The 57,344-nt window shown below is 42.5% G+C and overlaps 3 protein-coding genes across 9 annotated transcripts; 1 reads left to right on the top strand and 2 right to left on the bottom strand.

The window, feature by feature from the left end:
• The first annotated feature begins 1,238 nt into the window (after positions 1-1,238).
• On the top strand, positions 1,239-11,146 carry slc26a10 (solute carrier family 26 member 10). Of its 4 annotated transcripts, XM_086121466.1 has the most exons (18): positions 1,239-1,647; positions 2,095-2,205; positions 2,284-2,441; positions 2,557-2,721; positions 3,690-3,842; positions 5,314-5,396; positions 5,476-5,623; positions 5,694-5,807; positions 6,984-7,061; positions 7,140-7,235; positions 7,540-7,646; positions 7,959-8,028; positions 8,986-9,168; positions 9,792-9,846; positions 10,181-10,269; positions 10,344-10,398; positions 10,493-10,599; positions 10,678-11,146. In XM_086121466.1, the coding sequence occupies exons 1-18, from the start codon at positions 1,380-1,382 to the stop codon at positions 10,714-10,716; spliced, it is 2,079 nt and encodes a 692-aa protein (XP_085977592.1). In that variant the 5' UTR covers positions 1,239-1,379; the 3' UTR covers positions 10,717-11,146. The 4 variants fall into 4 exon arrangements, 3 of the variants coding, with proteins under 3 accessions (XP_085977592.1, XP_085977601.1, XP_085977614.1); XM_086121475.1 differs by lacking the exon at positions 2,095-2,205; XM_086121488.1 differs by lacking the exons at positions 1,239-1,647; positions 2,095-2,205 and adding an exon at positions 2,028-2,094.
• Positions 11,147-12,597: 1,451 nt separating this feature from the next.
• On the bottom strand, positions 12,598-34,959 carry b4galnt1a (beta-1,4-N-acetyl-galactosaminyl transferase 1a). Of its 2 annotated transcripts, XM_086121445.1 has the most exons (12): positions 34,772-34,959; positions 24,291-24,505; positions 24,036-24,218; positions 22,976-23,082; positions 22,124-22,161; positions 21,825-22,005; positions 19,650-19,742; positions 19,377-19,564; positions 19,158-19,298; positions 15,694-15,931; positions 15,381-15,558; positions 12,598-14,586 (listed from the first exon to the last, which is right to left on the bottom strand). In XM_086121445.1, exons 1-12 carry the CDS (start codon positions 34,838-34,840, stop codon positions 14,493-14,495), a joined length of 1,725 nt encoding a protein of 574 aa, XP_085977571.1. In that variant the 5' UTR covers positions 34,841-34,959; the 3' UTR covers positions 12,598-14,492. The 2 variants fall into 2 exon arrangements, with proteins under 2 accessions (XP_085977571.1, XP_085977579.1); XM_086121453.1 differs by lacking the exon at positions 34,772-34,959 and having other exon boundaries at positions 24,036-24,130; positions 24,291-24,423.
• Positions 34,960-41,423: 6,464 nt separating this feature from the next.
• tac3a (tachykinin precursor 3a) lies at positions 41,424-43,362 on the bottom strand. 3 transcript variants are annotated; one of them, XM_086131579.1, is made up of 7 exons: positions 43,170-43,362; positions 42,837-42,952; positions 42,663-42,768; positions 42,432-42,461; positions 42,295-42,348; positions 41,917-41,983; positions 41,424-41,595 (listed from the first exon to the last, which is right to left on the bottom strand). In XM_086131579.1, exons 1-7 carry the CDS (start codon positions 43,360-43,362, stop codon positions 41,577-41,579), a joined length of 585 nt encoding a protein of 194 aa, XP_085987705.1. In that variant the 3' UTR covers positions 41,424-41,576. The 3 variants fall into 3 exon arrangements, with proteins under 3 accessions (XP_085987705.1, XP_085988515.1, XP_085989347.1); XM_086132389.1 differs by having other exon boundaries at positions 42,663-42,765; XM_086133221.1 differs by having other exon boundaries at positions 42,837-42,977; positions 43,170-43,271.
• Between the last annotated feature and the right edge of the window lie 13,982 nt (positions 43,363-57,344).

The raw sequence follows: 57,344 nt of genomic DNA, 5'->3' as shown, positions 1-57,344 counted from the left end.
CCACATCCCACCAATTTCCTTTTTAAATGTCACATGCCATCAAAATCCAATTTTTCTCACTCTTCCATGCAAAAACCCCCCATATCTCACTGAGCATAGAACGCGCTGGTCAGGTCAGGGTTCATTCAAGGTCACAAATGTTCTCCCGATGTTCTCCAGATGTTTGTTTGACAACAGTTTTAATTTGTTTTCATGTAGCTAGGGAATGAAGAATCAGGCGAACATCTGGAGAATGTTGATGTGAATGCAAAATACACTACCTGCACAAACACCGGCAAACACTTGCCCCTCAGTGGGACACCAGCTTTAAGGTCAAATGCTTGCAAAATATTCAAATTCTTGAGACACAAGAACAACTGTTTGCGCCAATTAATATTTGTTTACGAACGTTTTTGCAAGCTTTAACTTACCCTTACAAAACAAACAAACAAACAAACAAACAAAAAACATTGGCTAGTGAGATATACCACGCAAAATGAGTCGGTGGTTTCGGTTTGACACAAACGTGATTTGTTATTTGTTTGCAAGAGCCAATTAAATGCAAATCGAAAATGTGTGGATCATGACATAATTCTCCTTGACTTCTGATTTCAAATACATTTATTTTGTTATTAATATTACACAGTATATAAGAAACAACTGCAGGGTTAGTTTTGTACAGCTAATAATATAAGATAAGATATCCTTTATTTGTCCCACACTGGGGAAATTTACAGCCTCCAGCAGCAAGAATGTAGGCAGAAAGAAGAAAAAAAACCCAATAACACCGTTCAATTAAGTGCAATATAAATACAAAATGGATAAATCACGGTGCTATTTACAGTTGTTTTCCACATCATTTAATTATTATTAATATTATTGTTGCTATTTTTTATTCAGCAGCCTGACAGCAGTTGGTAGGAACGAGCGTCGGTATCTCTCCTTCTTGCAGCGCGGGTGTAACAGTCTCTGGCTGAAGGAGCTATATATAAATATATAGCTTTATATATATATATATTATATATATATAATGAGGTGACTCAACATTTCTCAGGTTTTCAGTGACCCTTTTGCATCATGTCGACTCCTGGATTTAAATGTCAAGTCAGATATTTGGGCAGTAGGACCCAGAGGACTTGACCGCCCGACAACCCGATGACAACCTGCAGCGGCTCACCTTTCTTTTTTTTCGTGTCTCCAGTCTCCACTTGAGGAATAAGTCAAGAGTGAAAAAAAAAAAAGTCGAGCTGGCAGGAAATCGTCGAGGCAACAGGGGCAGACTTTGCTATAAAAGTCATGAAACAATCCACGCGTGTCCGCACTCATTAGACGGGACTTGAGCGGTCATCTGGTCACCTCAGTCGACCCCCGCCCACCTAATTGGGCACCTTCGGGACAACATGAGCGCCTCCGTGGCCGTGTACAGGAGCATCTTCACCGAGGACCGCTTCAAACAGGCCTACGGCTCCGAAGAGGACAAGACGAGTGCAAGCGTGCGGCTTTGGGCCAAGCTGGCCGCGAGCTGCAGGTGTTCGCGGCGGGCCTGCCTCCAGCTGCTCCGTCACCGAGTTCCCATTTTCAACTGGCTGCCCAGATATCGCTTCAAGAAATGCTTCTTTGGAGACACTATCGCCGGACTCACAGTTGGCGTTCTTCACATCCCGCAAGGTCAGTCATCAACCTTTCATAACATCTTTATCGTCAGGTGCATAATCAAACAACAAGAAGAAAACACCAAGAGCTTACAAAAAAAAGAAAAAAATCGGAGTTCAAAATAAAATATGTCAGTCAAAATAAACTTACTTGATCGAGCACTTGGAACATATTACTGGAAGTAGCAGGACTTAAATGACTATTTAGTATTATAGTAGCTGTAGCACTGCAGTAAAAAATATATTTGAAATTGTTTAACATTTTACACACATATGTATAAGGGATACTACACAAACTATTAATTGTTATTTTAAGATATGATTGAGCTATTCTTTATGTATTTATTGGAGGTGTGTTATATTGACTTTCATTTTTTTTCTTTTCTTTTTGGGAGGGTGTTTGTATGGCCTCTGTGATGATTTACTGTCACGGCTGGCATTTTGACTCTTCTCCCCAACTCAGGTATGGCTTTCGCACTACTCACATCTGTAGCACCGATATTTGGTCTGTACACGTCCTTCTTCCCTGTGGTCCTCTATATGATTTTTGGCACCGGTCGCCATGTATCCACAGGTAGAGTACATCCTCAAAGCAATTATTTTTTGTTCGCCACATTGTGTCACTGTCACTGAGTTCATTGACTTGTCGCAGGTACGTTTGCCGTGGTGAGTCTCATGACTGGTTCTGTGGTGGAGCAACTGGTCCCCACACCTCCGGAGTTGAACTCCAGTTCGCCTGAAGGGGCGGACTTTGAGCTCCAGAGGATCAGTGTAGCCTCAGCTGTAGCACTTCTCTCGGGAATTATCATGGTAAGGCAGTGTGAGGAGGCCTGTGGACCACTTACAGATGGCAGAGCCCACTGATTTTTGGCTTGAGTTAACACACCCGTGGATCATGACCCCAGTGAATGATTTTGTCTTCCAGCTCTGTATGTTTGGTCTTCAGTTGGGCTTCCTCTCCACCTACCTGTCAGAGCCAATTGTGAAAGCATTCACCAGTGCCGCTGCCTTTCATGTCACCAGCTCACAGCTGCAAAGCATGCTGGGGCTTCGCCTCACCCGCCACACGGGGATTTTCTCCCTCTTCAAGGTGAGCAGAGAGCTATTTACAGCGACACATTGATAAGCAGGAAGGGCAGAGAAAGGGCAGTAGCACTTTTTTTTAAGAGTGCTCTAAAATGCCACAAGATGGCACTAAAGCCCTGGCTACGAGCAAAGTTCTAATTGGTCTCAAGCAGGGATGTCCAGCTCTGGGCCTGGAGGGCCACTGTCTTGCCTCTTTTCCATCTATCGTGGCTGCAACACACCTGTTTGAAATGGTCAGCTCATCAGCCAGCTCTGAGTCGCGGACAGATGGAAAACAGGTAGTAAAGCGGCCATTGAGGACCAAGTTTGGACACCCCTGGTCTAAAAGAAGTACAGGTATGTTGAAGTGCAACACCTCCTATGAGAGACTAACGCAGCGATAGGGAACTCCAGTTCCTCGAGAGCCATATCCTGCCTCTTTTAGATCTCTCTCTACTTCAACACACTTGATGCAAACGAAGCCTGATAAAGATCCTGCTCATTTGAATAAATTGTCTTGGAGGAGAGAGACATCTAAAACAGGCAACATAGCCCTCATGGAGGACCCATCCCTGCAGTAGAGTCTACTTTGCCTTGACAATTTGTGTTGTGCAACAGCTGTAGTGTAAATGGGAAAATGTGACCCAATGACTTAATAACTTCCACGTCACATGCTAGTGTACGTATTTGTTGACATACATGTGATGTCATATCAGTTTGTCGTCATGTGTTAAATAGTAGCTAATACTATGGATGAGTATACTGTAATGTGACTACAGTCAACTATATAACACGGGTCCATGACTGTCTAAATCAGAGACGGGCCGTCTTTGAGTGGCCCTTTAATTCATTCCGAAAAATAAACGTTCAATATATGTTTTGAAATGGGGGAAATGAGGGTGGGGATAGGGGGAAAAAAAAGACCTTTCAAAATATGAAACAATATTGCAAAACAAAAAATCTGAAAATATGCGAATCAATTTGTGTGTTCAGACTTTAGCGTCCGTAATGGAGAACCTGCCCCAGACTAACATTGCGGAGCTGTTGATCTCCTTGGTGTGTTTGGCGGTGCTGGTTCCAGTAAAAGAGATCAACACGCGCTACCGGCAGCGCCTGCGTACACCCATCCCGGTGGAGATCCTCACGGTCAGTTGGAATCATGTTCTTGGTGCACAGGGGCCCAACTCAACTTCTGGGGCCCTTCTGCATCATTATCGTTGGCCCACAAAAGGAAAAAAAAAGTGGTACTTCATGTACAGTACTTTGTTGTTCCTTTCATTTTGAAAACTGGTACCATATTGGCAATTTTAATTACCGGTAAATTTTATCAGATACTGTTATCGGATAAATTAAATCTTAAATCTTAAAATGAATCGAATGATCGTTGAATGCTTAACTATTTGGTTGGGACTATTTTCTTAATTGTTTAAATGCTTGTTAAATAAAGTGCAAGGCGAGTTGTGTATATTTATCAAAATGATGAGGTCACCATTAATTTCTATGATTTTTCACTGCCATAACGACCCTCTGTGGGAAACCACAAAGTGGCCCGTGACAAAAAGGGATCTGCGCAACTGATAACAACTGAAGTGAAAGTCAACCACTGCATCGCCTGGTGATCGATTTTATTAAGGGACAACACTGTACTTGTAGGCGGCACGTTGGTCGACTGGTTAGCACATCGGCCTCAGTGTGTAGAGGTTAAGGGTTCAATTCCGGCCCCGGCTTTCCTGTGTAGAGTTTGCATGTTCTCACCTGTACCTGTGTGGGTTTTCTCCGGGTACTCCGGTTTTCTACCACATTCCAAAAAACATGAGTGGCAGTTTAATGGAATACTCTCAATTGTCCCTAGGTGTGATTGTTAGCGCAAAGAGTTGTTTGTCTATGTGTGCCCTCCGATTGGCTGGCACCCAATTCAGGATGTACCCTACCTTCTGTCCGAAGACAGCTGAGATAGGCTCCAGCATGCCCGCGACCTGAGATAAGCAGATCGGATGCATGGATGGATGAGTACCCATGTAAAGCACGAGTATGTAGCTGGCCTAAACAAACGAGCTAGCTAATATTGCTTCACAATGGCGATTGTAACACAGCATCATCATGCTTATAGTTTCCAGGTTCTGTAATAGGCAAGTACATTGCTTAACTTATCTGATTGTGGGCAACCACTTGCCTTGGATCCACGGCGAGCACTTATTTGGGCTAATTTGGTCTAGAAACAGAAGAAAACACTTGTATAGGGCATTTGTGTAGGTGCCCTAAGCGCATTACATAACCATCATCACTATTTGAACAGGTTGGTTTTAAACGACTTTTCTTTGTGGACATCCTTGCCTCAGTATAATTCATAGAAATGTTTTTTTTTTTTAATATACCACTTGTCATAGAGGTTACTCCAAAAGTGTTTTATCTCGGTAAAATACACCAGCCCAAACTAAACTGCAAAGCTCTATTGCAGTTCGTTTTTAAGGTTGACCTCACAGCAGGATCTAAGTAGGAAGAGAATTTGTCTGCAAGATTCGGTTCAAAATTGTATTTCATCATCAATAACTTTCAGGCAGGGAATTAACAATTTGTGTGTGTGTGTGTGTGTGTGTGTTTTTTTATGCTTGTGTAGGTGATTATTGCCACCGGTGTGGCCTATGCTTTCTCTCTCAACTCCATTTATGACATAGAGATTGTTGGCCACATTCCAGCTGGGTAATTATTCAGTCGTCCAAATCACTAACAGCAACCCAACAAATGCGTGCTGTTTTACTTTTCTTCCTTCGTCCCTCAGATTCCCAAGGCCTCAATTGCCTGCCCTCCACACATTTCCTGACATTGCCGGAGACACCGTTGCCATCACGTTTGTTGGCTACGCTGTGTCCGTCTCCCTGGCAATGATCTATGCTGACAAGCATGGGTATTCCATCCATCCGAACCAGGTTAAGCCTGCATGGAAAAACTTGCTCAAGCTTCTTACCAGTCGGCTAACTTGAAAACGTGTGCTTGCAGGAGCTGCTGGCTCACGGTATCTCCAACACAGTGTCTTCCTTTTTCACATGTTTCCCAAGTTCGGCCACTCTAGCCACCACAAACATCCTGGAAAGTGCTGGGGGATACACACAGGTAGGTTATAAGATGGCCTAAAATTCATATCACGGTAGCATCGCTTCATGGTAACTGTATATAATGTGATATAAACATACGTGTAAAACCTCTCAAGGAAGTATTTTTGGATGCGTCAGCAAAGCTAAAATTCATTCATTCATTCATTTTCCGATCCGCTTTATCCTCACAATGGTCGCAGGGGTTGCTGGGGCCTATCGCAGCCGTCTTCGGCCAGTAGACGGGGGACACCCTGAAACGGTTCCTAACCAATCGCAGGGCACACAGAGACAAATAACCATCCGCGCTCACACCTAGGGACAATTTGGAGTGTTCAATCAGCCTGCCACGCATGTTTTTGGAATGTGGTGGGAAACTGGAGTACCGGGAGAAAACCCACGCATGCACAGGGAGAATATGCAAACTCCACACAATGAGGTCGGAGCTGGGATTGAACCCGTACCTCTGTATTGTGAGGTCGACGTGCTAACCACTGGACCAAAGTTAAAGTTAAAAGCGTGAATTATACGGATGGCGCAAACACACAAATAACATTGCTGGAAAAAATATTTATACTGTTCTGTGTATGAATACACTTTTGTCCTTATAATCCTCTGGCTGACTCATGTAAACATTATAAACCATTTTTGTTTTCAGATGTGCATGTTTGCTGTGCATGTGTTATACTGTAGTATTTTCTGTGTAAACACTTTTTAGTTGACCTGCTAATTAGCGGTTAATAAAGTCGGTTCCAGACAGATCCCAGCACTTAATGTGGCGTTTGCAATATCTATTTCATGTTAGCATGGCTTCTCCATCTTCCGCTGTTCTTTTCCTGCTACTTGTTGTCCTCCTCTGTTGATAACAATACTTTGCAGTAGCAGTGTAGCTTATTGTCGCTGATGCAGAGCGAGTTAGTTTAGGGCAGCACATTCCCATTAGTTCCCGAGCAGCCAGAAAAGCAGGAAGTGTTCTCTGTCGACGCAACGCATATACCGAGCACATACCTCACTACAATTAGCACTTATTTATCTTAATTTTGTTGCATATTTACCAAAGTGGTTCATAGAAGGAATGCCCATATTTCAAAGAATGAGACCAAAAAATATATATATGATGTAAATGTGTAATTATTCTAGCACGCCACTTTGGTTACTTGAGGACTCCGAGTGAATCAATTGTGTTTTCTTTCTGCAGTTCTCTGGCTTGTTCACCAGTCTTGTGGTACTAATTGTTCTGCTGCTTATCGGACCCCTCTTCCACTTCCTACCTAAGGTGAATTTATGTGCAATGTCAAAGGTGAAGGAGCAGAGACAAACCTTGGCTCATTCTGCTCTGTTTGTTTGTCCACAGGCAGTGCTGGCATGCATCAACGTGACCAGCCTCAGGCAAATGTTCCTGCAGTTCCAGGACTTGCCGGAACTGTGGAGAATCAGCAAAATTGACTTTGTAAGGCTGCAGGAGGGTGAAGGACTCAAAGTTATTGGATCTCTTCTGGAATGTAATCCCCAGGCATGAGCAGACTCCCGTGAGCAGGGATTGAAGATGGCTAATTAGTTCCCATGTTACCATTCGATCAGCAACTGCTTGCAGAAGCGCAGATAATTGGTCTCTCTCAACTTGACATCGAAGCGGTGCTCATCTTTCTGTTCGCAAACGGAAACATCTGCCTTTAACTTCTGATCACCCGGTTGTCTACGCATGCCGAATTTGTCAAGGGGTCACTCTCAGAATAAATGTTGCATTGATGCAGATGGTTTGGGTGGTGACGTGGCTGTCCGTTGTGGTTCTCAACGTGGATCTCGGCTTAGCCATTGGGGTGGTGTTCTCAATGATGACTGTCATCTGCCGCACGCAAAGGTACATGGCTTTTTTTTTTAATGATTACATGTAGCATATTAACATTAAATTTGTTACATTTTTTGCACATCTTAATCTTATGACATCCAATAGAAGAGACTTTTTTTTCTTTGTTGATGACACTCAGAGTGACGTATCGTTTGTTGTTGTTGTTTGCAGGACTTTTGTAGTGTCTCTTTTTCTTAATTTACATTTAGTTGTACGTAATGTCGTAGTACCAAATACTGTGGCTGATTAGTAAAGCTGATAAAGCTTGCTTAATGTCTGTCAGGCATGTTGATTGCATCCTCTGAACCATGGTTCATTCATCAGGGCTGGTTGCTCCGTGCTCGGCCGGGCCAGCAACACAGAAATATACAGACCTCTGGAGAATCATAGTAAGGTGAGAGCATGCCAAAATAGCAAACATTACTCTTAAAGGCCCTGGGAAGTGAAAAGAGCTATCTCCTCTTCTAAACAGAAAAAATACATTCTTATGAGCCCTGCCAAATTTGAATAATTAAAAAAAAAAAAAACGTAAAATGAGGCTTCAAAATCATGAGAAAACCAAAGTCGTACTCAAAAACTGCAAATGAGTGAAACCACGCTGGGCGAAAAAATGGGTCTTGCTACTTGCTACTGTCTTGCAACTTTCTGATGTCTTCACATGTTTGAGCTGCTAAAATGCGTAGCTCTGCTTGAAGCATCTGGTGGCGGCTGGAATACATCCCACCTGGTACTGATGGGTGGCAGACTAGGCTGTGGCATAATTTTTAGGAATTTAAATAATTCCTAAACGATCTCATCTGCAAATTGTGATAGCTGGGATAGATTCATTTTCGGGTGAAAACATAGCTGTCTAGCCTGCTGCACGCTTTAGTGGTTGAACTAGCCTTAAATATAGAAACTAACTTGCAATCGCGCCGGATAATGTGAACAAATGTGCTCAAGTTCTTATATCGTGGGAGATGGGTGACTAATGCCATCTAGACGCCCATAAGTGTTCTTTTGATGGCAGTGCCGGCACCCACAGCGGCTCCTCTTGTTGTCTGGTTGAGAGGGAAGAAATGGCATCTGTGCTCTATGTTACACATAGAGCACATTTGACAATAAACTTGTACTTGACTTGACTTGATGTTGTCACTAGATGCAGTTTTAGCCACGCACCAAAGAATCAGGAAAACTGTCTGCGCCTTTCAACATATTTCCAGGAAAGATCTTCAGTCATGCTTCATGCAATCTCAGACTTCACTTGCCAGGGACTGGAAGCACAACTTCAGACAGATGATTTGTTTTACCACGTACCAGTCTACCACCTCAACTCAGTGTAAAGGTAGTCTGGCTATGTTTCATCCTTCAGTGCTATGAGGTGCCAGGGATGAAGATCCTGACCTACAACGGGCCAATTTACTATGGAAACCGCAGCTTCTTTAGGGAGGAGATGGGTCGGTTATTGGGATTGACGCCCGAGAAGATCCGCAGCCGAGAGAAGGCCAGAAAAGCTCTGGAGAAGCGTGAAAGAGAGACCAACGTGAACACGGTGGTATGTCTGCTGCACACACCCATTCACCACAGCCAAAAATCAAATGTTTCCCGCTTCCCAAAAAAATCCCAAGTGGTCATGGAAAAACCCTCATGCTCCACTCATTTGATATACCTGTACACGAATCCACCATGACCGTGGAAAAATGACCAGACAGAAAGAGAAGTCGTACCTTACGAGGTGTCAATCATTATTTTGACTTCAAAATGGCGCCGCGAGAGTGGCTGCCTTTCCAGCAGCTCCTATATTTTGTTGTTCTACTTCTTCCTTTCATAACCTTGCTGCTGTGAATTGGGAATTTCTCCATTGCGAGACTAATAAAGGGTTTCTTATCTTATCTTATCTTATTTTTCACACTCTTGCGGCCACACCCACCATGGCCACACCGCCGCAGCCTCCCCCAAAAATCAAACTTCAAAGCAAGAACATTCAGTGTTCTCGTAACACTCCATCACGAATGCGGTGCTTTCTGGGGAAACAGGGCCACACATTTGTCACATACCACCGTCAAGTCATAATGCCTGTTTCCACAAATAAGACAAAACGATTTTGTTTTGAAACTGCAAACTCCCCTAGAACATGATGAAATGGTTTTGACATTTCTGGCTTTTGTCATTCTTCAGGAAAGAGGCATTGCAAATGCGTCTTTTTCTTCAGAAAATGAGTTCTTCAAACCTGGTGAGGAGCAGCATTCACAACAAACTATGCATGCTGCGGACGCAGGGGAATCAAACTGATGTAAATGTGCAATTATCGAGTCTAGTCTTTCCTTCATTAAGTAGCCTTGCACACACGATCCACCTACTCACCATTGTACAATGTGTGTCAAATTCTGCACTTGGAAATGTCACAATTGTTGTGGACAGTGTTAGATTTCATTTGAAACCAGTTTGTTATTTTCAAGATCTGATCATGGGATTGAGATTGTTGTAAATACATTTTTTTAAAATTTCAAACGATTCATTTATTATTACTGGTATTATTATTATTATTTAAATGTTGCGGTCTGCAGAACCCTCTGAGCACGAGGTCCAGGCAGTATTGATCGACTGCAGTCGCGTGATCTTTGTTGATGTTGCCGGAGCGAGGCTCTTTACTCAGGTTAGCGTGCAAACGCATCGGAAACGTCGCTTGGGGCCGCCTTAAGCCAACAAATGATTTTGATTGATTTGCAGATGTGCATTGAATGCCAGAAAGTTGGAGTTCATGTGTTTTTGTCCAGCTGTAACGGTGAGGCCTTTGCAGTCATGCCTATTGAGTTTTATTTAAAGAGAACAGTGCATCATGGAAAGTAATAATTCTGATCTCTGACCTGTTCTCCCAGAGAGTGTTTTAAGGATCCTCACATCAAGCGGCCTCATGAACTACATGAACCCCCAGCATATTTTTGTCACCGTACACGATGCTGTGATGTACATTCAGGAGCAGAAGGTACCATACCAAGCAGCAACAGCCACATGTTGGCCTTAATCAGATTTTAAATGCTCAAACTATTGCTGTTTGTCATAGGAAAAACATCCAGAAAACACCACGACTGTTTGGGTTTGAAACTGATGCACAGCGATGAAGGCTCCTGTTCCAGAGAGAACAATTGGACTTGTCAGCCCATCACTGGGTGCATGTTACATGTACCGGTAGTTGTGTTTCTAAGAAGCAATAGCCTGTTGTAGCATTGTTGATGCTTTGGGCAGTCTTACCTATTTTATGCTGTTTTTTTTTTTTAAATGACAATATAATTTGTTGGCAATCCTGAGACAAATATACTGAAAAGTGCACTGAACTGGTTAAATGCTTTGTATATTTATATATTTCGTACTGTATGTGCTTAAATATGAGCACATGTAGAGGACACACCATGCAATACTGTTAGGTATTTGCCTCCAACTGTCTTCCAGTGTCTGTTTTTAAAACAAATATATCGCTATTCGAGGATATGAGACTATATTTTATTAAAGGAAGTGATGGCTTTCTTCACCAATATGTAGCCTTAATGTGTGCGTGCGTATGTCCCTGTAAACATGTTATGACAGAGTAGGAATGTGAAGCATGTCAGGCTCTTTTGGTATAAAGCGAGACAAAATTAAAAACAGACAGGACTACTTGACCACAATATCCGGATTATTGTGAGACGCAAAGCTTCCATCACAATAAATAAACTGCGTTGGAGAAAACATTTTTATCAAGGCCATTTATTGAGAAGGGTTAAACAATGCTTCCCTCTAGTGGTCAAAAGAGGTATGTCTTCGCCCAGCCTGTAACCTTGACCTAATAATCAAATTTCATCAAACCAGGAGAAAAAAAAAGGACAAAAATCTAATTATGTTCCCGCTTGATGTGAGGTAGCCAAGTTTTTTTTCAGCGCATATTTTAAAGAGGCCTCTAGACAGTGTACCCTGTGGATTTTCACTTTTAAGCTCAAGGAGTGTTGCACTAATTGGCAGGAAGTCGAACACTCCAATAAGAGGATGGTACACAAGGTTCTGGCCAACTCTTTACAAGCCAGATTCGACAGGCAGACCTACTAACATGCATGTCACCGGCAGCTCTACATTTGAAACCAGTGCAGCTAACACACAAACATACTCATTTTTTCTTTGTTTGACATCAGACGTTTATTTCCTTAGGATGACCATTCAAAACGGGCAAGTGAAGTTTAATTAAATACCAGTAAAATCAAATCCAGATTCGAGCAAAAATACCAAACTCTGCCTTATTTATATAAGCACTTTTATAGCCGCACAGCTGTAACAAAGTACTGCATACAAATCACAATCAAAACGGACAAACTTAATGAGTAAAACAGAAAAAAATGTTTTCATGTGTCAGATCAGTGATGCCACACATGGATGGACATCACGAACAGTCTATTTTTTTGTTGTTGTTGTTTTTGCTTGCTTTGTATAACTTTAAGGGCCACCCAATGGACTGAACATTAGCACTTATACTTTGTATGGTAGATCTATGTGTAAAAATGACGTCGGCAAAATTTACCACCCGAAGAAAGATCTGTAGGGATTTAGTGATGCCTTTTGCCACAGGATCACCCACTTTTGGAGTGCGGCTTGTTATTTACTATATTTTCTTTCCATTTCAGTCTGCCCACATCATAGACGTAGTGATGGAAGCATTGTAATACGTATTGTGTCCTGGGTTGGTTCTTCACTTTCTGTCGTCAGCTTAGCCTGAAACGGTGATTTATCGTCATCAAAATTCATATGCACAATCCTGAAGTGGTCCACTTCAACCTGTTAAAATCTAAAAGAGATCTGCACAAAACTATGGATTTATTGACATCAAATGTGACATGAGAAAAAAACATGATCACCTCCACGAGCTCAAAACTATTGTGCCGCTCTGAAGAATTGATGAAGCGGTCTGCCTCCATCCAGTGGCCATAAGTTGAAAGCACAAGAAGCTCAACCTTCCCACTCAAGGGTCACAGGGCAGAGTTTATTGGAATTAAATGACATGCGCATCACGTTATCACAGTCAAAAGCCTTCGAAGTAAGCAAAACAAAGCCACAGTCGAGCACAGTCAAAACACTTGCAAATTATGCAATCTGCTTACAAATGCAGTATTTCATAAATGGTTGATACAACCAAACATGCGATGTAATAGTAATTCATGCGCCAGATCAATGTATTTTACTGTAAACTGATTGCAGTCGAGGCTCCAAAGTCCAATGGCCCTTAGGTTTGCCAGAGCAAAACAAAACAAATAGAACTCAAAAGTTGCATGAAGTAATTGGTATGCGGTAGAACTCCTATCGTGCAAACTTCAGCTTTGGAAGAGGCATCCACCGCATTAAACCCGCAAGTATAATTTTTTTTTTTAGTTATTTGTGACTTAGTGCTGTGTAAGAAAGCATTTCTTACACATTTTCTACTCAATAGGATACACAGGGCTAAAGTGACAATGTGATGAAACAATTTTTAATGTGTGCATTAAATCTAACAAAACATGTTATTTGAATCATTTTCAACGTCTTCTTACTAAATCATTGCATATTATGAACAAAGAGGCTGACGTGTATCACCAACAAAGCTGTCTTTGTAATTTTCACTCATTTTGGTTTGGTTTTATGTCAGGTAGGCACATTAAGTGACAGTTCATTTCTTTTAATATTTTTATGATGGGTTAGAATGTAAAATGTGACTTAAATTTCACCTGTGTAGTTACTTGATTTTTGTGACGTCGCCACTTTGACACTTTTAAATTACAGCTGAACTCCATCGAAGCTCACGTTGAAGACCAGCAGATTGCGTTTGACTTTGGAAGCTCCACTCCACCCAAAAATAAAAGTACCGGTACACTTGATTTTCAAGTTGCACATCTAGCACAATACATCTTCATCTATCTAGCGCAGGGGTCGGCAACCCAAAATGTTGAAAGAGCCATATAGGACAAAAAACAACAACAACAAAAAAGAAATATGTCTGGAGCCGCAAAAAAATTAAAGCCTTCTATAAAATTTACAATGAAGGAAACACATGCTCTATGTATGTAGGAGACTGGACTGTCTCCGAATTCTTTGTTATTCATTCCTTTGTTGTGTGTTCACAAACGCCCCCATAGAATTTATTTTGTGATTTCCTCGCTTGATTTTTTTGTTTTGGTGAATTATTTTCACTTTTCTTATTGTCAGTGAAGTGATCATTAATTTCCATTTTTCGGAGGCTGTCTTTGAACGCCTCTCGAGTCAAACAAGAGAGAAGGCACGGAGTTGGACGCAGATGTGTGTGTTTGTGGAGACTGTTAAAAGCATAAATAAAGTGTACGTTTTAAAAAACCAACACCACAGCTCTCCTTTTTCGGAGCTGCAATATTTATCTATATCTATTTGAGATATATTAGCCGAATATCAAATTTTCTTTCCATTTTCAAACATGTTTTATAAAGCTCCAGGGAACCACTAGCTGTCGCTAAAGAGACGCATGCGGCTCTGGAGCCGCGTGTTGCCGACCCCCGATCTAGCGCTTTCACAACACCTGCAGCTATAAAAAAGCAATTTACAGAACAGTTAACATAAAATAATACGGTAATATAACACACCACATAAAACACAGGCAGTCATGCAATCATAATATTCCAGCTTTGTTGTTTGAAGCAGTCCTCGATGAAAGAGTAGAAAATCAAAGTGTTCTTTCACCAGTGGAGCAGAGACGTCATGCTCCAAATATGCACACGCCTGCTACGAGCTAAGTTTGAAAGTAAACAAGAAGCTGTCCATTGATGAAATATTGAAGATTGTTTTTTTTTTTCCTCCTGTCCCATGTAAATCCGCTTCAATTCCAATTCCAACTTTCAAGTGGAAATCCGCGCTTCACGCCAACGCTCCTCTCCCCTCATCCTCAGCTCCGGCAAGACATCCATCCAGCCGCACCAAGGAAGATTGTTCAACAGCACCAACACCTCCGCTAAACAAAACGGGGCTGTGAAAAATGCTGGCCATTACAGGTGCAAAAACCCCCACAAGGCTGTCAAGCGATGACAGTCAAATAGCGCCGACATTCCTCCCCATGAAAATGAGCGCTGATCCACGCATGCTGCCGAATAGGTGCAACCATCAAGCATCTTAAACTAACGCATATAATTTATTTTGAGGAATGCGCAGGGAGATGACATCGATATATCACTGTTTAATCATGTGCAACTAATATACCAATGTAGTGTGTGTGTGTGTTTATGTAATACTGTGTAGCTCATGCGCCACAAATATCAACCACAAGGTGGCACAATAGTCAGTGGTAAGGCCACCCTGTGGAACTCAGGTCAGGAGCCAGAACCAAGCTGAAAAAAATGGTATGTTGAATTGACTCAGTTAATTTCGTCAAGTGGCTACGTTCAGTAAAGTCATCTGGGTCCGATTTTTAAGTGGATTATACTGTACACCTACTAAAAACAATGTATCTGAATCCAGGTGATTCTGTGAATGCAACCACTTGATAAAATACAGTAAGAGTAAATTCAACACAGCGTTTTTTTCACTGCACACAAATGTCTTTAATTAACTTACCAAGGATACATTTTCCCAACCATAGGTGATGTTCAAGAGGACAAACGAGACATTAACATTGTTGGAATACCAAAAAAAGATTCAACATGATTTGGCAGAGACAACAATAAATACATAAATACAAACATAATCACATTGCAATTGGTATGAAAAGGGAGGGCAATACGTCATGAATGCGAGGTCATGCATTTGAACCTGTTTGTGAAGTAAAAGGTTTCATCATGAAGGTCACTTTCTTGAGCGTATCGAAATTTCTTATAGGCCTTTTCAGATTTTGTTCCACTCCACGGCAGTTTAATCTTTGATGCGTGGTTTATAACCACGTCATTGCAGGAGCCAATGTGAAGAGAACCCAGCCCATCAATGAAGAACTCTGTGGGGAGCAAAAGAACATTTTGTTGTAAGAAATGCTCTTTTCTCCCAGTTTTCAATCGTAAAACCATCTTGTCATTACAGCGACAATACAGCAGACATTTTGCTGGAGCCCAACCATTCAGGCGCTACTCACCCAGATGGCCGTGGCGAGCCAGGCGGGGGTTAAAGCCCACCTGCTGTACTTTGTCAGTTCTCCCCATGAAGAAGTTGATAACAGCATCGGTGACCACACAATTGGGAAATCCCTTAATGGCATGATGGTAGCCGTGCCGAATATGTATACAGTTGCCATCTTCTCCCCCCGTTTCCACTGAAATGGTGTGACGGAAGGTTGAAGTCCAACCTGTTGCCTCTCGAACCGCACCCCCAACCTGGAGCATTCACAACGGCAAACAATGTGAAGGAAACGACCACAAAGCTCAACAAAAGGTGCAAGCGTAGACTGAAAATAGAAATGATGAATTTGACCAAAGATGTCAGCAGGGAACGAGTCGCCCGTGTAATTAGCATCATAGCATCATTACCAAAGAAATTTAACAAACATGAATTCGGTTGCTTTGATTCAACCTTTACTCCACGCTCAGATTCCCCACACCTCGGTGCACCCGTATTTGAGGATAACTGCGGCACAACGTGTATGTCCAATTATGCACAGAGCCGCAAATTTATTGCGGATTCATGTTTCAGAAAATGGATGGATGGATAAATGAGAGGACACTGCACTGTGTCTTCCTGTCATAGTTATTATCTGCAGATAGGTCCTGGTTTTATCCAAAAATATGTGTGCATGTGCATGGTTGAAACATCACTCCTAAGTGAATGATCAGTTTGGATGATATGATTTTTGAAGCATTAATATTAAATATAATGTTTATGGAACACTGACTCCCACATGCAGACCCACTGTAATGTTCCTGACAGAAATGTATAAATAGGAACATTCAGATAAATTGTTCAGGAAGCGAATTTCTACTGGTTGGCAGCTCAGTAAATGTGATGCGGTCCAAGATGGTGCAACTAACTTTAGTGCCGGTGCAATAAAACTAAAAAGTTAAGTGTAGAACACTAGCGGCATTTACTGGAGTGGCTAACACATCGGGCCATTATTTGATCCAAATCAAATCCTCAGAGAGGCCACAATTGGAGTTGATCCCATAATTTCATTCATCACCATGTTACTCATGAACAGCAACTGTTAGGAAGTCACAACAAAGGCGGCGAGTTTTCACAGCTCCACAGCATTCTTCGGCTTTGGAACATAAAAATGCCTTTGTGTCCGTTTTGGTTTGCGGTTGGTTCATGTTCAGAGAATGCAAGAAACAAGAATGAATGTCAATCATTTTGTCAAACGGGAACAATGAACAAGGGAAGTTCCAGTCTGGTCGTTAGAGCATATATTGCGTGTTATCTCACCACAATTGTGTAGGACAAGGATGAGCAACGTAAATACTGGAAGGCGTCACCATTTTTCATCGGCGCTAACCAGATACCAGATGAACAAAAATGCCATTTTAAGTACGGACAAAATTTGTGCATGTTTGCTTGCTTGCATAAAATTACCATTCAAGGATGGCACAAAACTGCCAAACAGCAAATGATTGACAGTATATTGTGCATTTTTCACACAAACCTTTAATATTACTCAGATACTATGTTTGTCCTGTCTGCTATTCAAAATACCGAAATTATTAGGCCGACTCATGTTGTAGCATAGGGCAGTGTAATGCAACTATTATACCATACAATGAGTTGCAAGTGATGTCTGCTATTATCCACAAGAGTGGAGGAAATACGTTTCTAACATCCAGGCAGGCTGCAAGCGAGTGTATCAGTGAGACATCCCGGGATCCACCCGGCCGGTCTGATGGCCATAAACATGGCATCCAGACAAATCAATAATTTTTACCGACATCTTGAGGACAGTTTTCATTAATATATCATGGACACCAAATATGGAATACAAATGTTCACTTCTTAACTGTTTCTTTGTCTTGATCTAGATGAAGAATGAAACTCAAGGAAGCTTTGAGGTCAAGAGATTTGGTCTTGTAGAAGTTTGACAGATTTTTGTTTTCAACACGTGTGCTAGTTATGTGATTTTATTTAATTTTTCTTTCTCTAAATGTTTCAAGAATTAACGAGGTAGAAGATATGCTTGTTGATTTTTTTTACACTCCATTGTTAGGATTGGGAAATTTGATTTCCCAAGGTGGGGTTTTTGATCAGTCTGTAATGGGTTTCTACCTCACCTGCACATGTGATGCATTTTTTGCTTTTTATATTTGAAATTTTTGTTCAAGAATGTGTCAATAATCAAAAACAACAACAGCATTTATTTAAACAGAAGGGGTGTAACCCGATCAACATCACAGACGGGCTTCCGCCTTTGCATGCTGCGGCTGATTATTCAAGATGCGCTGCAGCACCGGCCTCGTCTGGCACAGCGTTTGCAAAACGAGTGTCATCGGTGACGGACTGAAGACCCTTCCATTACCAGAATGACTCAGATTTGCACTCGCTGGCTGGATGTAATAGCCCTGGACCTTGGGGCCTGCAATGTGACCCTGGCCCATGCTCAACATCTTGCCCACAACAGACCCAGATGGAGAGACCCGGTTGCTATGGTCGGCTCTACGCGCCATGAAGTGCAAGAGGACTAAAGAAAGAAAAAGACCAAGAAAATGCTCCGGTGAATTGGGGAGACTTACAGGCCAAGACGGCTTCCAACATTTTGATGTCATGACTCCACCGCTTGAAGGCATTTATGGCAGCGCAAATTAGCTGTCATGGCATCTTGACAATTAAGCCCTGCGAGCTAAGCTAAAGCTTGCTTTCATAAAACCACTGTAACCAAAAAAGACTAAAATGGTGAAAAAAAGTTTAACGCTAGCTCCACAATTGAGCACAAAATAATTCTGAACTTTAGCAGGTTTGCAGAAATTTTCTGCAAACGTGTATACGATATTTAGAAACAAATCTCTGATTGGACTTGACGGAGTCTTTAACACATGATGCAGTGCAGGACCACATGATCACAAAAACTTCTTCCTTTCATAACTTTGCTGCTGTGAATTGGGAATTTCTCCATTGCGAGACTAATAAAGGTTTTCTTATCTTATCTTAAATTGTGACAAATGGGAGGAAAAGTGATGTGTTGCAAATACAAAACATCAAACTCACAACTTGTTGCACACAGACTTCAAGAAAGACGGGTAATTTTGGTATTGGCACACGGCTAGTACGGCTTCAGAGGCGGGACGGGACGGCACTTGTGTTGAGGGAAACACTCAAAACTCATCCTCACTTGTCTCTGTCTAGCAGGGTGCTGTGTTAAGAGCATGTTAAGTCTTATAAATCCATGGATATTTTGCCCTGGTAACACTTGACAGTCTCTTGTATCAGCATGCTGCAAAAATTAATTGGTTCATTTGGTCGTTTGCTGGGATTCCATTTGATTTTACTGTCATCTTGTTCTAAAGTCTGTTTGCAAAAATGACCCCCCCCCCCCCCCCCCCCCCCAAAAGAAATCCCCCTTTTCTGTGTTTGTATCATGCTGTCATACACTTTCACATCCTCATTTTCCTGCATTCATCTTACCAGATCCAGACTGGTCCTCTCAAGAATGTCCACCATCTTCTCTAACTTGGTGTCTGCTTTGAAGATGAAGTCATCGTCCACCCAAAGCACATATTTGGTGGTCACCTGAGACACTGCCAAATTTCGCCCAGCAAACCAACCCTAATGATCAAACAAGGAGCGGTCATCGGCAGTGTTTACTCATCATGACATGCGATACTTAGTTGGATAAATACTGACTTTTTTGAATGGCATAATGAATTGCTCAATATGGGGCCCGGTTACTTGCTGAGGATGCTCATTATCATCTGCTATCACAATGGTGACAGTTGGATAATATTGCCGTATGCTGTCGATGAGATCTTTGAGTTTGTCATAACGTAGAAAGGTCTTGGTCACAATGGTAACAAGAGCGCTAATGTTGGTCTCTGTGGAGGAAACATTGATCACGTTTTTGAATATGACAAAAAAAAATCAATTAATCAAACAATGCTGTAGAAAATGCTCAAAAACCTTTTGGATAGCCTGAGTTGTAAAGTCGTGGGACGGCGGGATGTCCAATTTTTATGGTGAAAAATGAGCTGTGACCTTGAGTTACAAACTGAACTGTGGAGAAAAATACGAGTGCAATAAAAGCAGCGGTCAGATTTCACATTCCACACAATTACCGTTCTTTGACTAACACCGCACTTCCTCATCACCACCATTTTTACTGTTTGGAAAGGGTGTACAATGCTTTGTGGGCGCTTGGCACGCCCACATACACTAATGCATTTCAAGTTCGACCTATGACCACCAGCAAGGCAGAGCGACAGCCCAGTGTGGGAGTCCAGAAGCAAGTCCATTGACGGGTTTCAAACTCTGTATGTCGCTCAACCTTTCTTGAGCAAAGACACATATTTTAAAACAGAAAAACCTAGACTGAAATCATGGCAAATGTACCCACTCGGTGTAAAAATCTCTGCCTGATGTGTTCTATTATTTTTCACAGGTGTATCCGCAGAACCTTCTGCTACCCAGTGGAAGACCGTTTCAGGTTTCTGCTTGTCACATCTGTCCCTGGGACAAATACATTGGAAACTAAAAAGTCGACACATCCAGATTCAGACGCCAGGTTTTTCTGATTGTAAAGTAAGGCGGCCAAGAAAAATTATTTCACAACTTTTTCCACCGTAATCGTGACCTTTAACCTGTAGAACGCAATTAAAAAAGAATACTGTACATCTGTTTGACTGGCAAAGTAAAAAAACAAAACAAAAAAAGATTTTGAGTGTACAAGTGTGCACACCCTACTGTGTTCGGAAGTAATTAATCACATTCAAAACAACCCATTTTCAACGAGTCAGCACACAACTGCCACCACTTAAAGTGCTTTTGAGTAACACCAAATAAAGTTCAGCTATTCTGTTCCTGACTTTTGATTATTTTTGCTTTAGAGCAGAAGCGTAAGGTTTTCTCAAGTTAAAATGCAACAGCTCCAAAACAGCTGCTACAGGGTCATGTTTACCCCTGTGTTGCATCACCTTTTCCTCTCACCACGTTCAAAACATATTTGGAAACTGAGGACACACATGTTTGAAGCTTTGTAGATGGAATTCCTTCCCATTCCTGCTTGATGTACAGCTTGAGCTGTTCAACAGTCCAGGGTCTCCGTTGTCATATTTTATGCTTCATAATGCGCCACACATGGGACACAGGTCTGGACTGCAGGCAGGCCAGTCTAGTACCTGCACTCTTTTACTGAACATGATTTGCAAATCATGGTTTGTGTTTATTCTGTTGTTATGTTTAACACAAAGTTCCAACTTCATTAGAATTGAGTTTATACATACATTGATTCATTTATTATTATAATAATACCTTGACTATTTAATAATAGGACAAATGGCATTTGAGTTATTGTTTCAGGCGTTGATGTATATTCCGGCCTGGCATATATGAGCCATATATAGTCCGCTTTCAAGTTCTTGCAAGTATCTGATGCACAGTTGATTGCATCTATCCGTCTGTAGTTTTGCGACCAAGGTTCAACCAAAGTCCTTTTATTGTCTTTCTTAAACGTTCCCATGAGAGCAGGGGTGCCAGTGGTTGTGTTATCATCAGTCCAAAGGCTGATCATTAACCATATAGTCCGCGAGGTGAACCACGCCTTTTCAAAGTTTTAGTGTCTCTTCTATGTCTATCTTCTCTGGGGCAGTGCAAACACTGAAGATGTAAATTAGAGTAAAATCAGCATCAGGATGAGACCAACAGGGTTTGCTTATATTTGTTTAAAACAGGGGTGTCAAACTCAATTTTGTCGTGAGCCACGTCTTCCCTCGGAGGGCCGTTTATGACAGTGAATGCAAAAAATGTTTCATCGTTTCATTGTATTATTACTTGGGCAAAACAAATAATGGATTACTAGTTTTGAAATGAGCCAAGTCAACTATAGTTTATTCAATTATTGTTCAAGTGAGTGCAATGAGGCTAATAAAATTATTTCAAAATCTCAACATTATTTATTACACATGACAATTTGACATTTCGGTCCAGATTTTAGCAAGGGTCATGGAAGTTGACACGCATGATTTGCTTTCGCGGAAAAAATAATTGTATATGCCCCCGGGCCTTGAGTTTGACACCCGTGGTTTAGAACGTCTGTATCACAGCAACAGGTGACATTGGTTCCATGTGAGTCAACTGCACCTGTGTCTGCGGTCCTGGGATGAAACACAGTGTTTGTATAAGTGATAAACTGCAACTGCCTGTTCAGGGTGGAGAGAAAAGCACTTGAGAGGATCATGTGAGGCTTTCCTTCTCCTTTAATCGAGACCCTCTCCACTGTGGCAGCGACATCAAAAGTCCCCAGTGTGGCAGTCAAATATACCTGTGGCGGCATTTCAGGAAAGAGGGTGGGGGGGGGGGCATTGAAAATTTTTAAAGCTTTCTTATTCGATAAATCACCAACTTTTACTGTGCATAAAAGGCTGCCGACTTCACCTTACCGTATGGTTTGATGTTGCTTCCTCAATAAGACCCAAACCTAAAGCAAAAACAAATAAATAAATCAATGAATAACACTCTGACCCTGTAACTAAGAAGTGTTTGATAAGTACTCATTCAAGCATGACTTGAAATACGGGACAAGAGTGTCAGTCAAGGCGTGTCAGTAAATTTTGCAGGTCCTCTTTCACCAGTGGCCAGGCCACCCCTCTGTCATCGCCAGTCCATCATTGATTGAAGACGACCAAATCTGTCATCATCAGTCCATCACTACTTAATCGTTATTTTAACCGTGCTTCTGTCATTGCTAAATTCCAGTTAATCGCCGCTATTTTAGGCCCGTCAACCAGTCCGTCGTTGTCAGTCAGTCATCGTTATTTTAACCACGCTTTTAAATACTTTATGAAATAAATTACAATGTGTCGCCATTATTTTAGGACCGTCACATCCATCCGCAGCAGACAGCCAATCAGCGTTAAGAACGTACTTACAACAGCACACACGCATGGGTTGAAATAAAAAGAATGTGGGACGATATTGGAACGATATAATTGCAGTCTGTGAGACTGAAAGGATACAACACTTCTTGCTTCCTTGACCAGCCGGGACAAAAAATGATCATGCTTGGAGAACGGGGAGCGAGAAAGTTGACATATCTGGTGCGTGCATTGACTTGTTGACAGCCGTTGAACTGTCAAGCGAGATAGCATTTTTTTTTCCCGTCGGGGGAGCCCCTCCTCTTTTCCTCTCGAAACAACCCCGGCGTAATCACTGGCACACACAAACTCCCGACACCAACTGCCAGCATGCGTTTAATCGGACATGCACCACCAGTTTGGGAGTCTCGGCATTACCTGGTATGAGGATTGTGCCGAGGGGCCGCACTGCCACACCCTGGGAGGGAAACTGAAGAGGACTGTTAGCCTCATTTACAATCAGCACATCTGCAGGACTGGAGGACCTTCATACACACAGTAATGTGTGTTAGTCATTAAAACACACACGCACGCACGCACGCACGCACGCACACACACACACACACACACACACACACACACACACACACACACACACACACACACACACACACACACACACACACACACACACACACACACACACACACAAAAATACCCAACAGCCAACAGCAATTCTCAGTGTGTGACTTGACAATACATTTAATACGTGTTCCAAAATACTGACAACTGGCCCTGAGGAAGCTCAAGGAAATCAGGAAACCTGTATTTTCAGCCAATCTCAAGTTTGAGATGATGCCTTTTTGGTTTTGGTTTCATTTCAACAGAAAACGACGACTGTGCCATTTCCTGTTCACTCGAACAGGTTTTACTTGCCAGGCCACAAAATCAAACAAGCAGGGCCCACTTTATAAGAATTAGCAATAATCAAAACCTGTCGTTAAAAATAAATAAATAAATAAAATAATTTGAGTCTATAGCAATTTGGCCCCATGTAGATGGTTAATTTCAATTGAAAAAATGTATTACTTTCCATGACAGGTTTTGCTGTGGAATTGCGGAAATATTCATTCGACTGTACATGAGCATTTCTGAGCCGTCCAGGGGCATGCGGTGTCCGGAGCAAACGTGCTGCCCCTTTTGGGGGGTATGGGCATCCCCCCCGACCCCTTATATTACATTGAATATAAATTGAAATGGATTTGCAAATCATCGTATTCTGTCTGTATATACGTCTACACACAGTCTCGACTTCACTGGAATTGTATTTGGTTTGTACATCTCACCCGAGAAATGACATGCATTCTAATTTGTAGTTGGAAGTGAAAGGAACCATTCTCATGAATGTGCAATAACAAGTTATCCAAAAGTTAAAGATCCATCACACCAACCCGTTTTCTAAAGACACCTGATATGTTGAACTCATATAGAACTTTACCTCATTTGAACACCGCTGTATTCTCGAGCTCGGCTCTGCTTCACACCCTCGGGGTCAGGAAGGGATTGTAAAAATTTCAGGCCCAGGTTATGAGCCTTTACACGCGGGAAGAACAGATTGGAGAAAGGCAGCTGAAACGTCTCCTTATCAGCCACACAGAAACACGTATTTCTTGCCAATCGACTGTATCGGAAAACAAATGTGTGATGACCAGGATTGACCAATGCAAAACACAATTTACTTATTGATACCCACCATGCTACATCCTCTTTTATGTGATAGGAAATGTCATGATAGTCATTCAAGCGGTCTTGAAGTTGCTCCATGATGGCAGTCTCCAATTCATTGATCCTTCCTGGCTGTAGGTCAACCCCTAAGCCGCTTCCTGGACTCCGGCTATTTAACAGCACGACCAGCAGGAAACCACTGATCACGAGCAGTCCAAGGCCCTTCTTATAGGACACACGCATCTGGAAGGAAGATCACAGCATACCCTATGTTGTCAAAGTACATATTATTGTTGTCAGACAGAATGCTCGTATCTCCAAAATCCCAACTTTTCTGTAATCAAAAAACAAAATGCCAGCGTGTTTGAGTCACCAAACAACGCGTGGCTTAAGATGGCATTACACCTTCTACTGCGACCATATACCACTACACGCTTTTGCGGGGAATCCCAAGGTGTTCCCAAGCCAGCCAGGGGACATTGTCTCTCCTGCGTGCCCTTGGCCGTCCATTGGGGGCTCCTCCCAGTGGAACACCTTACCCAGGAGGCATCCAGGACACATACTAACAAGATGCCCGAACCACCACATCTGGCTCCTCTCAATGCAGAGGAGCAGCAGCTCGACTCTGAGCCCCTCCCGCATGACCGAGCTTCTCACCCTATTTCGAAGGGAGAGCCCAGACACCTTGCGGAGGGAACTAATTTCGGTCCCTTGTATTCAGGATGGCGGCCCGGTCGAGTGGTTAGCACGTCAACTTCACAGTGCAGAGGTCGTGGGTTTGATCCTGGCATGTTCTCCCGGTGCCTGCGTGAGTTTTCTCCAGGTACTCGGGTTTCCTCCCACATTCCAAAAACATGCATGACACGTTGATTGTACATTTTAAATTATCCCTAGGTGTGAGTGTGAGCACGAGTGGCTGTTCGTCTTTGTGTTCCCTGCGATTGGCTGGCAACCGGTTCAGGGTGTCCCCCGCCGACTGCCCGAAGACGGCTGGGATAGGCCCCAGCATGCGCCGCGACCCTAGTGAGGATAGAGCGGTTCAGAAAATGGATGGCTGGATGGATGGATTCAGGATCACGTTGCTTCAGCTATGACCATAGGTCAGGGCAAGAAAGGAGATCAAAAGGTAAGTCTCATGACCGCACGAATCCACCTGTTTACCTTGCCCTCCCTTCTCCCCTCACTCATGAATAATACTCCAAGATACATGAACTCCTCCACTTGTGGCAGGGTCACTGGAGAGGTCACTCCACCTTTTTCCAACTGAGTACCATGGTCTCAGATTTGGATGTGCTGATTCTCATCCCTGGTGGCACGCTAGTCGACTGGTAAGGATGACCACCTCACAGTCCAGAGGTCATGGGTTTCCTGTTTGGAGTTTGCATGTTCTTCTCCCATGTGCGTGGGTTTTCTCCAGTTACTCTGGTTTCCTCCAACATTCCAAAAACATGCACGGTAGGTTAATTTAATGCTCTAAATTGGCCCTTGGTGTGACTGTGAGTGTGAATAGTTGTTTTTCAATGGGTGCCCTGTGATTGGCTGGCAACCAGTTCAAGGTGCACCCCGCCTAAAACGAATCAGAGAATGGATGGATGGATGCTTCTCATCTGCATCGCTTAACACTCGGCTGCAAACCGCTACCGTGAGAGTTGAAAATTGTGGCTTGATGATGCCAACAGAACCACATCATCTGCAAACATACATGCAGGAACATAGTATTGTGGCCGCCAAAGTGGATCTCCCAACACCTTGGCTTCACCTACAAATTTTGTCTGGTAAAGGTTAGGAAAAAAATGGGTCCAGTGAGAGTCCTACTCTCACTGGAAATGAATTTGAATTTGTGCTGGCAATGCGGACCAAACTCGACGCTGGTCGTACAGGGACCGAACAGCCCATATCAGGGGGTTCGGTAACCCTTATTCCCGAAGCTCTCACCACAAGAGGGTTTCCGCCCCCTCCACAGCACAGAGACCGCCCTAATCCGAATTGTAAATGATCTCCTCATATGCGCTGATTCTGGTTTAGTATCCATTCTCATCCTCTTAGACCTGAGTGCCGCCTTTGACACCATCTCTCAACCTATCCTCCTCAGTAGACTCTCCTCCATTGGTCTCTCCCACACCCCCCTCAGTTGGTTCCATTCCTACCTCGCCGGCCGCACTCAGTTTGTCCAGCTCAAATCCTTCACTTCAAAGCCCTCCCCAGTCACCACAGGTGTACCCCAGGGATCTGTCCTAGGGCCCCTTCTCTTCACCATCTACCTCCTGCCTCTTGGTCATATCCTCCACAAATCTAATATCCACTTTCACTGCTTTGCTGATGACACCCAGCTCTACCTTTCCTGCAAACCAAACTCCATACTTCCACCCCCCTCCCTCACCTCCTGCCTCTCCGAACTCAAAACGTGGTTCACAACAAACTTTCTTAAATTAAATTCTAATAAAACTGAAATCCACCTTCTTGGCACCAAATCCACTCTATCTAAAGTAAACTTTCTCCCTCAACATTGACAGTTCCTCAGTGTCCCCCTCCCCTCAGGTCAAGAGTCTGGGTGTCATCCTTGATAGCATGCTCACCTTCCAGTCACATATCAACACCATCACCCGCACTGCTTATTTCCACCTCCGCAATATTAACAGACTTCGCCCTTCCCTCACCCCCCGCACCACTGCTATTCTTGTCCACAGTCTTGTCACATCCCGCTTAGATTACTGCAACGCTCTCCTCTTCGGCCGACCTCAAAAGTCTCTCCATAAAATCCAGCTGGTTCAAAACGCCTCTGCTCTCATCATTACAAAAACACCCTTCCAGCAGCACATCACCCCCGTCCTTCAGCAGCTCCACTGGCTCCCTGTTCATTACCGCATCAACTACAAACTGCTCCTATATACTGTACATATATGGCCATCCACAACCTGGCCCCTCCCTACCTGTTCGACCTTCTTCAGGTGCATACCCCCACTCGCTCCCTCAGATCCTCGTCCTCCCTCCGCCTGTCAGTGCTCCCTGCCCGCCTCAGCACCATGGGAGCCAGAGCTTTCAGTCGCGCTGCTCCAAAGCTCTGGAAAAATCTACCTCCGGACCTCCAAAACTGTACACCTTTCTCCACTTTCAAGTCCTGTCTAAAACACACTTGTTCAGGACTGCCTACAATACATAATTCTTCCATTTCCTCTGTTTTGTGATTTTATGTCCTGTTTTTATACAATATTTCTCTTATTTATTTTTACATTGTATTGTCTGTACAGTGCCCTTGGGTGGCATGAAAGGCGCTTTTAAATAAAATGTATTATTATTATTATTATTATTAAGAGATGATCGAAAACCCTCTCCACGTGGACAAAGCACACATATGGTTGCCTGAGTTCCCATGCCCCCTCGAGTACCCTGCCCAAGATATTGAGTTGGTCCTCTGTACCACTGCTGGGAGGAAAAACCGAACTGCCTCTCCTAAATCTGAGATTCAACTTCTCAGAAGGCCCTCCTCTCCGACACTCAACTCAAATGTATTTACAGAGCACTTTAAAACAACCACCGCTGTATGCAAAGTGCTGTACATTGAACAAAAATAATTAATACAACAAGAAACATCCATCCATCCATCCATTTTCTGATTCACTTTATCCTCACAAGGGTCGCGGGGGTGCCGGGGGCAATCCCAGCCGTCTTCGGGCAGTAGGCGGGGGACACCCGAAACCGGTTGCCAGCCAATCGCAGGGCACACAGAGACAAACAACCACCACACTCACACCGAGGGACAATTTGGAGTGTTCAATCAGCCTGCCCTGCATGTTTTTGGAATGTGGGAGTAAACCGGAGTACCCAGAGAAAACCCACGCAGGCACGGAGAGAACATGCAAACTCCACACAGGAAGGCCGGCGCTAGAATCGAACCCGGTACCTACATACTGTGAGGTCGACGCACTAACCACTGGACCACCGGGCCGCACAACAACAAATAATCAAACAATAAATTAAAACCAAATACGGTAGAAAGTCTCATGTTCAGCTCCGTCTTTGTTTTTGTTTTCAGCACCAGCTGGAGTGGAGGGCGTGCCTCTTCAGCAGTGCACCTGTTTCTCATTCCCTGTCAAGCCTTGGCTTACTCAAGGACTGTCAAGTTTCCAAGTCTCTGTCGGATTTTTGACCTTGCTTGCGGTTATGCTCAAGAGATATTTTCTAGACCTCACGTGCACGCTCATAGTCCTGGAGCGACGCCAGTCGAGTGAAGCGCGACTCAGCAGTCGATAGTCCGCTGCTCTCCGCTGTGCGTGCATCAGCGCGGACGTGTACGCACGTACGTCTTTTAGCTTCAACCAATCAGTGCTGACGCAACGGACGTTACACATCAAAGAGCTTTGATTGACAACAGCTAAGCTAGCCTAGCCACGACAACAGCTAAGTTAGTGAGTTGAGATGACATGACGCTCGAGGTCAGAGGTGAGGTCTCACCATTAATCTGTGTGTCTCTCTTCTTTTCTTTTCTTATTCTATAAAAAATACATATATTTTTCTACAAGCAATAGCTGTCCTGTCCACGTCTTTTTTTCCGTCCCACCGGGGTTTAGTCAGTGTGATTATAAAGAGACCAAAAATCTCTTTAGTCATTCCTCTTCCAAGAGTTCCTTGTTTTGTAAGTATTTTGGTTTTCCAATTATTCACGTCTGATTTAAGTTTCGGGTGATTCGGGCATTTGCCATTTCGTTTTGTGTATTTTCGGGTATCAAATTTACAAGCGCTGCATGTTCATATTTGGTTTTTCTGGCTCTTTGTCAGCAGTGATTTCAGTTTATACTTGGCGGTAAATATTTTTGTTTGGTAGTTTAAGATGGGGGGGGGGGTCAACACCAGTCAACCCCCCATCCCACGAAAGCTAAGACAAGTAAATATGACGAAGCATCTGTAACGCTTGGTTTCACTGTGACACCAGTGGGAGACGGCCGAGCAAAGACCGGTGTGTTAACTGTGTCTAAAAATGCTGGCCAAGGACAACATGAACTGGACTAAATCAAAGGCGGCACTTAAAAGACATTACACCTCAATGACGCTGATAAGCCGCTGGAAAAGTTGTGCACTGCAAAACGTGCTCATCTAGCCATTAATTTGTATTTTTAAAAAAAGCGAAACTATTTTTTTTTCAATTATGTTTTGTAGACTACAGTGTTTTATATATTCTGCTCCTGAGTTAATGTTGCTGAACTGAATTTGTTTTAGTATTATTTTCTTTACTTATTTAATTTTCGTTTTCAGAATGGTGCAGTGGTTCAAATGTTGCAATATGTTGGTCAAAAATGTTTCAACAAGGTTTAAACAAGGATTTTTTTTAATTTCATGCCAATTGATGCATTTAAAATCTCAGACTAAAAAAAATGTTCAAGTTATTCTTTCCTGTAAGTTCAACTATTTTTCTTTCTTTTCTTTAATAAGGATACAATGGAATGCAGAAGTGTACTAATAACAATTTTATAGACAAATGATAATTATTGTGGTGGCAGAGGTGGGGGGTGCGAATTGTTTTCTTCTTGTTGGGTGGGTGGGGGGGGGTAACAGAAAATAATTGAGAAGCACTGATTTAGAGTGTTCCATTAACCTACCATGCATGTTTTTGGAATATACCCTGTACAAGTGAATTGAGTCAAGATTAAACATTTTCAAGAGGGCAAGTGCCAAAAAAACGAGATAATACGGTTGCACAAGTCAAAACTTTCACAAGTGGTGATGTTCCTTTGTTCAGAATGAAACAGTCGCATGCAGGCTCATCCTCTGATTCACCCCAAGTCAAGCTCAGCTTTATGACATGCCGTAAAAGCACGGAAATGAGTCATGCATGATGCAGCAAAACACGATAACATCTGACTAAAGCAAAAGGACATTGTATTCTTGGTGTTGGAGTCAAGGTTCACGAACACTGTTGTTGCGTATGCGGAGAAACATTTCTTAAGCAAACACATCTACTATACTTATTGTCTCACGTAATTAAAAAAAAAAAGTGTAGTTACTAAAATTGGAAATTGTGGACGTTGTGTCCAGCAGGCCAAAGAGGAAAAGAATTGTAGAGATCAGGGGTGGCCAACCATCAGAGACTAAGAGACAATTTTTTAACGTGTTGCTGCAGAGAGCCACATCATACACATGGGAATCCCTTCCTCGCGCGTGCGCGCACACACGCACGCACACACACACACACACACTTTTTGCCCAAAGATCGACTTTTGAAGCGACCAACTTCCCATGATCGACCCAATCGCGCACGTGCAAGGATACACACACGCACGCACGCGGGTGCCCAACCATGCACTCACGCACATATGCACTCACTCCACGATGAGCAACAGCTCGAACATGAACAAAAGCTAAAAACGCAAACACACAAATCTTTTTTTCCCACCCATTTCCTCCTCCCACCCCTTGTGGTTCGCTGGCTTCCAGTCGATTGCGATCGACGTATTGGGCCCCCTCCCTTAAAATCAGAGGTAATTCACTGACTAGCTTAGCGCCGTTATTTGTGCATGAGCGGTGATTCAGTCATCTGATTGGTTGCCTTCTATGTGCATCAATAAACAGGATTGATGATAGGCTGATGTAGTACGTCTGTGTCTCTAGCGTCTTTGTTTGAATGGCAGCGCCACTGCCAAGGTGTTTTCGACGCTAGTCGTGTGAAAGCCCGGGAGCCGCATTGAATCAGCCAAAGAGTCGCATGTGGCTCGCGAGCCGCGAGTTGCCCACCCCTGGTCTAGATTGTTATGGATGCAAAGTTCAAAAGACAGCCTGGGGCAACTTTCACATCTGTGAAGGCACCATGAATGCTGAAAGCTGTTTTGGAGAAACATATGCTGCCATCCGAGTAACGTGTTTTTCATAGACGCCCCTGCTTATTTCAGCAAGTCAATGACAAACCACATTCTGCACGTGTTACACCAGCGTGGCTTTGTAGTAAAAAGAGTGTGGGTACTAGACTGGCCTGCCTGCAGTCCAGAGCTGTCTTCCGTTAAAAACGTAGACCTTGGACTGTTGAGCTGAAGCTCGATATCAAGCCAGAATGGAAAACAATTACAACAACGCTTCAACAATTAGTGTCCTCAGTTCCATCTATCCATTATCCAAACTGCTTATCCTCATGAGGGTCTGGGGTGTGCTGGAGCCTATCTCAGCAAGATAGGCGGGGTACAGCCTGAACTCTTTGCCAGCCAATCACAGGGCACACTTTGGGACCATATAGAATGTTCAATTAGCCTACCTTGCATGTCTTGGGGGGAAAGCGGGAGGAAACCGGAGTATCCATTGAAAAGTCATGCAGGTCCGGGGAGAACATGCAAACTCCACCAAGGAAGGCCGGCGCGAGAATCGAACCCGGTACCTCTTCACTGAGAGGTCCACGTGCTGACCAGTCGCCCACCGTACCACCTCTCAGTTCCCAAACGCTTATTGAATGTTGTTAAAAGTAATGGTGATGTAACACAGTGGTAAATATGACTCTGCCCTGGCTTTTTTGGGAATGTGTTGCAGCCATAAAAATTAATGATTATTTGCTGAAAACAATACAGTTGATCAGTTTGAACATGAAATATCTTAGCTTTGTAGTTTATTCAATTAAATATAGGTTGCACATAATTGCATTCTGATGATACGTATGTTTAACACAATGTTCCAACTTCATAGGAATAGTGTGTGTGTGTGTGTGTGTGTGTGCGCGTGCATATCCATCCATCCATTTTCCGAACCGCTCGATCCTCACTAGGGTCGCGGGGGTGCTGGAGCCTATCCCAGCTGTCTCCGGGCAGTAGGCGTGCGTATGTGTGTGACAAATAGTCCCAAAAGTTCAGGCAAGCACTGTGGTTATTAAAAAAAATGATATATGAACAAGAACACAAGCAATATGTTTATGAAAATCATGGATGTGTCTCCAATTGTGAATGAAGAGACTATTGATGAATTTCTGGATAAATTCACCTGGAAAATTTCCTGTTCGTGTTGCTCTGATTAAAACGAAGGCTATTTCATGTCGACCTAAAAGTGAGTGAAGAAAAACTAAACTCCAACTTAAGTGGAGAAAAACTAAACTCCCAAGTTCATTTTGCCCTGTACAGACAATTTCGTTTTATATTAACAAAGAGTTAGTAAAAACCAGACAACACTTTTCTGAAATCATTAGTCAGAACCTAAACAATACACATGCTCTATTCATACCTGTCAACTTTTCGGAGCGCCAACCTGTATAAACTACCAAAAAAATCCTTATAAAGAGCAAAAAATCCTTATAACATACCAAAGCATTTTATATGTCAAAATAACGGCAGAAAAAAACCAACGAAATTTTCAATTATATTTATTGTAGATCTCCATAATACAATGTCTGGTTAATGTCTAATCATTATTCTACTTCGTGGCATTACTGTGTTCAGAGTTGTATTCCTGCGTTACTTTTTTCACCAACTCCAAATGCTGACCCATCGGCTCGAAGTTACAGCATCCATTCATATTTACGTAGGAAATGAAAGCATTCGAGTAGACTAGCACCATTCTGGCGGGGGGGGGGGGGGGGGGGGAACGGAAATTTTCAGAATCCGTATGATTTGTGCGCCACGGCCATATACGTAAGATTCACCACAAAATCCATATAAACTATGGCTAAACCGTATGAGTTGACAGGTATGGCTCTATTTGCTGTGGTCTGCCCTGCTAGCAACCAGTTCAGGGTGTACCCCGCCGACTGACCTAAGTCAGCAGGGATGGGCTCCAGCACGCCCGCGACCCTCGTGAAGAGCAAATGGCTCAGATAAGGCATGGATGGATTTGCTGTGGTCGACAAACTTACAAATCCCCCAAAACAAATAGCGCCAGAACTCCACTCAACGGATCAATGCAATTCATTTGCCTGCTACTTTACTAAAAAAAAGTACAATGCAACAAGTCAAATATCATCACAAACCAGCAAAATTGCAAAATGATGCAAGACTTTAAATCAGCCAGGAATAATTCAATTACCATGACAGAATGTATCCAAAAACTAGAACTGCTTTGGTTTTTCAGATGACATCGTCAACTCGTTGTCTTGACTCAATTCCATTTGGTGATATCTGTTCAAACTGATTTCCATCAACTAATCAACTGCTCACTTCACTTAGGCAAGTTTCCTCAAGAGTCAACTCAACTGTATTTATCGAGCAATTTAAAACAACCACCGCTGTATACAAAAGTGCTGTACATAGAGCAAATATCATATATACAACAATAAACAATAAGACAGTAGAAGGCACAAAACAGTCAAAGTAAAATCAAGTCTGAGTCATAAGCCAAAGAATACTAATGAGTTTTGAGACGAGTTTTAAAGAGGGGGCAGCGAATGTTCAGTGGGAGGTCATTCCAAAGAGAGGAAAAGCCTCGGTCACCTCTGAGCCTCCACTTAGTTCTTGGTACCTCTAATAATGTTTGGTCTGCAGACTTGAGGCACTGGGCAAGTGTGTAGGGGCGGAAGAGCTCAAGAGAGGTTAGGTGGGGCAAGCCCATTTAAAGATTTGGAAACAAATAATAGGATCTTAAAAATAACTCTAAAATGTATCGGGAGCCAGTGAAGGGATGCCTGAATACAAGTTATGTGTTCCCTCTTACAAGTACCAGTCAAGAGGCAAGCAGCAGCATTCTGGACCAACTGGAGAAGCTTAATGGAGGAGTGGCAAGTAAAGTGCATTACAGAAATCCAGCCGGGATGTGACAAAGGCATGAATTCCTGTTTCAAGGTGCTCAAAGAGCTATGGCTCAGGTTCTGACCACAACAAAGAGATCAGAAAATATTATTCCAGTCCTAAAGGCTTTATGCTAGATCTGAGTGAGCTGTAGAACAGATTTGAAAATTCTGCTACTCGTCGATAAATCACCGTTTTGGATCCTGAATACGTTGAAGAAATGCTGATTGCATATAAACCCAGGAGGGCTTTGGGATCTGGAGACTCAGGTCAATTTGTGGAGCCCAGAACTCAAAGTAAACATGGTGAAGCTGCAGCTGAGGACAAACGCAAAAAACTGCCAACAAGAGTGAGGTCAGCCCCAGGTGTCAATGCTTTTAAATGCAGGTTAAAAACTTTGATTTTTGATTAAAGTCCTCTAAACAGTTTAAAATCATTTTTGGATCTTTTAGCTATTTTAGAAACCTACTTTTATTTCTTGACTTTTGAATGTTTTTAAAGCTTTCTCTATACCTGTTTAAATTGTGTCAATGTACATTGTGGTCATATTTTTGTGATCTACTTTACTTTTCCCTGCTTTACTTTTGAATGTTAACTGTTATGCTTGTGAATACTTCAAATCGTTGTCTATACTTGTGTGAAGCACACTGCGTTGCATTGTGTATGAAATGTGCTAGATAAATAAAGACGCGTTGCCTGTCCCTTATCAAAGTGTGTTATGTTGAGATGTATCAATCTCAAACAACAACAAAAACATGTGGTCTGGCTATCCTTAGACGAGTCTTTAGCGTTTGCGTTGTCTGCAAGCAGCGTGTGGAAATCTTACCGTGGGGTAGCAGATGGAACACCACGTCCGGTCTTGTGATCCGACTTGAGGGTGCAAAGGAGTGCGCATGGAGAACTTTCCCCGAAGTGCTCGTGGTTTCTTGAGGGCGTGGCTCGTCGCCACGACCTGACGTTTATCGACGTCGGTGCTCGTCTCAAGGCACTGCGGAAGTTCTCCATACAACAGGAGCGCAACACTGACCACGGGGAGCATTTCAAAGAAGGATGTTCCTGGGGGGATATTTATTTGAACGACGCTGGTGCGCGCTCATGTGCCTCAAACATGTGCTCCCAAGACGAGAAAGTCACCTATGTTGGCGGGAACGGGGGCGTTTCTCGACACCCAGCGCCATCAAAATGAAAGAAAAAAAAAGTGCCAATAGCTCAAGCCATATCGATGGCAACACTCGTAAACACATCTTTCCATATCATCCAACAAACGCAGAGAGAATCGGAAAAGAGCGTCTTTATTGACGTGAGTGATGATGTTAGCCCCTCGTCTACTGACGTAGGACAAATGTGTGACGTGTGGTGATTTACCCAATTTGCATTTCAATGCATGAATAGAAGTAGTGAGAAATCAGATATAGTTAACATGATCATTGGGGCCAGGCTAACATTTATCGACATTTCAGTTGCTCGGCTTAATGGCGAAGATGTGCCCTTTTGAGGCTGAAATTGCACGCTCTTGTTGAAACAGGATCTTGTGGCAGGTCTTACAGCAGAGGGTCAAGTCACATATTTGCTTTGCAATATGTTCGATGTACACCAACTTGTCTACTAAACACGGTATTCTAATTCATATTGCATTTGTGGAATATGAATTACACAGAAGAGCCCAAGAGACTGCCTTTTTGTCCTGTACTGCCACCTGCTGTCAACTGACGCAACGGCATTTGAAATGTCATGGTCAAGTAATTTCAGCTCAGCAAAATGTTGCTTTTTTCTTAGACTTGATCCTGCTTGTATTATGAGTGTGCTGAGCAAGGTTCTGGATATGCGTGCATTTTTTTCATAAAACCCTGACTGTGAATGCTATGATAAACAATTGCGTCTCTGTTGTACCGTAGCGGGAGTTATAAGCATTCACACGCATGTGAGCGACTACACCAGCGTGGCCAACCCGCGGCTCGCGAGCCGCATGCGGCTCTTTGGCTGGTTCAATGCGGCTCCCGGGCTTCCACACGACAAGCGTCTAAAACGCCTCGGCAGTGGCAATGCCATTCAAACAAGGTGCTCAGTACACAGAACATACAATCCCGTTACTTAATTGACATAGAAGGAAGCCAATCAGACGACCGCATCACCGCTTATGCGCAGAGAACGGCGCTAAGCGCTAAGCTAGTCCTCGGCAGTGGCGATGCCATTCAAACAAGGCGCTAAGTACACAGAATGTACTACGTCAGCCTATCATCAATCCTGTTACTTGATTGTCATAGAGGGCAACCAATCAGATGACTGCATCACCACTCACGCGCAAACAACGGCGCTAAGCGCTAAGCTAGTCAGCAAATTCCCTCTGATTTTAAGGCAGGAGTGCCCAATACGTCGATCAGAATCGACCGGGAGCCAGCGAACTGGTCCCAAGTCGACCGCAAGGGGTGGGAAAAAATATGTTTTGTTTGTTTGTATCTTTAGCTTTCGCTCATTTTCGGCCGGTTCCGACTGTTGCTCATCGTAGTGTGCGTGCATATGTGCACGAGTGCACTGGTGGGTACCCGCGTGTTTGTGTGTGTGTGTGTGTGTATGCTTGCACGTGCACGATCGGGTCGTTTGTGGGAATTTGGTCCCTTCAAAAGTCGATCTTTGGCCAAAAAAGTGTGTGTGTGTGTGTGTGCGTGCATGCGCGTATATGTGGGAGGAAGGGTATGATGCGCCTCTTTGCAGTAACACAGTAAAAAAATTGTCTCTTCGTCTCTGACTGGTTGGCCACCCCTGGACTACACTTTAGGATTAAACCCAATTAAATGTTTATTTTTCAAGTACTAATAATCATCGCCATGTTTAAAACTGGTGCAGGTTTTAGTTTGTAGGTGTCTGTTTTCAATGTGTGAGCCCTGTGATTCACAAGTGATGTACACTATTCCTGTTTTGACATTTTCTGACTGGATGCACACATCATATAAGCCTACTTAAAATTCAAAGCAATTAGTTGGCTGTAACAACAATTATTTCTGAACAAATGTTGCCAATCTTGTTGACTGCCTCTGTAACTTGAGACCGAGGAAGGAAGGAAGCTGTAAAAAAAAAAAAAAAAAGCACCTTGGGCGTCATTTTCCGGAAAATCCAAATAACCTTGGCCTCAGCAGATGTCACTGTGTAGCTCCCAACACAGGAAGAGGAAAGAGTGAAACTACTGCCTAGTACAGTAACTTGTATTTGGTGGTGACTTAGGCTGAGCCATTTGAATCCTCTTGTGGAATTTCCCTCCCAGCCTAACATACCGTTTTGAAAAATAACATGCTCGGTTGTGTTCTGGTAGAGTAATGACGTGAATAGTGTAAACATTCGAGTAACACGGGTAAATAATCTAATACCCCGCAACCCCTCCTGTCACATCGTACATAAAATAATAATAACAATAACAATAATAATAACAATAAAACCCACAAAAAAGAATTGTGTTTTTCTGGGGGAATCTGATTGGTGAAGTTGGGACGAGTGATGTGAAATTATAATTATTTTCCATTTTAATAACAACAGTGAGTTGTTGTTTGACTTGCATAAGGTCGACCATTTGTTTGTTGTGAAAGGATAGAGTGAATGAAACTATTCTAAACTTGTAAACATCAAAAAGTGTACGTTTTTTATTTGACTGAAAAGGTACAGTAGAAGTACTGTAATCCTTCGCTGATTTACTTGGCTTTGATTGGGCGACATCTGGCGGCCAGAAATATTAGAACACCCCTTCAATGCTTTTCCTATTCAGACTCTACCGAGTTTTCCAATACAGTATGTTTATAAACTGCATTACATAACACGCTGCGGACATGCTGCCAAATTGAAAAAAAAAGCCAAACAAATATGCGGGCATCAATGCTTTTGAAATAAAAATTATATGAGACAATCAATCTACTTGTAATTACTTAACCATTCCACTTCTGGAATGTACCGGATGGTACTCAGGAAGCTTCATTTCGAACTGATGTTGCATTTCAAACTATTTGAAACCTACAAACAGCATGTGACTGCCATTGCCTCTGATTTTGAATGGGGTCGTTCCACTTCTGGGAGATAGCTAACTAGGCTTTTCCAAGTTGTAACATCTGGAAGTTTTATTGAGAATTGGTGTTGCATTTTCAAATAAAAGGCCAAAAAAATCTACATGTGACTACCATTACATATCATCATCATCATCATCTTCTCTTGCTTATCTAAGGTCAGGTCGCGGGAACAGCACCTTAAGCAGGGAATCCCAGACGTCCCTCTCGTAGTAGAAGTAGTCGTCTTCATGCCAAGCACAATATCGGCTTCATGCAGCCAAATTTCAGGTGAAGTGATCGGTTATTTTTACTTGGGTGTTTCTTCTATATCAAATTAAAGGCACATGATGAAACCAGAGATGGCTGATTCGTTCAAAGATCATTTTTGTCATGTACTACTGCAAAGTCATCACGACTGTTTTAAACATTTATGATAAAAGTTTTTTTTTTTTTGGGGGGGGGGGGATTATAAACTTGCCCATTAAGTGTTGTAAACTCAACAACAAAATCAAGAGCACTAAATCAGAAAGAGATTCTTGGTGTCAAATGTTAACATGACACGGGTCATGTTCAGGTTCTGTTCGGCTGCGTGAACCTTTTGGTGCTTGAAAGCCCTTTGACGATACAAGTGTAGCCTGTACTACCGGAGACAAATTCCTTGCGTATTCTTCCTACTTCATATCTGATTCTGATTTAATCTCATGAGTGTGCACCTGCGCTAAGAGGGAACACATTTATTTGTCTCAGCAAGGTTGCACTTTCTGACTGAACTTGCGCTATAAACTGGACGTGAAACATAATCCAAATTTGCTATCATGGTAGTGATGACAGGTGAACTGAACGCCTGAGTATCTGACGCATTTAAATTGTGCACCTGACCTGCAGCTTACAACTCGGACATTGGAATAGAGACGAGTTTGTTTGAAAGTGCATGATTGCAGCAGAGACAAAGCCTTGTCAACAAAGGGATAATTGGCCAATTTATTGTTGATGATGCAACTCAACACATTTGCAATTCCTATGAGACAGATCCATTACCGATCCTGCCAGCCATTGAAGGGCCAGTTTATTTATCCTGCAAAACCCAAAGAACAGACCAAAAGACACAAATTTTTTTTTGTGGTCAAATCATGATTTGATGGATTTGCAAACAGAAGGCAAACTGTTGTTGTTGTTGTTGTCATTTTACAGTGCTGTTGTGTGAAAGACTATTAAATTCACTGCCAGACACTTTTGAGCATTCTGACATTTTCAAGACTGACAGGGTACTGCGGTTAATGTTTATAGATACACCAAACTACTGTCATCCTTTCATTACCCCCAAAAAGTTACATTTGATTCTGCCTTTTTCTGTTCTTTTACAATTATCAGTTGATAAAATGCAGACATTTCCCTCAGTGGACTCACAAATTATGCTGATATCATATCTAAAACGGGGCATCTACTGGTGGGTGTGCATCAGTAAAGTTGTGTCCAAGTTTGACATTTGGAATGGAGCAGTCATAGGCACCCTTCCACCCATTGCCGTTGAAGAAAACGTCATTGACGTACAAATGAAGGATCAACTGATACATGGCGAGCATATGCAAACAAGTTGTACATGTGCGCAGTATTTTCTCAATTCTTAAATGAGTGTCTTTCACTTTTCTCGGTATGTATATGAGTATATCTGTCGAAACACAATTCTCCATCTGTCTATTTGCAGAAGCGCTGATCATCATTAGGGCCAACCAAAATACTTTGAACGTAAATGACAAGTGGTGTATTAATATCAAGACAAGCGGTGATAAATGTGTTGTAATGCATTTTTTAAAAATTAACTCCCAGACATGGATAAAATAAACTACTGACGTGAAGTAAAACCTAACATAAACGTACTGTTTTACTGTACTTCCTCAGGAGGAATTGCTCATGTAAAGTCTGTAGTGCTCCACCGACTACCCAAATGTGTGTACAAGCCACGCTAGCAACATGGTTACAGATCCACACAACAGACAAACCCGGACCTCAGTCAGAAAAGCTACTGATGCGAGAAGTTAGTTGATTGCAACAACGGCATAAGCACGAAAGGTAAAAAAGTGACATTTCAGGATGAATCTTACATGCTCAATGAGTTTTACATGTGTGCACACCCTTGATAACCAGTCTCGGGGAGTAATACATGTATATGATGTCCTGTGTGTGTTTGTTTTATTCCAGCTCCAGCTGGAGTGAAGGGCGTTTCCCTCCTGCAGGCGCACCTGTTCCTTGCTCCCAATCAAGGCCTTGCCAAATATTTAAGGACTAAAATTGCCAACTCTCTGTTGGATTATTGACCTTGCTCGCTTTCCTGCCTCAAGTGTTATTTTCTGGACCTTCTTGCTCATGTTCCCAGTCACTCTTGTCCATTTAGATTCTGGTTTCGTAAGTGTTTTTGTTTGAATTTTTTTTTCTGATTTTTCCGTGTTTGGACTCTTGCTATTTCGGTTCTGCTGTTTGCCTAGCCTTTTGCGAGCGTATTCTGTTCATGTTTTGTTTTCCTTTTTTTTTTTTTTTTGGCCAGCGATTTCTGTTTGTACTTTGTCGGACCGCCAGGTACTCGTTTTCTCCCACATTCCAACAACATGCATGGCAGGTTAATGGAAAACTCTAAATTGTCCCTAAGTGTGAGTGCGAGTGCGGATGGTTGTTCGTTTCTGTGTGCCCTGTGATTGGCTGGCAACCGGTTCAGGGTGTCCCCCACCAACTGCCCGAAGACAGCTGGGATAGGCTCCGGCGCGCCCCGCGACCCTTGCAAGTATAAAGTGGATCGGAAAATGGATGGATGGAACATGAAGATGTTTTCCGGAATTTTGCCGAATCATGTTTGACATCATCAGTCTGAACATTCCAGTCTTCACCCACAGTGGTGTATTCTTGGCACATGCTATCACTGTGCATGCCTGATTAGACACCACTTAGTCATTTTGCGCATTGTAGTGACACAGGGCATTTTATAAATCATCTGACAATCATCATACAATGGTGATACAATGACCCACAGATGAGTGAAGGATTGTCATCGATTCATGCCAATGCATGACTGGGACAACAAAAATACCCCAAATCTTTTCTCAAAGTGATGTGCCCAGTAAAAGTAAAGTATTCATTACATGACTTGCAATGAGGGATGTGGAATATTCATTTATTTGTAATTTTTTTTTTCCAATAATACTTTCCTCCAAATTTTTGAATGTGAAAATGTTTTTAAATAGCAATTGCGTTTCTTTTCACTGCGCCCTGAAATACACAGCCAGCAGGAAAGAAAAACAACCAGATACAGTATGTATTCTTCCATGAGGCACCTCATACTTTCATCTGAGAACATGAGAGCCTCAAATTTACAAACTATTATTGAATCCTTCTTGTCGAGCAATTTCAGGAGAGCAATCATAGCTGTGTATTGAGTATTCATCATCACAGTAAAAGAGCATGTATCAAAGTAAGTTTATTAGGAACGTTGAATCAGGTAGTAAAGAAGAATGCATGTTCTATTTCATTGGCCGCTTGGCAGGTTTCTAATGTGATTCGTGTTCTCCGTCAAGCGGCTCCTTCATTGTGAGGATGTTTGTGCTTCCTGTTCTGTCACAGTCCATGAAGAAACCTGCAGCAAAACACACCAGGCAGTTGTCATCTTGAGAATTTCTTTTGAGTTCCACTTTTTACACCAAGAGTTACACGATGCTCTCAAATGGTCAGTTTATGCGTTTATTGCACACAATCTTGTGTGAGCAGAAGCGCTGTGTGGTTTTTTTCTTTGACCAGCCCAGGTTGGACCCCACACTTCACCTGCAATCCCATGAGGGCGAGTGCAAAAGAAAAAGGATGGATGCATGGATGATGAATGCTGTTGTCTTTCAGTGGAAAGCTTCAGTGAATGATGGTGCACATTCTGTAGGCCCATTGAAAGGGAAAATTCCCTCACCTCAGCCTACACTTATTCAGAAATATCCCTCTCCTCTCTGGGTATGCTCTCCTCCAGGGACCGCTGTCTGAATGGAAAACAAAAAAAGTGCCATATCGAGAGACATTGGCCACAACATTAGAAATGCCTGCAAAAACGTAACATCAATGACACCTTATTTTCACTGTTGGTGAGGCTCATTTTTTTATAGTCATTCGCTTCCAGTTTGCAGTCAGATATGTATAAATTGAGCATTATTAACTTTGTAATTGCAGGATTTTTATAGAGCTCTTATATTAAATTGTCACCTATTAGACAGAGCAAGTGTAGCCTAATACTTGTGATTCCTGTAATTGTGTATTTTCCAAGATGATTAAAAAAATCATATGGCACACTCACGAGGCTCAGAATTTCTTCTTCCCATTAATCCAACAAAGATGTCATGCATTTCCCCTAAAAAGAGCGAAAATTACAGATTGTCCTTCAATATGCACACACGAAAAAAAAAAATTAATTCAGAAGCAACAATTACTTACTTTTTAGTGGATGTTGCACCGTGTTTGCATCTAAACAATTATTGCAAAGAAATATATTTGAAACAATGGTTAGACACATGTATATGTATACAATATATTTTTAGGATATATAGAACTCTCTCTCTCTCTCACACACACATACACACAATGTGTGTGGGCTATATATATATATATATATATATACAAACTGAGTGTGAAAGCGAGAGAGGGGCAGATTTTTTTTTAACTCACCGGCAGCATCTCTTCTGCCCATCAAACCCACAAAACTGTCATAATCCAAATCGCTATACCTCCTCATGAGGTTCCGTTTAGGATTATTTAATCCCAGATTTTCCTGCTACGAAAGATCAGTCAGGTAAAACAAATCAATGTCTGGACAATGTCGGGAGCGGAAAAAAAACTTACAAGTGAAGTTGGCTTGCGTGACTCCGGATCGTCGCATCTAGACCGACTGCATCGAAGTTTGACGAGAAGGAGCAGAAACACCAGGAAAAAATGTCTTTTCATTTTCCCAGCAACGCCTGCAAAATATTATTAGCGTCCCCCCTGCCATTAAAGTCGATTTACTGCTGATTCATGGCATTTTCTCCAGCAATAAACCACACTTGGAGCGCATTTAGTGCGTAAATACGCACGAAATGTTGGCAAACACATCAGAGGGAAAACTGCTCGGTCTTTTGTAAATATGATGTAATAATTTCATACCCGCCAATATGTGGAGAAGTTTTTTTTTCTTACCTGTTGTTTGGAGAGAAGTGGTCAAGTGCCGAGTGCAGTGAGAGCTGTTCCGATAAAATGCGGGTGGGGGTCTACCCTTTGGGGGCAATAAATAATAGCTGGAAATCTGCGCAACGCCAATCAGCAAGTGGAACGTAGGTGGAGTAGAGGGTTTTATATCACGCTGGGCTGAAAAGGATTGTAGCCTGCTCATTGATGGGTTCTCCCCACCCCTTCTGACACGCGCGCGTACACGCTCGCACAGACGTCTAGGCTATACACACAGACATCATGACAAAGCCCACACACATTTGTGGAAGGATAATTGAGGCACCAGAACATTATGATCATGAAAAAGTCAATTTTCTTGTCTTCCCTGTCATGTATCCATCTCATTGAGGCGATACGGCTGTGTTTCCTTTGGTGCCTTTCCACTCCAGCGACCAGTTGACATGGTCACTGTCAGGATCCTAATCTTTTTAGGAAGTCATTATCAAGATAGCAGCTGCCTCTGCATGTCACTATATGCAAGATGGTGATGGATGTGACAAGATGGGCCACACAGCTGCGCTTGGAGCTGACTTGTGAACTGTAGGCTGTATAAACGGAAACGCAGACCCCAATTCCAATGAAACACTAATCAATCCAATAATTATCCATTTTATCCTATATTCAATGGAATACTGGACAAAGGCAAGACATTTAATGTTCAAATTGGCACATTTGCTTGTTTTTGCAGGGCCAAATAGTCACTCATTTTGATCTTGATGCCTGTTCCAAAAAAGCAGGGTCAGGGACATGACAAGCACTGCGTTCCAGTGAACTCAAGGTTGTTAATATTATACAGTTACCACTAATGGTAGTCTCTACTGCACACACTGTAGCCACACAGTGTGGCGAGCGATTATTATTCTACAAGAAATAAAATTGCCATTAGCACTGTGTGTGTGTGTGTGTGTGTGTGCGTGCGTGTGTGTGTGTGTGTGTGTGTGTGTGTGTGTGTGTGTGTGTGTGTGTATATATGTTCAGTCTGCTCCAAACTTCCACTCCACAAACAGATGTACAAAAGCTTTTCATTTGTGTCATTGAGTACTTTGTCTTGAAATCATATACCGGTATTCCCTTCAAAGTATAGCCACCCTCTCTCTTGGAGAAGACATTTTGGATATTGCCTTGGGGTAAAATATGTTTTGCTTTCACCATTAATTGTACAGTTTTAGATTCCACAAGAGGGTGGAAACAGTCAATTTGTGTGGTGAAGTGATCCAACATGATAGACTGCTCTTCGAGCCCTTTTTGCAATATAACCCACGGGGATAAATAAAGTTTTCTGAATCGGAATCTGAATCGGAATAAACAGGAGGGTGGAGTGGATTTCTGTCGGTGATCCGACAAACGTCTGGACAATAATTTTAATATGGTAATAGCAAAACTTTGCGTTGAACACAATCCGATAATCCTGCTGCTCTTTGGCCCGGAGGACCCAACCTCCATGATTTCCAAAAAAACAATCGGAAATGCGGGCTCGTCAGACCACAGCATACTTTTAACTTTGCGTCAGTCCAGCTCCGAGGAGCTCGGCCCAGAGAAGCCAGGAGTGTTCCTGGATGTTGTTTTATATGGTTCACCCGCTCATTATGTAAATCAAGTTTAGCCATTTCCCCTTTCTGTAGGAGCTTCAGACAGTCAGATTTCATGCTAGCACTAAGCCTACCATTTAGCTTGCAATTACACAAGCAATTACTCTTCTGTTATGCCTGTTCAAAATGCAAATCAACATGAATATTTCATCACATCAAAGTTTGAGATCACAGGTACAAAACAGTCGGTAGGATCTACAACAGCTGCTTTTGCCCTCTATAGTTGATAATCCTCTGGAAGAGGACGGCAAAGTGTCAAATCACAAACGGTTACCATTGCCATGTTTTAGTGATGACTTCCACTTTCCGTATTGGTCCTATTACTGCATGCCGTAACAAGGGGATGGCAAGAGTGCAGGGGTGTGGCTGACGATGGGAGATCTGACAGAAGTGGGGAAGTCATTAATTGTGCGTTTACATTATTGATGTGTGTTTTTGTCATCCCTGTTAATCAAAGCGGAATAAGCTAAAGCCAGGGGCTGTTTTTCCACAACATGCCAAAGCCGCTTTGCTCGGATGGATCTTGGTCCAAAAGCATGTCACAGGCCGTCACAAAGAGTACCTTCAATGATATGACATGATGCAGTATTGACAGTTTGTTTGGATATTAGCCATCCCAGCAACAGTCTCCGAATGTGTATTGGTGCCTTGATGTTTGAATCTCCCAACTGGAGTTTTACCACAACTTTGATGAAAACTTCAAAGTTCAAACTGTTTTGGTGTCATGCTGCATGATGTCATTTTACGTATCATGTGCACGAGACTTTCATTTAAGCCACCATCGAAAGATCCATTTCAGTGCGCTTCAGAGGACTCTCTCACTGTCCTGCATTGCTTTTTTTCTTCAACACGTGTATCATATTTGTGAGGAAAGATCATGCAGTTCATGGAGTGAACGAGCTACTGACGTTCAACTCCAGCCATGCGGTCAGTCTTCTTTCTGTACTTTGATGGTTTGAATCGGCTCAACAGCAAAATTTTACAAGCATAAAAAAATCCCTCTTCTTCTGGACATCTTTCATGGCCAGTGCTTCTATTGTCACAGAACATGAAAGATCCGTCAAGATGCTCTAAAGCGGTTGGCAATATGGAAACTTCTGCTTTGAAAAAGGCTGGCAGTCATCTCCGTCCATCCATTTTCTGATCCGCTTATCCTCATAAGGGTCACGGGCGTGCTGGAGCCAATCTCCCTTGAACATAATAACTGTGTTGAATGAAGATTGATTTCTTTCTTTTTACTTTTTTTATCTACCTTATTTTCTGTCAAATTATTACTGTATATATGTTTTATGTTCAATAAACAAACAAACAAACAAACAAACAAACAAATCTCAGCTGTCTTCGGGTAGTAGGCGGGGGACACCCTGAACGGGTTGCCAGCCAATCGCAGGGGACACAAAACCATCCGCGCTCACACGCATACCTCTAGACAATTCAGTGGATTCTGTTAAACTGCCATACATATTTTTGGAATGTGGGAAGAAACCGGGGTCCCCTCGAAAATCCACGCAGGCACGGGAGAACATGCAAACGCCACACAGGAAGGCGAAAGCCAGAATCGAACCCTGCACCTCTGCATGTTTATGAATCAAAATTCCTACTAGATGACAGTCTCATGTTCTGCTCCGTCTTTGTTTTTGTTTTCAGCACCAGCTAGAGGGGAGGGCGTGCCTCTTCAGTGGTGCACCTGTTTCTCATTTCCACTCAAGCCTTGCCGTGTATTTAAGGACTACCAAACTGCCTCGTCACTGTCAGATTATTGACCATGCTTACTGTTTGCTCAAGAAAAATTGTCTAGACGCCTCGTTCATGGTTCTAGTTGCTCTTGTTTCAATAGTTTTCTTGTTTAGTAAGTATTTTTGGATTTCTTGTTATTCTTGGATTATTTAAATTTTCTATAATTGAACTTTGACCATTTCATGTTGTGTATTTTCGGATATCAAAATTACCTTGTCATTCGCAAATATTTTTTATTCGTATTGGCTTTTCCTGGTTCTGTGTCACCCATGCTTTCTATTTATGCTTTGTCAGCACTTTGTTTTTCTGTCAATATTTTTTGTACCGTCGTTTGTCTGAGTCAATGTTTGTGGGATCCACTTACCATCTGGTCTATTTTCAGATCTCGTCAGGCAGCAAATGCCCACGGTACCCTAATTTGCATAACTCGTGCCGATCCCCACAAGATACTGTGGGCACGATCTGTCCACCGGGCTTTGAGTTTGACACGGGATTTACGGTCTTTTATTCATAACCGACCATGCATGTTTTTTTTAATCGACCATGCATGTGATTTAGTTCATGACTGAGCTCTGCTCAGAGGTTACAGAATCATTTCTCAAACAGTAAAGGCCAGCAGGATGTTCATGCCTTGCCCAGAAACAGCGGGAGGGCCCATTACTGAGAGGACAGGAGACAAAACTCTCCTAACGAATTGAGCCCCTTGAACATGAATGCGCATGAGGATGTGCATGCAGTTTGCATCTCGCCGTCTTTTTCCTCTTCAAACAGACTTCATTGTGATATGTTTTAAAAGGTAATCTCTGCAACATAATTTTGGCATTTTGTGCACACATTTAGTCATAGTCAAGATTCTGATTCATACAGTGATGCCTTGAAATACGAATTCTCAAATCATCTTTACCCACTGAAATAAATGGAAATGTCAAAGTTGTTTCACAATACATATACATATGCACACACATACTGTATATATACTGTATATATATATATATATATATATATATATATATATATACTGTATGCATTCATTGGGCAGATGATGAGAGTGGGAGGCCAGCCCCAATGAATGAAATGCTGAGCGAGGCAGCAACTGACCTGAAAGCTAAGATCATGGCGAGAATGAAAGCTGGGCAACCTAGAAACCGATTACAACGGTTATGTGACGTACCACCTGAAAGTCTCATGGAAAGTATGAATGCAGCACTGAGGGCGATCACTACCGTAACGATCACGGAAACCAATAAGCTGATATACGCTTCAGCATCAGTGATCCGAGAGATGCTTGGCTATAAGAGCAACCGGGGAAGCCATGAGATACGTTACCCACCATGGAAAAGACGGTTGGAGGCTAAGATCAAGGCGGCTCGGAAAGATGTGAGTCAATTGACGGAGGCCCAGAGAGGTGTGATGAAAAGGCCGATACCCGAGAGGTACATCCAGATGACCATACCTGAAGCACTCGAAACTGCCAAACAAAGGCTCCAAGCCTTGTCCAGCCGCCTAAAGCGGTACACGAAAGAGAATGAGGCCAGACGAATAAACAGGCTGTTCGCAACACAACCTGCGAAAGTGTACGCTCAGTGGCAGGGTCCTAACAACAGAGCTGACCCACCAAGACTGGAAACTGAAAGGTACTGGAAAGGCATATGGGAGAAGGAGGTTGCACATAACAGCAGTGCACAATGGCTGGTGACCCTGAGAGAGGAGCACAGCAACCTCCCTGAACAGAACCCAGTTACCATAACCGTGGCAGACATACAGAAAAGAGTCTCAGATATGAAAAACTGGACAGCACCAGGTCCGGACATGGTCCACACCTACTGGCTAAAGAAACTCACAGCACTCCATGAGCGCCTAGCAGCACAAATGAACCAGCTGCTGAGGGATGGGACTCATCTAGGATGGCTAACCGAAGGGCGAACGATCCTGATCATGAAGGATCCCTCAAAGGGTGCAGTCCCATCCAACTATCGGCCAATAACCTGTCTCTCCACAACATGGAAGCTCATGTCAGGCATCATTGCGGCACACATGGATCAATACATGAGCGAAGCACAGAAGGGCAGTGGTACAGATACCAGAGGAGCCAAACATCAGCTCCTGGTTGACAGAACAGTCGCACAAGACTGCAGGTCCCTACATACCAACCTGTGCACAGCCTGGATTGATTGCAAGAAAGCCTATGACTCGATGCCACATACATGGATCACTGAATGCTTGGAGTTGTATAAGGTGAACAGGACCCTAAGAGCCTTCATTGCGAACTCGATGAGGATGTGGAAAACCACACTTGAAGCCAATGGCAAGCCACTTACCCAAGTGTCCATCAAATGTGGCATATACCAAGGTGATGCACTCTCCCCACTGCTGTTCTGCATAGGACTGAACCCCCTAGGCCAAGTAATCACCAAGACAGGCTATGGATACCGCCTCAGAAATGGAGCTACGATCAGTCACCTCCTCTACATGGATGACATAAAGCTGTATGCTAAGAGCAAAAGGAACATAGACTCCCTGATCCACACAACCAGGATCGGCAGCAGCGACATCGGGATGTCATTCGGGCTTGAGAAATGTAGTCGGATGGTGACTAAGAGAGGCAAGGTAGTCCGCACTGAAGGGGCCTCACTCCCTAAAGGATCAATAGCAGACATTGAGGACAGCTACAAGTACCTCGGTATACCACAAGCCAATGGCAACCTCGAACTGGCAACAAGGAAAGCGGCTACGGCCAAATACCTCCAGCGAGTGAGGCAAGTCCTAAGAAGCCAGCTCAATGGCAAGAATAAGACCCGGGCAATAAACAGCTATGCCCTGCCAGTGATCAGATACCCTGAAGGAACAATAAGGTGGCCAAAGGAAGAGATTCAGACCACGGACGTTAAGACCCGAAAGCTCCTAACCATGCATGCAGGGTTCCATCCCAAATCCAGCACCCTGAGACTGTACGCAAGCCGAAAGGAAGGAGGCCGGAGACCAGTGAGTGTGAGAGCCACTGTCCAGGATGAAACATCCAAGCTCCATGAATACATCAAGGAGAAGGCTCCAACGGATGACGTACTCAGAGAATGTCTCAGACTATGGGGAACAGAAGATGAGGCGCTGGAAGAGGGACCATCATGGGAGGACAAGCCCCTACACGGGATGTACCACCGGACCATAACTGAAGTGGCCGATCTCAAGAAGTCCTATCAGTGGCTAGAGAGGGGTGGCCTGAAGGACAGCACAGAGGCACTCATCCTGGCTGCTCAGGAGCAGGCCCTGAGCACCAGAGCCATTGAGGCCCAGATATACCACACCAGACAAGACCCAAGGTGTAGGTTGTGCAAAGAGGCACCTGAGACGATCCAACACATAACTGCAGGGTGTAAGATGCTGGCAGGGAAAGCCTACATGGAACGCCATAACCAGGTGGCTGGCATAGTCTACCGAAACATCTGTGTGGAGTATGGACTGGAAACCCCAAGGTCAAAATGGGAAACGCCTCCGAAGGTGGTGGAGAATGACCGAGCGAAGATCCTGTGGGACTTCCAGATCCAGACTGACAAGATGGTTATGGCGAACCAACCAGATATCGTGATCATAGATAAAGGGCAGAGGAAAGCCGTTTTAATGGATGTAGTGGTCCCAAGTGATGGAAACATCAGAAAGAAGGAACACGAGAAACTCGAGAAATACCAAGGGCCCAGAGAGGAGCTGGAGAGAGCCTGGAAGGTAAAGGTGACAGTCGTGCCTGTGGTGGTCGGAGCACTCGGGGCAGTGACCCCCAAACTAGATGAGTGGTTGCAACAGATCCCGGGAACAACATCGGACATCTCAGTCCAGAAATGTGCAGTGCTGGGAACAGCAAGGATACTGCGCAGAACCCTCAAGCTTCCTGGCCTCTGGTAGAGGACCCGAGCTGAATGGAGGACGGACACCACCTGAGGGGTGAGACAAGGAATTTATATATATATATATATATATATATATATATACCGGTGTATATTAGATTGGATACTTGAATGTCATTGTCATGCTGATTAGCAATTTGCAGCAGTTTAAAATGATGCATTAATACACAAGTTTAGAGAAATGCTAACACTAATAATAATACTAAGTCAGATGCAAATTTTAAATCCATAGTTAATAGAAAGTAATGTAATTATTATATTAGTGAAGGTGATTTTTCTGCTCCCATATCCTTTTGGCGCCCCTTGGAATCCTTGGCACCCTTTAGATCTGCTTAAATGGTCGAATGGGTGAGCAGGCCCTGCCACAGAGGAAAAAGAATACATGTGTATTGTATGTGTTGCTCGACCCTTTGTGTGCCAATATCCATTGCCACAAGGGTTCTGACACCTTCTATGCTATTTTGCACAGCGTTAACATTAAGCTCAACAGACTTATCTCAAGCCAAGCTCCGTGGTTGTTTCAAATACAAAAGGTGTAATTCACTTTGTTTTATGTTCAGTTTGAGAGTGTACTTCTACCTGGAGTGTCAACAAGCAATTTGCAACCTCTTTTTGGAAAATCCTTGCAATGTCTGCCCACAAAGCAAAAATAATCAGAACGATGGCTCATATTGTAAAAAAGTCACAAGAGAACTCAATCCTCAGATGAAACACCTCAAGACACGCTCGAGCAGTGCAGTTTGTTCTGGGTCATCGTCGACACATGGGCGTGCACACGTCGTTTTGCGCCTTGGATGGCGAACAGCAGATAAGAGCCCGCAGAAGTGTCACGCTGTCTCTTGGCTGGAGCTGCCAATCATCTATTGATTCACGCTGCTGTGGCCAGAGAGGGAGAATATCAAGTGAGTTCCAGCCTTGAGTTGACAGGGCCCAGTGACGCCACACTTGTCATTAAAGAAAAAAAAAGTCTTCCCATCGAGAAGCTGGAAAAGCGTGCCAGTGTGATGCGGACGTTGCGAGACAGCACTGACGTGTGACAACTGGTCCGTTTTCACTGTATTTCTTTGACATTGCATGCCCATATCTGGCGTTGTGATCCAAGTCCAAAGGGGATTCTGCATGTGTGAAGAGAAAAGCAGTTGTTGACACTCACAGGCCATCCCTGCTGTTTGCTCTCGCTTGTGGCGACACACAGACCAAAATAAGCAGATGAAAATGATACTGTATGAAGCCGCAGCAGCTCTCTAGACGTACCTGTCAATAATTGAGTTAATGGGCTGGCATCCTTTTTGCTGGGACATAACATTGAGGCCTCTTTGTCCTTTTCTTGGAGGCACGGCAATTGACTTTGATGGATCCCATTTTAGTTGTTATGCACCGCTCCCTAGCTGGGCTTTGACTGGCGAGGTCCTCATACGTTATTCCCATCTCAATGTTAATTTGAAGGCAGTTTTCTTTTTTTGCGGCACAGTGTGTATTTAATGGGCTGCCCCAAATGCCATCTTTTTTTCAGTGTTTTATAGCAATCCCAAGTGTTGATTTTACACATTTGAGTCTTCTGAACGTCTCTTGGAGAAAATAAGACACTCTGAATATGCTTGCATGATTGAATAACTCGCTCCTGTCTCACCCTACATTTCCACAGAAGCGTTTTGGTTGGCTTTGTAACACTGCTGCTTATTTTATATCCATAAAGGGCCGCAAGGCCATCAGCAATCAGTGTCTGCTTCTTTTTCAAATTTATTGCTAACCAGTCATTGGCTGGCAAGCGAGTCAACATCTTTTGCAGCGGTCCCTCTTGTCACACAAGAACCCCATCATAGACCATTTTCCACCCAAAAAATAAAAAATAAAACACAGCAGGTAGAAGAAACCTAGCAAGACAAAACCAGTAACAGCACTAAAGATTGTCCCACAGAAGCAATGGCGATGATCTTAACACTGAAACAGGCTCACTTGTTCTTTTCTCATTGATGTCCTTTCAGAAATAAAAAGGGCAAATGTAGACACTCGGACCCATGCATGCACATACAGTACATATAGTACACAGTGCACAGGGCCCGATTGTCATAGACAGGCGCTGTGCTCTCCGCATAACGACGGGAGCATTTCCATTCTGATGCCGACGCAAGGTCAGTCGAGTGTGTTTGTTTGTTTGTTTATTGAACATAAAACATATATACAGTAATAATTTGACAGAAAATAAGGTAGATAAAAAAAGAAAGAAATCAATCTTCATACAACACAGTTATTATGTTCAAGGGAGTAGGAAGAAGTAAAAAACTTATCTAGTCCTACCCCGTTATGTGATTATATCTAATAAATCATTTTTATATCAATCAGAAAAGAAAAAAGTAAGAAGAAAGAAGTCTCCATTAAGGCTCATACTTTACCCTTAACCGTGATATTTTTACAACTTTTGGTTTGTATCGGGATTATATACTTCCACACCCTGACACTCTTGTGTCAATTTTCTCTTGTATTCATAATGGATATTTATATACCTTTCTCTATTTATCAACTTAGTTCTGATTTATCATTTCCTTGGTTTTGTAGAGGATCCCTACGGTTTTGGCTATTTTTCTTTTTACGTTATCGATATGTGGCTTCCAACATAGTTTTGAGTCTATTACTAATCCGAGAAACTTGGTTTCATACGCTCTTTCTATCTCAATTGAGTTTACCATAATTTTAGCTTGGTGTTTGATTGGTCTTGTGCCAAAAACAATTAACTTCGATTTTTTCAGGTTAAGTGACAATTTATTTCTGTCGAACCAGTTTTTTAATTTGTTTAATTCGTTTTCTACGGTTGTCAGGAGCTGTTTCAGATTTATTCCAGAACAGTAGAAAGTTGTATCATCAGCAAATAGGACACATTTAAATTGTTTTGAGACCTTGCAGATATCATTTATATATAAGATGAATAGTTTTGGACCAAGCACTGACCCCTGAGGAACTCCGTGAGTGATTTTTAGTTGATTCGTTTTTTTATTGTTGAGTTGCACGTACTGATATCTGTTTTCTAAATAACTTTTTATCCATTTATAAGCTACACCTCTAATGCCATATCTTTCTAGTTTTTTCAATAATATACTGTGATCTATTGTGTCAAAAGCTTTTTTTAGATCTAGGAAAACCCCAACAGTAAATTCTTTGTTGTCTATATTAGTGGCTATTGCTTCCACAAACTCCATAACTGCCATTGAGGTGGTCCGTTTTTCCCTGAAGCCATATTGATTCTCACTTAACAGCGCATGCTTTTGTATAAAGCTATCAAGTCTGCGAGAAAATAGTTTTTCTAATATTTTTGAAAATTGTGGTAGTAGTGATATTGGTTTATAATTTGTAAACCGATGTCTTTCTCCACTTTTATAGATTGGAATAACTTTAGCAATTTTCATTTTTGATGGAAAGATACCAGCTTTGAATGACAGGTTGCATATGTGCGTGAAAGGTCGCACTACATATTCTATAATCTGCTTTATTATTGTCATGTCAATATTAAAGCAATCAGTTGACTTTTTATTTTTAAAAGTTTTTATAATATTTGATACTTCTTCTTGTTTTACAGCAGTAAGGAACATCGTGGAGGAGTTTTTTTCTACATATCTATCTATTTCAAACAAGTTTGTTGGATCAGGAATTTGTTTTGCTAGGTTACTGCCGATGTTGACAAAATACTCATTAAATTCAGTTGCTATTTCTGCAGTTTTTTCCAAAATAGTATTTTTGCCTTTGATAAAATACTCTGGATAATACATTTTTTTAGGACTATTTCTGATTACTTGGTTAAGTATCTTCCATATTTCTTGTGTGTTACTTTTATTCTGCTCTAATAGTGCATGATAATGATCTCTTTTACTGGTTCTTATAATATTTACTAGTTTATTTTTATAGGTCTTATATATTTTTTCTGCTTCTTCAGTTCTCAATTTTAAAAACAATTTATATAAATTGTTTTTCTTTTTACATGCATTTTCTATGCCTTTCGTTATCCATGGCTTACTTGGGTCTTTATACTTTTTGGAGACTTTAGTTAATGGAAAATGTTTATCATATAAAGAGATTATGGTAGACTGAAATACTTCAAACGCTGTATTTGGGTCTTCGTTTGAGTAGACCTCGGTCCAGTTTTGTTTTTCTAGGTCTTGCTTAAAGGCGTCGGTGGAGCGTTGGGTTCTTAGTCTTATTTCTGTTATGTGAGTTGTTGACTTAGCTTTTCTATCAAAATAATGATGAAAAACTGCAAAAACAGGTAGGTGGTCACTTATGTCATTAATGAGTTTGGGGCCGTGTTTCCCCTCTCTGAGCGCCCAGAGCTTCCTCAGATTCGATGCACCTGCCAATATGGTCACAGAAAGTGAACTGCGCTCTGCGTAAAAACGGGAACATCATATTTTCGTGCCAGGGCATTTCCAGTTCATTGTGTTTGTGAATTTAGTAGACCGCGATCTTAATGTAGTTCATTGAGACACAGGCAGACCTGACATCCAAAAGACTCACTTTTGGCTCTTTATTGGGTCATAACGTTTCTTACTCATTCTCAGGATGGATAAATTTGGTGAGTCACTTTGTTTTCCAAATAGCAAAATTGCAATGCATGCATTGACATGTTTCCTCTACAGCCATGGATGGCTCCTCTATTTGTTTTATGGTTTGCTGACATGCGATGTTTCCCCTCACTCCAGATGGATTTCATCTGCTGCCAAATTACCTTTCGCATGCTTTGTGTTTTACGTTCCCAGTGAATATTTTCTGTTCATTGGTGTCTGAAGCACCACCACGGGAGGACTTTCTCATCTCTTGCGCTACAGTTATTTCAGAAAGCATCGTCAGGTAAGGCGAGAGCTATATTTAATCGAGGAATTATTATCACATCAATATTGTTCCCACAAGAGCAAAGCAACACTCGCTACAATATAATCAAAGAAACAAATCCAACGCTAATGAAAGATGGAGTAGGCTAATTGGAAGAGTCTGCCTGCTTAAGCTCACACTCAGATACTAAACAGCATTGCAAGGAAGGTGGAGCTGTTCCGGATTCTTTTCATCTTTATGGACGGGCAATGTCTCATTAGCATCAGACGAGTGACAGATTGAGGTCATAACACCTGCATATTAAAATGACCGACGCACGCTCTCGTGTGCCACCTTCCTGCCAGTCATTATTGCTCCTCAAGTGACCTCAAGTGAGCAAATCAAGTCATCAAATGGGAATTTTAAGCCACACCATGTGTTGGGTTTGATCACTAGTGCAGTTTTAAGGACAATATGTTCATTTGTTTAGGACTCGCAAAGCTCTTCATATGGTTATAATGCAGTCATAAATCTACGGTGTGCCTTGAGATGTGAGTTTAATTCATTCTGTGACCACGCTCATGAATGACAACATAGCTTAAATCCTCCTCACCGAAGACTGGAGCTGCCAAGTTGGAGAAAAAATACTGGCAATTACATTTGAACATACAGTACTTGCTGGTACATTTAAACACGTTGAAATATGTTCAAAGGTACTCGCAAATACATTTGAACAGATTTTCCAGTCAAAATATATTTACTCCACATTGGCAGCTGGACACTTCTGTACTCCTCCTCCATTGAAATTATTAGATAATAGTAGCCCTTCTTCGCAGATGCTGAAGAAGTTATGCCTGTGGGTATTACATTGTCTCTCTACAGCTGTTGCTCCATTGTTTGTGCTCAATTATCCGTTGCTTAGTGGGTTATAACACTGCAACACTGTGCATTAGCCCATCATGTGTGAGTATTCTTTTTTTCCCCCAATATACGACATTTAATTGAAAGTGAATTACTCCAATGTCAAACGACTTGGGCTATCTCAAGGCGGCACCAGTGTATAGTAGAAAGCACAGAATCACAATATTTTACATTGTATACAGTATAAGACCCCCCCCCCCCCCACAAATCAATGAAATGAACTACAAATATTAAACGCTAACTAAAGTTTTAGTGTAATGCCTGCTGAAACAAATATCCAGTGAAGAGGCAGAGAAGTGCATTTCAAAATTCGAGGGCAACAGAATGCAAGGCTGTCACGTTTGGTTTTTAAATGACACAGTTGTTCAGACACTTGTCTCCCAGAAACCCTAATCTGGACACAGATTTCATGCCACACTTTGAAACCAAACAAACGCTTTTGTTTTTATTTAGGTGTGCAAAGTGAAATATCCACTTGCTAGAAATAACAAATTTCCCCAATTATCTGATGTTATTTCCTCAGGGAGCTGAACAAATTGCTTTGCTCAACATCTCCTAATAAGACCAGCAGGCTCTCCATAACAAGGTCTGACTGCCTGGTCCAGTACGAATTCCAAAATTGGAGGTGAATCTTGCAAGTAAGGTGAGACAGTAAAAAAGCTTTGGGATAACCGCTGGTCTTGAGGTCTGTTTTTCTGTGTCCAAGAGACCGCGCCAATGAAAGCCATTATTCATGGAGCATTCACCTCGTTTGCCACCTACCTTCAAGTAACGGCGGTTATTGCTTTGTTGGTATGAAGAGTCAGCTCTTGATCTCTTGTGACACCTCGACAGATTCCTGTTTTCCTCTGAAACAAAAGCGGCAGCAGCAGTCAATCGGAAGGACACGCTTCGTGCCGTTGATTCAAAGTTGAACTTTTCAGTAACATCGACTCAAACACCGTGCCACTAAGCTTACTTTTCATTTCCGTTTTTGGCAGGTGTAGAGAAATTGAATCATTAGAAAAGAAAGCTGCACCAAAGAATCACCTTGCAGGACAATTTGTGCCTGCGTGGCATTTCTCCAAGGACTCCATCCACGCACATAACAACAACAACAACAACTTAAAAAAAACAACAACAAAAAAAAACAGCCTGGCCAAGTCCCTCTGCTACAACAAGTTCCCACACAGACACACATCATTCAGATGAGTGATGGCCCTGGG

This window comes from Hippocampus guttulatus, chromosome 1 (genome assembly GCF_054856545.1).
Source record: "Hippocampus guttulatus isolate MCC_2025c chromosome 1, RoL_Hgut_1.0, whole genome shotgun sequence".
In the NCBI taxonomy this organism is placed as follows: domain Eukaryota; kingdom Metazoa; phylum Chordata; class Actinopteri; order Syngnathiformes; family Syngnathidae; genus Hippocampus; species Hippocampus guttulatus.
Note: the sequence above shows the minus strand (reverse complement) of the source record. Positions and strands in the feature narration are given on the sequence as shown.

Coding starts and splice junctions, on each gene's coding strand:
- slc26a10 (XM_086121466.1), top strand. CDS start 1,380: ATGAGCGCCTCCGTGGCCGTGTACAGGAGCATCTTCACCGAGGACCGC. Junction 1,648..2,094: donor CGTTCTTCACATCCCGCAAG/GTCAGTCATCAA, acceptor TCCCCAACTCAG/GTATGGCTTTCGCACTACTC. Junction 9,169..9,791: donor AGACCAACGTGAACACGGTG/GTATGTCTGCTG, acceptor GTCATTCTTCAG/GAAAGAGGCATTGCAAATGC.
- b4galnt1a (XM_086121445.1), bottom strand. CDS start 34,840: ATGCGCACTCCTTTGCACCCTCAAGTCGGATCACAAGACCGGACGTGG. Junction 22,006..22,123: donor AAGCAACATCAAACCATACG/GTAAGGTGAAGT, acceptor ATGCCGCCACAG/GTATATTTGACTGCCACACT. Junction 19,743..21,824: donor TCCCAGGACCGCAGACACAG/GTGCAGTTGACT, acceptor TTTTCTCCACAG/TTCAGTTTGTAACTCAAGGT.
- tac3a (XM_086131579.1), bottom strand. CDS start 43,362: ATGAGCAGGCTACAATCCTTTTCAGCCCAGCGTGATATAAAACCCTCT. Junction 42,953..43,169: donor CACTTCTCTCCAAACAACAG/GTAAGAAAAAAA, acceptor AATATTTTGCAG/GCGTTGCTGGGAAAATGAAA. Junction 41,984..42,294: donor AAGAAGAAATTCTGAGCCTC/GTGAGTGTGCCA, acceptor TTTTCCATTCAG/ACAGCGGTCCCTGGAGGAGA.